At 46.9% G+C, this 71,761-nt stretch overlaps 1 protein-coding gene across 1 annotated transcript; it reads right to left on the bottom strand.

The window, feature by feature from the left end:
- Nucleotides 1-19,942: 19,942 nt before the first annotated feature.
- On the bottom strand, nt 19,943-48,679 carry LBH (LBH regulator of WNT signaling pathway). The gene is made up of 3 exons (XM_016948289.3): nt 48,267-48,679; nt 45,526-45,628; nt 19,943-22,545 (listed from the first exon to the last, which is right to left on the bottom strand). Exons 1-3 carry the CDS (start codon nt 48,290-48,292, stop codon nt 22,357-22,359), a joined length of 318 nt encoding a protein of 105 aa, XP_016803778.1. The 5' UTR covers nt 48,293-48,679; the 3' UTR covers nt 19,943-22,356.
- Between the last annotated feature and the right edge of the window lie 23,082 nt (nt 48,680-71,761).

The raw sequence follows: 71,761 nt of genomic DNA on the forward strand, positions 1-71,761 counted from the left end.
CATAGAGGATGGTAGCTTGGCCTAAAGAAGTGGTGTTGCAGAAGAAAGCAAATGCTGGATACTTTTAGGAGCAGAATGGATAGTAGTAACCATGAACTGCCAGATTTTGGTTTTGGGCAATTCTCTGAGAAATAAAACAATGGAGAAATACCAACTGTGAGGTGCATGACATGAATTCAAGTTTGGACATATTGGATCTAAGGTACTTAAGAGCCGTCTAAGTGGATAGCAGGCAGTTGAATATATAGATCTGGAACTCAAGCCTAGCACAGTGGCTCTCACTCCTGTAATCCCAGCATTTTGGGAGGCTGAGGCGGGTGGATCACCTGAGGTCAGGAGTTCGAGACCAGCCTGACCAACATGGTAAAACCTTGTCTCTACTAAAAATACAAAAATGTGCTGGGCATGGTGGCATGCGCCTGTAATCCCAGTAATAGGGAGGCTGAGGCAGGAGAATCGCTTGAACCCAGGAGGAGGAGGTTGCAGTGAGCTGAGATCGTGCCACTACCCTCCAGCCCAGGTGACAGAGCGAGACTCTGTCTCAAAAAAAGAAAAAAAAAATCTAGAGCTCAAAGATGTCTGGATCAGGGGTATAAATTTGAGAGTTAAAGATGCAGATGCAGAGATATTATTTGAGGTGTGAATGGGAATGCCTAGCAAAAGGAAACTCTACGTAGGGTTGGGTGGAAGGGGTGGGAGGGTAGAAGAAGGCCTAGTACCTAGTCTGAGATACCCTAGTATTAGAGGTTGGGTAGAGGAGAGGAGTTGGCAACAGGGTCTATAAAGGAGAGGCCAGAAGAGTCTTCAAGCCCAGAGCAGTTAACGTTTCAAATGGTCCTGAAAGTCAATTGACCTGAGGTGTGAAACATGTTTATTTGATTAGCAGCCTCTAGGACATTGATGATTTTGGAGACAGGTGTTTTGGTGGAGTGATTAGGGCAAAAGCCAGACTGGAGTGGATGCAAAGGGAGGAAATGCAGAGGACACAGCAAGAGTTTGGTTACAGAGGAAGTCAGAGTGGGTGGCAGTTGCAGGAGGGGATTCTGGGATCAAGGAAATGTTTGTTAAGATGGGAGAGAACTGAGTAACTTGAAAGATTGTTGGAAAGGAGAGGAAGGGGTTGAAGATACAGAAGAAAGGAGGGATCCTTGACAATGTAAAGAGATGGGATAGGATCCAGTTGCTGGAGGAGGAACTGGGATCAGCTTGAAGGACTAGTCCTCTACTGCAACAGGAGGGAGACATGAGTGGTTGCATCCAAACATGGATAACTTTGTCTCTTTCGAGCTGAGAGGTTAAGAGACTTCTCATCTGATAACTTTCATATTCTTGGTGATGTCATCTCCTGGGATTGAGGGGAGAGTGCTGGGGAGGAGTCTCTAAGGGTGGGTAGTCAGAGGGCTGGAAATTTGAAGAGAGTTGGTGTGATCTACTATATTTGTTGGGGAGAGATGAAGAGTTGGGTGGCCAGAGAAGCACAATAGAATGTGAGGCTGGATGACAGCCCTGGAGGAAATGCTGGTCAAGAATTTAGAGTGGTGCTAAACTCCGGAGTGGTTTTCTGGCACTTAGTGAGGTTGTATTGTATTAATTATTTATTGCTGTATAGTAGGTTATCCCAAAACTTGTTAAAATTACAAATGTTTGTTATCTCAGTTTTGGGTCAGGAATTTGGGCACAGCTTAGCTGGATGCCTTTGCTTCAAAGTCTATCACAAGGTCAGAGTGCAGTCAGAGTGCCAGCCAGGGCTGGGGTCCCATCTGAAGGCTCAACCAGGGGAAGGTCCACTTCTAAGCTCACCCATGTTGTTATTGCTAGGATTAAGTTTCCCACAGGCTATTGGGCTGAGGCCTCAGCTCCTCTCCAACTTTTGACCTGAGGTCCCCTTGGGTTCCTTGCCTCATTGGTCTCTCTATAGAGCAGCTCACAACATGGGAGCTGGCTTTTCTCAGAGCAAAGAAGGGTGAGGGAGGGTGTGCAAGACGGAAGCCATGATTTCTTTTCAATCTAATCTCAGAATTGATATCCCATGGTTTTCACCTTACTTACATGGCAGAAGCAAATCACCAGGCACAGTGACTCTCCAGAGGAGGGGATTATACAAGGACATGAATACCAAGTGGTGGGAATCACCAGGGGCTGTCTCAGGCTGCCTGCCACCCTGTGTGGAGAGTGGGCTGAGGTTGTGGTCAGGTTGTGAAGAACCATGTGTGCCAAATGGAGAGATTTGAGTTTCATCCCATAGACTCTTTGGAGTTATGTGTGATTTTTAAGGCATGAGGTGGGTAGAAACTTCACTCTGTGAGACTGTTTGGTGCTGTAAGAGGAATCAACCCACAGGAACACAGCAGTGATGTACCCTGGCCAGGCACGTGGAATGCATGTCCCAGACATCCACAGGGCTTATTCTCTCACACCCTTCAGGTCTTTGCTAAAATGCAATCTTCTCCATGGGACCTCCTCTGACCACCTGATCCAAAATTGCGCTTCCCAGCCCCACCCAGCATCCCCTATCCTCTGCTTTATTTCTCCGTTACCTATCCGTATCAGGCCCATTATAAATTTTGTCACTTACTTCTTTATTTTTTATTATTGCTCTAACATTTTTATTATTTGCTCATTTTTGAACAAACTATGACCATGAAGCTGTTATTTCACATCTGTGCAAAAATGCTGGCCCCAAGTGACAGCAATGTAAGCAATGTAATCCCTCCTAGAATGTAAGCTCCACGAAGGCAGGGATTTTGGATTGTTCTGTGCACGTCTGTATCCCAGCGCCTGAGCATTTAGTAGGTACTCTATGAAGATTTGCTGAATGAATTATTTAGTAAGTAAAGTATATCTTGTCTCTCCAAATGCCATCTCCTTGCAGGAGTGAATATGAAAGGACTGCACCCCGTGAAGTCTGTGGGTGCAGAGAAGCAAGAGGAGGTGGTGAGCAGGGTGCTCTGAAGGGATGAAAATGTAAGAAAGATTCTGAATCCAGAGGGAGACCTTTAGAAAGGAAATCTTTCCTCATCTGATCCTGATGGGTTGCAGAATTAGCTAATGCTTTGGGAATGACTACAAACAGGACTTTCTAGTAAAATAAGAACAACTACAGATGTGGCAAACTCGATGAGACGGCGTGAGTGGTGTAAGTGTTACTACTGCAGGCTGATTGGGGAGGGGTTCACTGAGGCCTCTCCAGGGTGCCCCAGTGGGCAAACACCTAGCTTTTTTTATGACTAAACTGAACTTCCCCTAGCCTCCTAGCCTTAGACATGCAAAGCATGCTGCCAAGGGAGGAATCTGTGGTCCGAGATGATTTTGCCCAGTGTGCCAGGGGTAGCAGTCCAGCCTGATTAGGAGGCAGGTGGGGCTGGGCCTAGAGTAAGGCAAGCCAGGCACCTGGCTCATAGCATTTAAGGAGGCATTCACTCTGGGGATCATGACAGTGCAGGCTCAGTACTTGCAGGAACCTGAAAATGAAAGCCTCCTTAAATCATGTGCCCTGGGCACCTCATTCTTCATAGGATGCTCATTTTCAGGGCAGAAACCATTATGACTTTTGGGGGCCCTAGGCACTTTTGCCTTTGTAGATTCCTTCCTCTATCTAAAAAATACCTATACATACACACACAATATTATATTTTAGAACTGCATTGATATAGAGACAAATAATTCAAGCTGGATTTGATTTCTTTTTTCTGATTTTAAAACACCTTAAAACATTTTCATAGGCTCTAAAACTATCATGGGTCCTGGCACTGCTACTGCGGCTGGGAGACAAATTCACCATGGCAAGGGGTCACCCAAACCTGAGAGGGAGTCCTTCTGTTGTTTGCACACTAGGTGTTTCACTTGCCTCACCCTAGTCCCAACCCTGGGCACAGGAATCTCTAAGTTAGCAAACTTCATTGAGGGAATTCATTTCCTGCACTTTTCTGAGCTTCAAATTCTTTATGTTTAAAATGGTTATAATAAAGTAGGAGTTGTTTATCACAATATAAATAAGAAAATATAATAAAATTGGGCCAGGCGCGGTGGCTCATGCCTATAATCCCAGCACTTTGGGAGGCCAAGGCGGGCGGATCATGAGGTCAGGAGATTGAGACCATCCTGGCTAACACGGTGAAACCCCATGTCTACTAAAAATACAAAAAATTAGCCGGGCATGGTGGCGGGCGCCTGTAGTCCTAGCTACTTGGGAGGCTGAAGCTGGAGAATGGTGTGAACCCGGGAGGCAGAGCTTGCAGTGAGCCAAGATCGCACCACTGCACTCCAGCCTGGGCAACAGAGCGAGACTCCATCTCAAAAAACAAAAAAAAAGAAAATATAATAAAATTACCACAAGATCCAGCAATTCCACTCATAGATATCTACTGAAAAGAATGAAAAGTAGAAACTCAGACAGATACCAGACACCAATGTGCACAGCAGCACTATTCACCACAGCCAAAAGGTGGAAATGACCCAAATGTCCATTGACAGATGAATAGACAAACACAATGTAATCTCTACATACAATGGAATATTATTCAGCCATAGGGAAGAATGAAATTCTGATACATGCCACAACATGAATAAGCCCAAACACATTACACTAAATGAAATGAACCGTACTCGAAAGTCCAAATATTGTATGATTTCACACATGTGATTACCTACGTTAGGCAAATTCAGAGAAACAGAAAGTAATTGAGCTTCTGTTTGGAATGATGCAAAAGTTCTGAAAATGGATAGGGGTGACAGTTGCACAAGTTGTGAATGTACTTAATGTCACCAAATTTTACACTTAAAAATAGTTAAAATGGTAAATTGTATGTATATTTTCCACAATAAAAAAAGAGAATGCCTTATCGGCATAAGCGCTTTATATAGGGTAAAAAGGCACACAGACGTAAGAAATCTTTATTGTCCCCATTGACAATTACCATATTGCTGTGGTGAATAAGTCTTCCAAAGTTCACAGACAGATTGGCAGGCATAAAACTGCTATGTAAACACAGCCTTCTCCAGCCCGGACTTGTTGCTCACCACCCACTATGGCCTGCAGATTTGATGACCAAGTTGATGAATGGACGATAGCCAAGATTCTTGAAGCTCTGGGTGGCACAGGGCGTACACTTCCTGGAAACCTGTCATTCCTTGCTGTCTGACAGCATTCTCTTTGGGGGCCCAGAGATTATGGTTTTGGCCGAGACATCTAAGATAGTCCTGGTATTGGTAGCATAAGGAGTGACCCACGAGAGGCCAAGTTACCCACCAGGCCCTGACAGTGCACTTTGTACTGACGTTGGCCTGATCCAATTTCCTGGTTTGGAAAGAATGTTCTGATCTCTGAATAAACTGAAAGGGGAGCTTCATTTTGACCTGGGACAGGGACCTGTAGGTCTCAGTGTCTGAGCTACTTCTTTTTCCACTGAGCAAATCCTACTTTCAAAGATGAAGTCTTAAAAAACACACAGAAGAGGTGATGGGGTAGGGGGGATCCCCGGGACCAAAGGGCCCTTTATAAACAAATTCACTCCAGGGTTTCTTCAGTAACAAGTCTGTCAGGCCGGGTGCGGCGGCTGACGCCTGTAATCCCAGCACTTTGGGAGGCCAAGGCAGGCGGATCACAAGGTCAGGAGATCGAGACCATCCTGGCTAACACGGTGAAACCCTGTCTCTACTAAAAATACAAAAAATTAGCCGGGTGAGGTGGCGAATGCCTGTAGTCCCAGCTACTCGGGAGGCTGATGCAGGAGAATGGTGTGAACCAGGGAGGCAGAGCTTGCAGTGAGCAGAGATCGCGCCATTGCACTCCAGCCTGGGCTACAGAGTGAGACTCCGTCTCAAAAAAAAAAAAAACAAGTCTGTCTAGTGCTAGCTGAGTTTTGGGGATGTCCTGCCTCTCATGGGAGCCTATGGACTCCCTGGAATTTGTAAGCCTATGTTGGTATTTGCAGAGAGAAAATCCATAGTTTCCATCAGATTCTCAAAGGGAATCTTTGAGACCCCCAAACTGCTTTAAAACCACTGTTCCTGTGAATTTAAGATGTGATCATTCCTGGTTTTCAGGGGACATATAGATTGGCCAAACCAGATAATGAACCACACACATCTGGTGGCAGACAAGGTGCAGTGTTTCTGTGGGGCAGGGGTCGGGGGTTACCGCTGAACCCTCCTACCTCTTCTCCTAAATGAAGTGATTCATTTTTGAACAAACTATGACCATGAAGCTGTTGTTTCACATCTGTGCAAAAATGCTGGCCCCAAGTGACAGCAAAATCTCCTTGTTGACCATGACTCCTCCTCACTCAGCCAGATTTTGGTATGTGTGTGTAAATGACACACCCAAGTCAACAATTCAGAAAAGAGTCTGAAACAATTGCTCCTAGAAGAAAGACCCTCCAGGCCTTGCTGATCCCTTTAATAGCTCCTTGTGGTCTACTGTAAGCCCCCAAACAGAGTCTTGGTTGATCTGCAGAGTCTTTTGGCCAGGCCGGCAAGCAATAGGCAGATGGCAGCTCGCCGGTCCCTGCAAGGGAGGGTACGTGATGAGGAGAAGGGTCATAATGAATGGGTAATTTAAAGGCTCTGAAGAATGACTCAGACATTCCAATGGGGCTTTATTTTTTCCTTTTGTTGATGTGTGAAATGTAATTGTAGTCATTTTTTCCAGTGAGTTGATAAACAGTGATTATCCATGCAGCTTGTGAGCTGGGGTCATCGTGAACCAGTTCACATTTCAACATTTTTCTCTCCCTCACCCCCAACACCTGGGTTAACTGCTGCAAGCCTGAGGTTGGAGGTTTCTTGATCCCAGGAATTCTAGCAAAGGTGCAGGATGCAAAAGGTCAGAGGGGGCAGTCTGGGAAGGGTGGCCATAGGGAGAACTGGAAACCTGTGAGCTCTGGCTTGACCCTTTGCCTTACCCAACAGTCCTTTGTTACCTAGGATGAAGGTTAGGGCAGAGAAGTGATTTGTTTGGCAACAGAAAGATGGTCATCAAGAAAGGGAGAGAAGGCAATATCTGGTGAGCACCTTCTCACCACATATTGGTCCAGGTGCTGGGCTAATGAATGCTTTCCACAAGCATCATTTCATGTCATGCTCAAAAGAGCAGAGAAGGGGTAAACCTGAATACATACTCATACCTGATCTTTGCAATAATTCTCCTAATGAGTTATTGCCTCCTCTCCATTTACAGATGAGGAAACTGAAGCACAAAGAATTAAGTCACATGGTCAGATAGTGGGTGGTGGGGGAATTGGGATTTCAACCCAGGTCTGTCTGTTTCCAAAATCTGTTCTCTCACTACCACACAAGGCTGCCTCTCATCGGAGAGCTGACCTCGCTGGCCCTACTGGCCCTGTAAGGACAGCGATCTTGTATGCCTGGCTGTGCCAATGTGGTAGAGCCACGGGTAGTTCCTCGGCACCAGCTGCAGCGATGCAGGCTGCCACAGAGAACCTGCTCTACCCATCACCTTGGTGCTGGTTAACAGACCTGCAAGGGAATGACGATGGGCAAAACCGGCTTGGGAGCTGTGTGTTATTGATGTCTGTGTCCTCCTCTAGGTGAGGGGACAGGAGTGCAGCTCTTTAGATTGACATCACAATTGTATTCGAGTTCTCCAGAGAAACAGAACGAATGAGGCAATTTTATACACACACACACACACACACACACACACACACACATACACGAGCAGATTACTATAAAAATTGGCTCATGTGGTTATGGAAGCCCAAAAGTCCCACAGTCTGCCATCTACAAGCTAGGGAAACAGGCATAATTCAGCGGTGTATTTCAGCTCAAGCCTGAAGGCCTAAAACCCAGGAGGCTGAAGGTGTAGAGTCCAGGTCTGAGTCTGAAAGCCTGAGAACCAGGAGTACCAGTATCCGAGGGTTGGGGAAGCCTGATGTCCCAGCTCAGGCAGAGAGGGAGAATTAATCCTTCCTCCACCTTTTTGTTCCGTTTGGGCCCTCAGTGGATAGGATGATGTGATCTCCATTGGGGAAGGCATCAGTCCACCAATTCACCAATCCAAATGCTGATCTCTTCCAGAAATACCCTTGCAAACACACCCAGAAATAGTATTTTATCAACTACCTGGGCATTCCTTAGCCCGGTCGAGTTGATGCACAAAACTAACCATCGCAGCGATGCCAGAGCACAGCCTTCACTCTGCGGGGAAATTCTCTGTGGTGGCATTCGGCAATAGCAACCCAAAGACTACTGTGGGGACTCCCAGGACAGGATCCTATAGTCCAAATCTCACTGCTGGCATTGGATAAAGGACAAAGAAGTAAGCCAGGACTGGGGTGGTTCCGTTGGGGCTGTTTAAGGGTGTCCTAGCTGCACTGCTCTCTCGAATCCACTTAGTGAGAGCCCCTGACACAGTCTGGGTGTATGGCAATGAGGCCAGCCGAGGGTGGGACAGTAACAGTGGTGAGAGATAGAAGGGCTTTGGGGAAGGAAGTCTTGGTGAAGATTGGACTGGGCGGGGCAAGGAATTAGGGAAAGCAGAAATGAAAAAGAGATCTGAGGTAGAGATTAGAAAAATGGAAGGATCATTTTCAGTGTATACTAAAAACTAGGTGAAGTTTGGACCTCCAAACTAAAATATGAATCAGATTCACAAGCTTAATAATCACAAACTTAAAGAGAGAGTCAGGTGAAGAGGAGCAGGTAACTTAGAAGAGCCTTGGAGCCTTGCAGCAAGAACTGCCACTAACACCAGGGGCCCTGAGCTACTGTTTCTCATCATTGAACAGGGGCTGTAACTCCTCAAAGCAGTTGATGACAACATTTTGCATGTAGAAGGCACATGATACATCATCATTCCCTTTCTGGTAAGGGTGGGTAAATCTATAATTATTCGGGTGATGTGGAAACTGTACGTTTAAAAGACAAACTGAAAAATAAATCATTGCAAAGTCTATTTATATGAAGAAGAATTGGGGTGCAGGAAGAAAGGGACAGGAGGCCTCTGTAGCTTTGCTCTCAAAGTGTAGTTTGTGAAGCAGAGGCATTGGCGTCCCAGCACCTTGTTAGGAGTGCAGACTCTCAGGCTCCACCCAGAATCAGAATCTGCATTTTTTTTTTTTTTTTTTTGAGACGGAGTCTCGCTCTCTCGCCCAGGCTGGAGTGCAGTGGTGCAATCTCGGCTCACTGCAAGCTCCACCTCCCGGGTTCACGCCATTCTCCTGCCTCAGCCTCCTGAGTAGCTGGGACTACAGGCACCCACCACTATGCCCAGCTAATTTTTTTGTTGTTGGTGGTGGTATTTTTAGTAGAGGCAGGGTTTCATCCTGTTAGCCAGGATGGTCTCAATCTCCTGACCTCGTGATCCGCCCGCCTTGGCCTCCCAAAGTGCTGGGATTACAGGCGTGAGCCACCATGCCCGGCCAGAATCTGCATTTTAACCAGAGCCCTGTAAGAGTCACATGCATTGCAGTTTGAGAAGTGTTTCTGCTTTACAAACTTGGTAGAGGAGAGCAAAATCACCCAAAGAGTTTTAAAAATACGGATGCCTGTGTCTCACTCCCACAGTTAGGGATTTCACTGGTCTGGGCTGAGGCTTGGGCACCGAGATTTTTCTAAAGTTCCCCAGTGATTTGAATGCACAGCGAGGATTGGGAACCATTCCTGTGTAGCTGTCTCAGGCCTGAGGGGCATCTGGCAGGGGGAGGAGCAGAAGAAATGGAGAATAGCAAAAACCTCCCAGCCAGGGCAAGTCAGCCCTGGTTTTTGTTCTAAGGGCACCTTTAAGATAAAAGGAAGGAGGTTGTCCTGGGATTCTGAGTTCTAATCTCAAATTTGCCTCCCCCAACTTGCTATGTGTCCCTGAGCCCAGTTAATGCTAGTCAAATAAGGAACAAGTCAACAAACTGTCCTCTGAGCCCTCAGTGTCCTCACTTAAACGTGAGGCTATTTATTTCCTCCAGCCCAAACATCCTGTTTCCCCTGCCTTTTCTGGCCCAATTCTGCTCCGTGATCCTGCTGAAGTGGAATCATTCGCAGCTTCCGTGGGATGCACTCGTAAGAGACATGGAGGCCTGCTTCCATTCACATGAAGTTCAGACTCAGCTATGTGATGAGGACAGAACAGTGGTCACCCTTTGGAGGAGTGGTTGACAGTGAGGGATACTAGGGAGCCTTCTGGGGTGTGACAGCCTTCTGTATCTTGACCTGGGTAGTGGTTTATGGGTGTACAAATGTAAGCTGACCTAGTCCCCTACAATTGAGCACTTTCTGTAATTTATACTTCAATTATCAACAAAGAATGAGTAGTGCTCAACAGGCCCCAGGAGAAAGCCAGGTCCTTAGAGTGTTACTGGGGGTCCTTGCTCCCAGATCTCCTAAGATGGTGGCAGGCGGCTTCCAAGATGGCAGTGAGCCACTTCCAAGATGGCAGCAAGCCTCGTGTTCTCTGACCTGGGGTTCTTGGCCTCATGGATTCCAAGGAATGGAATCTTGGGCCATGTGGTGAGTGTTATAGCTCTATTAGAAGTGGTGGGTCACGGAAGAAAACAATGGGACCCAGTGACTAGTGTTCAGCTCGATTAGGACAAACCTGGGCACTTAGCCGTGCAGGGACAATGGCAAGCCTTCAGCCCTATTGGGAGTGGCAGTGGGTTCCTTGCTGGATCAGGAGCACAGCGGACACCCTGCTAGATCCGGAGGGATGGAAGTCAGCGGCGGGTCTGCAACGGCGGCAAACAGCAGTGGTGGATGAAGTTCAGCTCGAGCCGTAACAAACACGGACCAGAAGAGTGTGCAGTTGCAAGATTTAATAGAGTGAAAACAGAGCTCCCATACAAGGGGAGGGGACCCAAAGAGGGTAGCCGTTGCTGGCTCGAATGCCTGGGTTTACATCCCGATCATTGTCTCTCCTGCTGTGCTCTCAGGCAATAGATGATTGGCTATTTCTTTACCTCCTGTTTTTGCCTAATTAGCATTTTAGTGAGCTCTCTTTACTACCTGACTGGTCTGGTGTGAGCTAAGTTGCAAGCCCTGTGTTTAAAGGTGGATGTGGTCACCTTCCCAGCTAGGTTTAGGGATTCTTAGTCGGCCTAGGAAATCCAGCTAGTCCTATCTCTCAAGAGTACTGGGAGACAGGAGCTGAGGACATTGCTAAGCTTGGGAGCTAAAGCAGAAATTGAGTAGAAGGTGAGAGAGTGACAGCCAGAGAGAGACAGATGGGAACAGAAATGGAAACTCAGATAGAGAATGTGCTATGGGACTAACTTGACCCAAATTCCAGGCAGTTGAATTAGTCCTAGGTGAAAGGGGTGGAGTTTGGACCGCCTGTACCGGTTTGCCCTGGGACTTTCCCCCTTCTTAGCACTCAAATTTCTGTGTACCATGAAACCTCTAGGCCAAGGTAAATGGGGACAGTTCATCCCCCTGCTCCCAGGCCCAGGGCTGTGGGTGGCATTTGGATTGCTGGGGAGGGAATGGAGCAGGCCCAGGGGAAGCTACTCCCACCCAGGGCCAACAAGCTGTTCCGGGGCAGCCCATGTCGGTGTAGGTGGATGGGCTGTCTCCTCTCTGGCCAGGGGTTGGCTGTGAATCCGCCAAGGGTCTGAAACGAGGCAGTGGTCCCCTGTTTCTCCGCCCTCCAGATCCTACTCCAGCCCTCCCAGGCTTTCCCAGTCATGCCATCTGCCCATACAGTCTCTGCCTTCACAGCACCCATTAGGCTAGTGTGCAGTGTTTCTTTGCTTCTGGATATTTCTATCTGGCTTTGAGCTCTTTAGGGGTAAGAGTGAATTTTCCTTGGGGTTGCATACTACTGTAGCTCTACTCGGGGCTGGAGCATCATCTCCTCGGGCAATTTAATCTTAATCTTTTTTGGGCCGAGGATCTTTTTGGCAGCTTGAAGAAGTTTTAATTCCCTTCTCAGAATAATGCTTTAAATGCATAACATAAAATACAGAGAGTTGCAAAGAAAATAAAGTCTGCTGACATACAGCCATCAAAAAGAATTTTAGAAACACATTTGTAAAAAAAAAAGAAAAAGTCAGAAATATCCTTCTTTATTAAAGCTTTACCTAATGAGATCCAGCAGCAGCTATAATTTTGAGGTAGCCATGGCTACAAATGATATTTCATGATACCTGCAACAAGTGTACTGTGAAAATGAAAATACTTGTGATTTTTTATTCGTGACAAATTGCAGGTGCTGCTGACACCACTGCGGTTTGTTGCCTGCATTCCTACAAACAGGAAATGCTGAATTTCACTTAGTAATTAACTAAAATATAGATGTAATTTTTTGTCCCATCCAATGTCACATGCACCCCTAAATTCTAGGAACCCGAGGTTAAGAAATGCTGTGTAGGTGGATGGAAGATAAGAACTGAGCTTTGTAAACTGTCGAGTGGAAAGTCCTTGTGAATGTTGTTCATTCTTGAGGGACGTGGGTGCTCTTAGGATAGGCAAGGGAGGTTGAGAACCAGGCTGAAACTAGATGATTAACCGGCAAACTGTGAGGTCAGAAGCAAACAGGGGACCCTAGTTCCTATGTGTCAGAGCTGGCTGCTAATCCTCAACATGCTTTGTTGTAGTCAAGTAAATGATAGAGTTGGATATTTGTCCCCGCCCAAATCCCATGTTGAAATGTAATCCCCAGTGTTGGAGGCGGGGCCTAGTGGGAGGTCACAGGGGCGGATCCCTAATGGCTTGGTGCTGTCCTCGCCATAGTGAGTGAGTTCCTGCAAGATCAGGTTAAGTGTGTGGCACCTCTCCCATCCCCTTGCTTTCTCTCGCTTCTCTTTCACCACGTGACGTGCAAGCTTCTGCTTTGCCTTCTGCCATGAGTGAAAGCTCCCTGAGGCCTCCACAGAAGCCAAGCAGATGTCAGCACCATGCCTGTACAGCCTGCAGAACCGTGAGCCAATTAAAATTTCGTTGCTTTATAAATTATCCAGTCTCAGGTATTTCTTTACAGCAATGCAAGAACGGCCTAATATGGTAACATCTGATGTAGCTCTGCCTTCCACACCATTCACTGGTGTGTGGGACCATGTACCAGCTGGCAGTGCTGGGGAACCATGGGGAGCCTGTGTCTTTGGTCTGGAGAGAAAGGTTTGGAGAACAGCGGGAAGTGCTTTTGGGTCAGCACAGGGCCTGGGGTCATAGCCTACCGTAGCCAAAGGAGAGGCTTGTAAGGCTGCTGGGGCTTTCTGCACAGCCCCTGCCTGGGACAATCCTTTGGGTAAGAACTGCTGGGGCCTTCTTTTAAGATGAGAGTCCCCCTGGGAGAGGTGGTGCATTCAGACCTGAAGGTCTTGGCATGAGTGATTTTTTAAATACCACCTTGTGCAAGAGATCAGGGGAGGAAAAACTCTGCAGGCAAGTGGCCCCATTGCTGGCGCCAGCCCAAGTGACCTTGGGCGGGAAAAGTGCCCTCTAATTAGCAATCAGGAAATCAAGGCACAGCATGGCGCCAGGCAGCATGACCCCAGCTGTAGCCTGGTGACACTGCAGCCCTCTAGACGGCATGCCCTTGCCCCTGCACGGTAGGGCTGGGACCCTGTGGGTTATTTTTTACCTGATGTCACTATTGTTGGTTGTCTGCTAGCTGCTGCAGTGGGTGCCAGCAGTGACAAACATGCAGTGAGGGTTTCCTGTGTAGCTTCCGCCTCCTTCCCCATGCACGGTTCCTCCCTCCTCCAGGGCTCGGCAGCGATTTGAAGGCTACCCAGAGCCTAATCCTGGCCTTGGAGGAGACCAAGGACATAGTGGCCTTCCCAGGCTTGTCCCCTACACACTGACCACACAGTCTCCACCCTTGGGTGTGCCAGCCCCATTTCCTCTGCAGAGAGATGTATTAAGCTACTTTTTCTAGTTGCCTCTCTCCCACTGCCATGACTCTACTAAGTAAAAGTACTGCTTTCTAGAAAGCCACATTCCCCAGATCAGTGGCTCTCAAACTGTTTTGACTGTGACCCACAGAAAGAAAAATATTTTTTTTCATGACGAAGTACACACATTTATCCACATGTAGGGATGAAACAAAAAAAATTCAGGGAATAACATTTATTCTTCCTATATCTGCTGTACTCTGATTTTTCCTCTTCTATTGTCGTCTTTTCTATTTGTTTTCTTTCTTTTTTAAAAAATTCTGGTTGCAGCCCACAAATGGATTACTTTCACAACCCCATAATGAGTCATGATTTAGCTTGAAAAATACTGTGCCAGATAACTTTCCAGAATGATTTCTCTTTTCCAAATGGAGGACGGGCACTAGAGTTTATTGAGTCCCTGTGAATTAGGCGCTGTCCTGGTTTTGAGTGATATCCATCTTATTGAAAAGGAGACTGAGGCTCAGGCAGGCTGAGCCCATTTTCTTCTAGCATAGAAGTGGAGGATCAGGGATTCCAGAGGTGTGCTGCTACAGGCTTGCACTGGCTCCCATCTCATCCAGTCCCACAAAATCAGCCATGGTGGGAGCATTTACACCATGGAAATTGGCAAACACTATGAATCAGGGCCTTTTTTTTTTTTAAAATCTCAGAGGGTTGGTTGTTACACATTTACCAGCACACCATTTGTTCTAATTCTACTGTTTTCCAAAGTCAGTATATTTTGAAGTCCTCTGACCTCAGCTTCCTCATCTGTAAAGTAACATTAAAACTGTCCATTTTGTAGGAAAAATTTATACTCATTGAGCCCATTCTGGTAAGTATGGGGGAACAATGACTGGAAGGAAACCAAAATGCAAATAACTGATATGTTACCGTGATAGGATTTGAAAGATGAAGTCCCTAAATTTCACCATCTTTTATAATTTCCATCATTGCTAAATGTACTTTGTGCTAAATATACTTTTCATTATATATACGAAAACCCACACTTTGCAAGAAGTGTGATGAGAATTAGAAGAAATGGAGGTAAACCAGTGCTCTGCAATTGGCAGCCGCCAATAATAGAAAAGTGTGAATTCACAGTTTTCTGACTGAAAACAGCAAAGGAAATATTGCAAGTGAATTGCATGTCAAAGTAGGACCTTTTATCCAGGTAAACAGAGAGAAGGGAGTAGTCTAATGAATATTCTGATTCAAGACTATACTGATGATCATATCACACACAAATCACTAATTTTTGAAATTCTAGAAGAAGGGATCTATAGCCTCAAATTTATCTAGTCCTAGGTCAGTCATGGCTCCCTCCGTCTGAGAGATACCTCTAGCTAGTGGCACCAAGAGAAGACTGATCCTTAGGAAGCTGTGGGCTCCAACTGCTGGATGGTGGCCTTAGCCTGACTGCAACCCCTTCCATTCATTCCCTCATCCCTGTTCTCTGAGGCCATGCGGGAAAAGTCTATCATCATCATTATCACAGTTGTGATGATAAAGGCTGCATTTGCTTCCTATTGTAGCTGTTAGCAAATTACCACAAACCTAGTGGTTTACAACAAATTCATTATCTTACAGTTCTGGAGGTCAGAAGTCCAAAATAGCTGTCACTAGGATAAAATCAAAGTGTTGGCAGGGCTCCATTCCTCTGGAGGCTCTAGGGAGAATCATGGCCTTGCCTTTTGCCGTTTCTAGAGGTGCCTGCATTCCTTGACTGGCAGGCAGCCTCTTTCTCTATCTTCAAAGCCAGCAGCATTTCATCTTCACATCTCTCTGACTCACTCTCCTGCCCCCCTCTTTCATTATGGGGACCTTTGTGATTAGATTGGGCTCAAATATAATCCAGGATCTCCCCAAGCCAAGGTCAGCTGATTGGCAAACTTCATTCCCCTTTGCCATGTAACATTACATATTCACGGTTCCTCACATGAGGACATGGTCATCTGTGGGGGTGGAAGACATTATTCTGTCTACCACAGTGGCTAACATTTCTTTTTTTTTTTTTTTTTTGAGACGGAGTCTCGCTCTGTCGCCCAGGCTGGAGTGCAGTGGCGTGATCTCGGCTCATTGCAAGCTCTGAGGCCTCCCGGGTTCTCGCCATTCTCCTGCCTCAGCCTCCCGAGTAGCTGGGACTACAGGCACCTGCCACCGCGCCCGGCTAATTTTTTGTATTTTTAGTAGATATGGGGTTTCACCATGTTAGCCAGGATGGTCTTGATCTTCTGACCTCGTGATCCGCCCACCTCGGCCTCCCAAAGTGCTGAGATTACAGGCGTGAGCCACTGCGCCCAGCCAACATTTCTTTTTCTTTTCTTTTTTCTTTTTTTTTTTGAGATGGAGTTTCATTCTTGTTGCCCAGGCTGGAGTGCAATGACACGATCTTGGCTCACCACAACCTCCGCCTCCCGGGTTCAAGTGATTCTCCTGCCTCAGCCTCCCGAGTAGCTGGGATTACAGGCATGCACCACCACACCTGGCTAATTTTGTATTTTTAGTAGAGATGGGGTTTCTCCATGTTAGTCAGGCTGGTCTGGAACTCCTGACCTCAGGTCCGCCCGGCTCGGCCTCTCAAAGTGCTGGGATTAGAGACTTGAGCCATCGTGGCTGGCCTCACAATGGTTAACATTTCTTGAGCACTTATTATGTGTCTAGCAAAGTTTCAAGCATGTTACTTGTAATATGCATTTAGGTGTTGCCACAACCCTATGAGTTAGGTACTCGTTGTACAAATGAGGAAAGTGAGGCATAGAGAAGAAAAGTAACTTGCTCAAGGTCACACAACTAGTAAGAGGAAGGGCTCAGCTACAGATCCAGGGGTCTGATCTCGGAGCCAATGCTCTTAGCGACAATCACCCTTCAGTAATTTAAGGACAGATGTACAGACTGAATTCTACCTAATCTAATCCTCCTCTGATGATCCAGAAGTGCTTTCCGGATGTGACAGTGCCTCAGGTCCCTCAACATCGATTGCCGTAGGCCACCAGTTGGGCAACTTTAAATGGGCTAACCAATGGATTTCAGGGGCTGGGATGCCTGGTGAGCCTGTGTCCTTGCCTGAAGGCTTCACACAATGGGCACCAGTGATTCTGAAACTCACCTTCATGAGGACCCATGAGGCACTGCTCTGTGGTGTTTGCTCTCAGCTTTCTCTTTTTCTCTACTCCAGACATACTAGCTTCATAGACATTCCTCAAAAAGAGGGAGACAATCTCTACCTCAGGGCCTTTGCACTTGCTGTCTCCTCACCTAGAATCTCTTCCCAGTCTAGTCAAAGCTCAACTGTCATTTCAAAGAGGTTTCTGCCCAAGGATCCTCTCTTTAAAGAGGAGTCAGGCAGAGGTATAGACCCTCCCTGATGAGAGACCTCCCTCTCTTCCCTCTCCAATCTTTGGTGGGCAGAGGCATTACAGTTCCCTTCTCCTTGCCTTTCCCCTCTCAAGGTGATGAAGAAAAGGAGGCAGACAGAAGGAGTTGAATCTTGTCTTCACTTTGAAGCTACCTTTGTATCTGGTGTCCACAAAGGACCCAAAGCAAAAAGCAGGAGAGAGAAGGCAGAGTTAGTTCCTTAGCGACTAGGCCCTCAAAAGAGAGACAGAAAATATCCTGACTTGTGGAACACCTACTGGGTGCTCAATCTGCACACCCCTGTGTGGGAGTTATTAGTCTTATGTCCATTTTACAGACAAGAACACTGAGGATCCTAGACATTAACAAAATGGCCCCACAGCACCTATGGAGGGGCTGCACAGGACTCGAATGCAAGTCAGCTCGAATAACACAGCAAAGTCAGCCAGGTGCCACCCAATCCTTCTCCTTCAGGGAAGAGGAGGCAACTTGGGGTGAAGCAGGAGGGTATTGAAGCAACTGGCTAACCATGAAAAAGAATAATGAAACTTTTTTCTGAACAAATAATTATTTTGTTTAAAAGTCACATGGAGACAGTGGGAGACAGAAGTGAAGACTCATCTTTCATCACCAGGGGCTATTTTCCTATGGATATCCAATTGTTCCAGTACCACTTGTTGAAAAGACTTCCTTCCTCCACTGAGCTGCCTTGGCATCTTTGTCAAAAATCTGTCAACCACACATCTGTGGGTCTATTTCTGGACTCTATTCTGTTCCACTGATCTATTTGTCAATCTTGATGCCAACGCCACACTGTTTTGATGACTGTAGCTTTGTATTAAGTTTTTGAAACTGAGAACTGAGAGTCCTCCAACTTTATTTTCCTTTTTCAAAGTTGTTTTGGCTAGTCTGGGTTCTTTCCATTTCCATATGAGTTTCAGAATTAGATCATCAGTGTCTACAAAACAGCTTGCTGAGGTTTTGATTGTGTTGAGTCTATAGATCAATTTGGAGAGAACTGACATTTTAACATTGAGTCTTCAGATCCATGAACATGGTAGAGCTTTCATTTATGTAGGGATTCTTCGATTTCTCTCAGCAGTGTTTTGCAGTTTTCATTGTTTTGGAGGTTTTGCATATTTTGCATCAGAGTTACTCCTAAATACTTTATATTTTTTGATGTTAATGTAAATTGCATTTTAAATGTCAATGTTCTGTTATTATTTTTTTTTTTGAGTTCTGGGATACATGTGCAGAATGTGCAGGTCTGTTACATAGGTATACATGTGCCATGGTGGTTTGCTGCACCTGTCAACCCATCATCTAGGTTTTAAGCCCTGCATGCATTAGGTATTTGTCCTAATGCTCTCCTTCCCCTTACCCCCACCCCCCGACAGGCCCCAGTGTGTGATGTTCCCCTCCCTGTGTCCATGTGTTCTTTGTTCAACTCCCACTTATGAGTGAGAACATGCAGTGTTTGTTTTGTTTGTCTTTGTTACCAACATATAGAAATGCAGTCATTTTGAATATTGAGCTTTGATCCTGCAACCATGTTAAACTCATTGATTAGTTCTAGTAGCTTTTTTGTGTAGATTTCATAGGATTTCCTACACAGATGATGTCATCTGCAAATAAAGACAGTTTTCTGCAGGGGTGTGTTCAAGGAGGCTGCATTCTAATAAATTCCATTTTCAGGCTGCTGGTGAAAAATAAAGGGGCAATACATATAAGGAGGGTAAAGTCCTGCCAGTTATCCTTGGGGCAGCAGATCCATAGATCTAGTTGTTTCACTAAGGCTAGTGTTAAAATGGGTCATTATTCTGTAAATCCTGGCAGACACCTTCAGCACAAACCACTGGATTCTCTACACTTACCAAGGTTAAGGAACCTGGAAGAGGGCTGGGTGAAGGCAAAAATGGCCTTGGGTTAGAAAAATGCCCCCAAATCCCTTCTACAAACCACCATTCTCTCACTCTGACCTCCACAAATCCTCCTTCCTGGTCTCTAGGCTTTTCATCTTGCCCCCTCCAATCCCATCTCCATTGAGCCAGGTTGTATTAAAATATGAAACAGACCATGCTAGGTCCTTCCCTTAGAATAAAATCCAAACTCCTAGCCAGGACTGAGTAGCCCTCTTGCATGCTTTCCTCTTCTACCACCCCACCCCACCTGCCAAGCCCTTGCCAAGCTGTTCTCCCTGTTGGAATCATTTTCCAATGCCCCCAACTCCCCTCTGCTCCCTGCCACCTAGTACCTGGCTAACTTCTCCTTGTCACTGCTTCCAAAGACCTTCCTGACCCTCCCAACTGATGTTCACACTCAGGGCATCCCGGTTTGATCCTGCCTTGCACTCACCATATTCGTCATTTAATTTTTCACTAAGGCAGTGCCATGAGAACCAGGGCCATTGCCATTTGTGACCCTGACCTCTTACCAATGCCTGCCAAGCAGCAGGTGCTCAGTAAATGCTTTGCATGGTAGCCTGCATGAGCTTGCCACATGCCCACCCACTCACCCTCCAGCCCCTGTGAATGACCTTCCGATATGTCTTGGGTTTTTCTTCCTTTAGAAGGGTAGTTCACACCTTGGCTGTGGGTTAAATCTCCCCAGTGAATTCTCCCCAGACAAGCCATCAGGTGAGCTACATAAGGAGCCTCTCTTGGGACTCCCCCAACTCAGCCTCCTGCAGGACTTCATCTTGCTCCTGAGCTCACTCCATTCCAACGGAACAGGAAGGGAAAAAGGAAACCAGACCAGAGTGGAAAGCATTTTCAAACTTTATTTACAACTGTCACAGTGACAAAAAGTAGTTTGGAAAAAAAAAATGCTAGTTTCTCCCTGAGCCTCAAAAAAGAACAGATAGAAGTTACAGGAGGTTCATCTCACAACAGGCATTTTTACTGAAATACTAGGAATTTTTTCAATACAATCAGTTAGAAATACACACAAATTACTTGGAAAAAAAAAAAAAGAGGAGGCCAGATAGGAGCTCAGCCACTTGTCCAAGAGCAGCTGGGTCCCCCCAGCAGGCTCCACCGCTGAGGGTCCTGACATTAGCTGTCAGCCCCTGGCCTGCTCAGACTGCAAACGGTCATACAAAGTGGTCTAGGGACCAGCAAAAATAATAAATCACCCCCATAAACAGACACATACACAAAGTAGATTTGTTACGCAGTTTACAAGCATGTTCCCATCACACAGCAAGACCAGGACAGGTGATTCAGGGTAGCAGATAAGGGAAGACACCAAAACACAGGAATTGAAAAGGCAAGACCCCCGTCCACAAGGGGAGGCGAGGGAATGAGAGTATGGATGAACCACTCTCTGCAGCCAAAACAGAACGAAGCGGGGAGCAAGAGAGAGGAAAGCCCCTCTCGGTGCAGGCTGCCGGCCTCTCCCACTTCTGCGAGGAGTTGGAAGAAGTTATTGCCATTGATGTGTGTCACACAGGCAGACAACAGAGGGAGGAAGCAAGGGGTGCCGGCGACCATCGGCTTCCCAGAATGGAATCCCGCGGACTGCTGTGTCCACAGCGCACCCTCGTCCTCCTGTCCCGGCATCCCCAGAGCCACAATGACCTTGAGGTATTAAATACAGCTATATACACACGTCCAGAACTGAGGGTCAACCTGGACTGACTGGAGACCTGAGGGGACATGCTGCGTGCCTTGGTTGGCCAAGTTTAGCTCAAGGAAGGCTCTGAGTCCACCTCTTGGCCACACGGTACTGCTCTCAGTGGACTGAAGCATTTGTCCTGCAACCTGCTGCTTCAGATGGCTCTTAGCTACAATAAGAAATCCTAAGTCCAAAGGCCAACTTTCTCATACAACTGGTGCCCTTGCAGGAAGCAGTGGGAGGTGGGGAGGGATGAGGACCACTGTTGAGTAAGGACAGCAGAGGTCCCTTGCCATGCCTCCCTTCTGCCCTTGTCCGGGAACAACATGGGGAGAAGCCAGGGATCTCATGACATCCTTTAGTCTCAAACTCAATCCCAAGGTTGCCACGACAGCCTTGTCCCCACCATGCAAGTCACCTCCCCAACAAGACACAGAAAAAGCCACGTCTGCTCTCCACCAGGCTCCCACAAGAAAAACAGACCAAGATCCCCCATGGGGCGTGAGTACTGCAGCTGGGCAGACTGGCGGGAATCCATAGGTGAGCTGGGGACCCATGTACCCATGGCTGCTGGGGCTGGGGCAGGGAAGGTGGCGGTGAGGAGAAGGAAGGGCCAGCCTGGAAGACCACGCCCACTCCATCTCGGGAGCAAGTCTTGGAAGGGCAGCAGTTAAGGGAGAGACCTTCATGCTGAGTGTCCACCCTGGAGCTTCCAACAAGGGCAGGAAGTGCTCTCACTACTCCTAAAAAGTGCTGGGAAGCAAAATGGATATATCAGGGAGAAAAGCTGAAAAGCACTGCCTCTTAAAAACCGATCACATTGGCTATGTGAGCCTACCACAGCTGGGAGCAGAGAGGCCATGGAGTAGAATGGGGTGACCTTTCCTTTCCTGCACATCACCTCCAGCTGGCTTTGCAGGCAGCCAATTGCTCCTGCTCTCCTTTACTCTCCTCCCTGTCATATAGACCAACACACCTGAAATGAAAGCAAAGGGTGGGGTGGGTGAAACTGGAGAGAGAGATGAAGACTTTGTTTTCTGATGTCCCAGCAGCCAGAGTGAATGTCTGCTGAGCGCATCCTGGCTGCAGTTCTCTGCTCAATGTTTTCTTAAAAACATGTATTTTTTCTTTTGCCTCATGTTTGTTTTCTTACCCCAAATGTTCCTTGCTTGCTTTGCACATGCCCCACCTCCCACCCACCAAGACCCATTGGAATCCCACCACTGCCTCTACTAGGCTGCCTGAGTTCAGATAATGATCTCAAAAACAGCACTCGCTCCCCCCACCCCCTAACCCCCTGGCTCTAAGCAGCTTCCTTTCTCAGAGGGCCTTGCAAATTGTCAGAGGGCTCCACTGCTCGGCAAATTTCAAAAAAAAAAAAAAAAAAAAGACAAGAAAAGAAAAGAAAACCAACTCGGTGATCTGCAGGTGCAAAACAGAAGCCTCGTTTGACATTTTCAGAACAATTGCGGCTCACTCTCTTCTTCCGTCATGATGGGAAAAACACAGTTCAGGAACAGATGCTGGCTGGTATGACCCATGGGAGTCCACAGGGACTCTACTGCTCTTTATTTTCTTTCGCTGTCTCTTCGCAGTTATCTTGCTCATCCTCCTGGACCAGGAACTCCTCAGGGGGCCACCGGAGCTCCCCGCTCTCCACCTCCCCTTCTGTGGGTTCCACCACTATGGAGGGCAGACGGTCCTTCAGTTTGCAGCAGCGGTCAAAATCTGACGGGTCTGGGAAGATCTGAAAGAAAAGCAGAGCAGGTGCCTGGTCACGTAGATATTTGAAAAGAGAAATTCCATTCCTTCTTTGCACATCCATGTGGCATACTGGGTGCATGCCATACGCCAGGGACTGTGCTTTGCACTCGGGAGGCTGTGGAGTATATAAGGTGGGAGCCACGGGAGAATATTCTGGGGCAACATAGGAAACTGTCCCTCAGTCAGACTTCCATTCCAATCCTGAAGCTGAAAGTTTGGGGGCAGTGCCGCTGAGTTTAAAGGTTGATGTGATTCTGTTTGGACTCTGTATTTTATTTTCAGATAAAATAATCCCAAATCATGTTATCCACAGTAAGTCTGGTCTCTCTCTGCAGGAAGTATTTTACTCCAGCAGTACAAAGAATACAACAGGTGCCACAGCATTAAGTACCTCCTGGAATAATTATTGGCACTAAGTGAGCAGGTTACCAGGTGCTATACATATATCACTTCCAACCCACACAGTCATGCTGAAAAACAGGTGTTGCTAATGCTAGCTTAAAGAATCTCAGGCTTGGGAGAGTAGGTGGTCCAAGACCAGACAGCCTAGAAATGAGTGAGGGATGGGATGAGATTGAAAACTGGGTCTGGGATGGGCCTGGTGGCTCACACCTGTAATCCCAGTGCTTTCGGATGCTGAGGCAGGTGGATCACGAGGTCAGGATATCGAGACCATCCTGGCTAACATGGTGAAACCCCTCATATGGTAAACTACTAAAAATACAAAAAAAATTAGCCGGGCATGGTGGTGGGCGCCTGTATTCCCAGCTACTCCGGAGGCTGAGGCAGGAAAATGGTGTGAACCCGGGAGGCGGAGCTTGCGGTGAGCCGAGATCACGCCACTGGACTCCAGTCTGGGCGACAGAGCGAGACTCCATGTCGAAAATAAAAAAAAACAAAAACTGGATATGTTCGATTCCCCTGCCCCAACACCAGCTTGTCCCTCAAGCAGATGGGTCCTCATCCCATTGCAACTGTAAAGTCAAAGCCAAATCCTGATGAACGGCATGGTCCCCAGTCACAGGCAGGCTGGGAACAAAATCCAAGGATCCTTTTTCACCTGTGAACAATTTCTGGCTTCTTGCCAGCTCTACACCTGAAGGAGTCTACTTCTTTTTCCAGAGTCCCGTCAGCCAGGCTTTGTTTTTTAATGCCTACTTTGTGTCCTGCCCAGAGCTGGCAGAAACTCCAAACCCAGCTATAAAATCAGGGCCAAATCTGGCTCTGTGGATTCCCTTTGCATACACTGCCCTGTGACTACAGCTGACCCAATTCTTGGCCCAGCAGTTTAAGTACTTAATCCGCTGGGCTGCTGGTCCCTGCCATTCACAGCCCTCAGTGACACACCCCGGAGCTAGAGAGAGAAGCCTCTGTCTGGGATGCTGGGCTCCCAGAATCAGGCACTTGGCACCTTCACGGCCATCTCTTCCCACCTCTCCATTTGGTAGATGAGCAACTCAAGGCCCCAGAGGGGTCAGGAGACCTGCCTAAGGTCACACAGCTTGTTCATGGCACAAGAAAGGAAAGCAAAACTTTGAGTCGGTGGAGACACATTTGAAGAGATCTGGGGGGCTGCCTGGTCCTGCCTGCACCTCGATCCAGATGGGGACAGGCCCACGGCAGCAGACAGGAGTCACCCATTACCAGGACATAGAAGAAAGGCCCTTTTACAAACTCAGGCCTTCCCAACTTCTGTGGTGCTCTGAGGATACCCGGTCTTATTGCAACCCAACCCCATGCAGTGCTGCCCCAGCCAAGTCACACTCTCACCACATCACAGGCCACGTGGGGCTTCCAGGAATCACAGGCCTCAGTGAAGCCTTCCCAATCCCTGCAAACGAGTGATTATTAACCATTTATCCAATAAGACCTATTGCTGGGGATTAAGCCTTAAGCCAGCTGCACAACCAGGCATCATTAAAGACTTAACGAGGCTCATAAAAGGTATCATAATGGCAGCCAGGAGGAAAACAAGTCCAGGGAGGGGATGGGCCAGTGTGGGTCACGGAGGCAGGGGGACACGGACCCCGACTCTGGGCTCTGTCTTCCTGACCAGGCTGGCCCAGAAGTTCTGCCCTCAGACGGCGCCGTGCCCGGACGTGCATGTGCCGAGCGAGGAGCCGCCACATGGGCTTTTTGGGTGCGTCCTCATTTCTTGGGTGGGGCCAGAGCCCCCCATGGGCTGTGAGGACACAAGGCGCCCTCCAAGCATGAGCTCTGAGAGTGGGTGAGAGGGACCCCGATGGAGGGAAGCCCACCACAGGTCACGAAGCTCTTTCAGATGTCAGCTCGTTCAGGGCTCACTGCCACTCTAGGAATAGTAAGACCCGGGACTCTGTGGGTCACGTGGCAGAGCCAGGATTCAAACCTACATCTGCTGTTTTCAGTGCCTGAGCCTTCTGGAAAATGGATTAGGCTGCTGCTGGGTCTCCACCCCATTTCACAGATGGAAAACTGAGCAGGGAGGGAGAGTAAGACTCTGGGCCTTCACTGCCCAGGCAGCTGTGAGGGCCCCAGCCCAGGAGGTGAGCTTCCCAGTCCCAATGCTTGTTTTAAACCTTCAGGATCCAAGACAGCGCCATAAGCTGTCAAGAGGAGAGGGGGACCTGCCCTGTGAAGAGCCTGGCCCTGCCTCCACCCTCTGACCTCACTGCCAGGATTGTGCCTACCTGTGCCAGGGCCACATTGTCAGGGCTGGGAGAGTGAAAACCCAATTCTAACTATGACAGCCTAAGCCAAGGAAAAGCAAAAGGCATGACAAGCAGGGCAGGCCCAGCAAAAGGAGGAGGGGGGAGGGGGAGGGGGAGGAGGAAGAGGACGAAGAGGAGGAGAGGGGTGGGAAGCACTGGATTTCATTTCAAGCTGGAAACAGGTCTTTCATTAAAATAAGGGAAAAAATCTAATGATGATGATGATGGATGAAATTTTTGCTGAGCAGAATCTCAAACCTCACAATAATTCTAGTTACCACCCCCCAATTTATCCACAGTTTTGCTTTTCTTGGTTTCAGTTACCCACAGTCAACTGCAATCCCAAGATAGGTAGGTACAGTACAATAAGATATTGTGAGAGAGAGACACAGAGAGACCACATTCACATAGCTTTTGTTGCAGTATGGTGTTATAATTGTTCTATTTTATTGTTAGCTATCATTGTTAATCTCACATTGAGTCTAATTTATAAATTAACCTTTATCACAGGTATGGATGTATAGGATAAAATATAGCATATGTGGGTTTGGTATTATCTGTGGTTTCAGGCAACCACTGTGTGTCCTGGAACGTATCCCCCAGAGATAACGGGGACTACTGTAACCCTATTTTGTGGATAAGAAACCTGAAGCACAGAGACGGTATGTGACTTGCTCAAAGCCACGCACCTGGGAAGCAGCTGAACTGGGATCCAAACTCAGACCTGTAGGACTTCAAATGAAGCGTTCACTTGATAGCATGGGTTAAGCCACACAACCCAGGTGCTCACTATGTCCTTGACCACCATTGTATAACTCCGGTCAAGTCCTCTCAACCCCAAACACCTCAGTTTCTCCTTTTGAGACATGAGGTGACCTTCTTGTCTCACTAGATGGGTACAAGTTCTTGGCAAACATAAAGATGATAAAATACTTTGAGGACATAAGCAAAATTGAAACTATAATGTCCTCTTTGGAGCAGTTTCAAAAGAACTACAGTAAGCATCCAATCTCCAAGCAAGAGGGAGTCATATGAACACAGTAATTAAAATAATTCCAAACAGCGCCATTCATACCGAGAGCTCCACAATTAAGTCTTTTAAGACCTTGGAAGAGGTCTGAGAATTGAACTTCTGATACTGCTTAGCTGCCAGAGGACTTTGCTCCCTGAATTGCTCGAAGCAAGCACTGTTTAAAATTTTTTGTTTGTTTGTTTACAAAGCCTATTAATTGTATTTTTAAAAATTACTACAATAATCGAACCCTTCCATCAGAGATCTTATTTTATTATCAGATTATACCCATTTGGGCCTCAAAATTGTAGCTCTCTCCAAACACAAAAAGTACCCAGAACCAACAGCTTCTGGTTTCCTTACAGACAGACAGAAAGCCTTGCAAAGTGCTGCTGAGTAATTTGCCAGCACAATCTTATCTCTGACAGCTGCTTCAGAGGCTGACCCCAAGGAGGTCAACATTTTTCCACTAAGTCATGCTTTTTAATCATCTAGGCAGCAGAAAAATGAGAGGTTGCAACTGCAATTTGACGGGTGGGGAAGGCAGTGGAAAAAAGGACTTGAGTCAGACTTGCCAAGCACATGACAGGTAGGGGTTGAGGCGGCAGGCCAGGCCGGCATGCTGCCTGCCTGCAGGAACTGGCAGGGAGTAAAGAACTGCCCCTGTTCCCAAAAGAAAGTGCTTCTGGTTAAACCTCTTTCCCCAAAGTGCTCCTTCTCTCTGTACTACAGAAAGGCAAAAACAAACACAAATCATTTTCCCTTCTCTCTGCAGCTCTCAGAGGCATTTCTCACCCTCAGCCCAGGGTAGGGCAGGTCTAGAAGAATCCACCCCCAGCTGTGATTCTCCCAGCCCTACACCTTCCTCCCTCTGCCAGCCCTGGACTCCACATCCAGCAGCCACATTGGGCTGCCAAAGCTGATGGCTGAAATGAATCGAATGGACACCAAGTGTGTTAGTCCATTTTCATGCTACTATGAAGAAATCCCCAAGACTGGGTAAGTTATAAAGGAAAGAGGTTTTTTTTTTTTTTTGAGACGGAGTCTCGCTCTGTCACCCAGGCTGGAGTGCAGTGGCATGATCTCTGCTCACTGCAAGCTCCGCCTCCTGGGTTCACGCCATTCTCCTGCCTCAGCCTCCTGAGTAGCTTCGACGACAGGCGCCCGCCACCACGCCCGGCTAATTTTTTGTATTTTTAGTAGAGACGAGGGTTCACCATGTTAGCCAGTATGGTCTCAATCTCCTGACCTCATGATCCGCCCGCCTTGGCCTCCCAAAGTGCTGGGATTACAGGCGTGAGCCACTGCACCTGGCCTAAAGGAAAGAGGTTTAATTGCCTCACAGTTCCACATGGCTAGGAAGGCCTCAGGAAACTTACAATCATGGTGGAAGCGGAAGCAAACACATCCTTCTTCACAAGGTGGCAGGAGAGAGAAGTGCCGAGCAAAGGGAGAAAAGCCCCTTATAAAACCATCTGATCTTATGAGATCTCACTTACTATCATGATGAGAATGGCATGAGAGTAACCGCCCCCATGATTCAATTACCTCCTACCAGGTCTCTCCCACGAGACAAGGGGATTATGGGAACTACAATTCAAGATAAGATCTGGGTGGGGACACGGCCAAGCCATGTCACCAAGTTCCATCCTTTGCAAATGGAATGAAGCCTTGACATTTACACACACCATGAATCTCCCAGGTCTTGCATTCTCCACTGTGTAGAAAAGTAAGCACCATTGTTCATCTCAGAAGCTCACCCTCAGGCCCAGGATTCTCTGCTCCAACAGCCTCTGCTGTTGGTCGGCCAAACAAACGCCCTGGGCTTCCCTGAAACATCTTGCTGCCTTCATCATCCCCATACTAAATCATCTATCCAACAAAGCAGCCACTCACCACACAGGGCCATTTAAAGCTACATTAAATTGATGTTTATATCACATATAAATTTCTGTTAATAAAATAAAAATTTTAGCCACCTTTCTTATTTTTTATTAGTTTTTTTTTTTTTTTTTTCTTGAGATAGGGTCTTGTTTCATCACCCAGACTGGAGTGCAATGGCACAATCTCAGCTCACTGTAGCCTCAACCTTCCAGGATCAAGCGATCCTCCCACCTCAGCCTCCCAAAGTGCTGGGATTACAGGCATGAGCCACCGTGCCTGGCCATGGTGACGGTGAATTTTACAGGGGACACCTCTTCGGAGGCATCCTTTGCCTGGTGGCCTCCAGTCCCAACAGGCCGTGGCATTTTGGGAACTCAAATGAATTCACTTGAAAGGTCAAGGGAGCTTCAAGACTTTGTAGCAGGAAGAGATGGTCTGTAAGATACTGGAATTTCTGGCTGTATAGATCAGTGCTGTCCAAAAGAATGTTCTGCGTATGGAAATGTTCTCTATCTGCGCTGTCCAATACAGTAGCCACTTGCCATGTGTGACTATGGAGCACTTGAAAGGTGGCTAAAATTGGCCAGGCACGGGTGGCTCATGCCTGTAATCCTAGCACTTTGTGGGGCTGAGGTGGGAGGATCGCCTGAGCCTGGAAGTTTAAGGCTGCAATGAGCAGAGATTGTGCCACTGCACTCCAGCCTGGGTGACGAAACAAGACCCTTTCTCAAAAAAAAAAAAAAAAAAAAAAAAAAAATTCTACTGACAATAAAAAATAAGAATGGTGGCTAAAATGTTATTTTTTATTTAATTTTTATTAATAGAAATTTATATGATATAATATAAATATCAATTTAATGTAACCTTAAATGGCCCTGTGTGGCGAGTGGCTGCCTTGTTGGATTGATGATTTAGTACGCGGACGATGAAGGCAGCAGGATGTTCCTGGGAATCCCAGGGCGTTTTTTTGACCGACCAACAGTGGAGGCTGTTGGACCAGAGAATCCTGGGCCTGAGGGTGAGCTTCTGGAGACCAGGAATTCCTCAGCAGGCTTCTTGCTTAGGCATAAAAGTTGCCGGTGAGCCAGTTCCCATTTCACCCGTGGAGGGGAACTGAACGGCAACACCAGGGCTTCAAAGGCCCCAAATTTGGGGACCGGGCTATCAACTGTCTGCCTCCATGCCAGGTGACCTAAACCTGGCTGCCCCTGGGGTGGGAGAGGAGAGAGATGCCTGGCACCTGGCATGGAAAATGTGAGCGCTCCTGGTCAGAGCCACCCTCCCCTGAGTGTGCATCTCTCAGCCATCATCTGACAAACAACCCAAGCTGGCCACAAAGAGGCTGAGGGCTCTGCAAAGAGCCGAGAGATGCTAATAGGGAAAGCGGACACCAGCAGGTAGAGGAGATGAAAGGTGGTTAGCAGGACACAAAGGGCTAATTACCAGCTCTGCAAGCTGAGACCTCAGGAGCCTGGACATCTTGCTCTTTTTTGCAAGGGTGGAAAGAGGAAAGAGGAAGGCCGGGGGTGGAGAGGGAGGGGAGAGAGCCTGAGATACATAACCAGGCTAGCTCCCTAAGGCACTGTGGACAAAACCACACAGTAAGCTTCTACCCTCTCTTGTTGCAGAGAAGTAAGAACAATCAGCCCAAACCCGCTCAGGAAAATTGCTCTTCCCACAGGCAGACCACAGAGTCCGAAGGATCTGGCTTTTTCCTCGCCTCCGTCTTTTATTATCGCTATGACCCTGGTCACGTCATTTTATCGCCTCTGAGCCTCAGCTGCCTCCCGAGTAAAATGAGAAAATCATTTCCACTTTACGGTATGGTTGGCATGGTCACAGTGCTGTGCCTTGAGAGCCAGCACAGTGCCTGACAGGCTCATCGAAGCGGTGGCCCATTCTCCTCCTCTACTCCTCTATAATTTGGGTCAGTGCTAATGCTGATCTTGCAGGGCTTTGGAGAGAATCAAATACAGGTATGTGTGAACATGCCCTGTAAACTCTACCTTCCTAATGATGGTTCTTACTAGGTAAAGCTGGGGTCCCCCAGCAGCATTTAGAGTGAGGAACCAAGGGGTCAACAGCTGTGGCTTGGGACAGGAGCAAATACGCAGCACTCCTGGGCTTGTGCCCACAAATCCTAGGCCGAGTTCTTAGGAGAAATGGCTGCAACTTCATTCATCACTTCCCTCCCCGTGGCTCTGTTTCCCCAGGGCGTGGGTTAGGGCCCCCCGGAATGAAAACCATGCCCTTGTCACCACCCCGCCCCCAACCAGAGGCCTTCCTCTTCTTCTACCTCCTCCTTTCACTTACTCCAGGGGCCTGCCCCTCAGCTTCCCAAAGTCTGGATTTCTTACTTCTCCTGGAGAACAACAATGAATTGCCTTGTGTGTTCCTTCCTTCCTACGATGGGCTGGCTTATAACAATGGGCAGATCTCTACCAGCATCCTGCTCTGCCAAGGGATGAATGAACAAGCAGCAGCTAAGTCAAATAAAAAACCCACCTGTTCTTTGCCCCCTAACAATGTGTGAAGGCAAGAAATTCCGTCTTTGAAATGCTTGCCTCCTGCTATTTTATTATCATCATTATTATTATTTGCATTTTACTGGCTTTTCCACGTGAAATGTGGCTAATAAGAACAGAAAGAATTGTAGCAAAGGGGCAGCAGGGCTACTAACTAGATGCAGGGAAGGAAGAATATTCTCCAGTCTCTACTCAGAGACTGTCCATCTTTAAGACTCTCATCTTCCTTAAATCTCCCCTGGACTGGGGTTACAGAACATCCACCTCACTCTGTTCTGCCGTGCCCTGGTGCCTCTAATCCTATAGAGGACTTAAGCAAAGATTTGGGGCTTATAACAACTGCTAGACCTCCTTCCTTTGGATCAAAGATGCTTAAGCCTCCAGCCTTGAAACTTAAAAGAAAAGGAAATCCTTTGGATAAACACCATCTTTCATAAACATCTCTCAAACACACACCCATCCTGCGAGTCAGGAGTTCCAAATTCTAATTAATTGCACTAATTTCTACTGCTAACTCTGGGCCCAGTGGAATGAGGAGGCTTTTGGAATGTTAGAGAACTTTTTTCTCTGGGGCAGTGAGAAAAGACTTGTTATCAGGCACAGATAACAAAAGACAGTTTTCAGGCACAGATGACTTCAAATATCCGCGACTTTTTGACTGTATCATCATTACCTTCTGGAAAGAAGACTGGCCCCCTGTCACCTCCAGGCATCTGTGGGTGGCACATCCGTCTCTCTATCCTCCCTCCACTAGTACTACCCAATGTCCCATGGTCACACCTCTCTCAGCTGCCATTTCTAACTATCCCCGCATTCTTTTTTTGGAAACACAAATCTTGAATATTTAGCCTGTCCCATTGCCTTCCATTTCTTGTTTGGGTTCCCTTGCTAACCCCCACCACGTAGCTTCCAAAAACATCCCTGGGTGGAAACAAATCTCGAAGGCCTTCCTTGCAGCCCTGCCCCACGGCCTTTACTCCACTTTCATTCCGTCTCTACCCATTCTGCAGTGCACTACCAGGACAACTCACTTTGTCCTCCACAAAAAATTTTTTTGCCCCACGCAAGAAGTCTTCCTTGATAGTAGCTCCCATAAAAGAAGCTTGGAGATTTTAGTTGATCACAACTGCAGCATTGAGGCTAACAACCGAAGCAAACAGGGCTATATTCCTAGAGGTATATGCCTTTCAATGAAACCATCTACACTAACAGAGAGGTGATGGACCTGCTACCCTCTCATCAGGCATATTCTATTTAGCCTAGGGCAGCCATTCTCCAAGCTCAACTGCCAAGATCCTTTCAGTGAGGGAGCCTCCACGGAGGTAACATATTTTCATAGTAATACTAAGATGTCGTTTGCCTTTTTCAGTGTTAACACTTGCACTAAGGGTATAGAAAGCAACAGTGGAAGAAACTGCTGGCACCTTGGCGAGAATTAACGTAGTGGCAGCAAACCATACTTGGCATCATCAATTGTTCGCCAGCTCACCCTCACGATTAAAACGAAAGCAAGCAAACAAAAAAATTTAATGCCCTTGATGAAGCGGTAAAAAGTAATTTATATTAAATATTGACTCAACCCCATGTCACTTATGTATGTGGCACAGTGAAATGGACAGTTAGCCTACAACATTTCTGCTGCTGACGGAAGTACAACAGCTGTCTTGAGGAAAGCAGTCATGTGACAGAGTTGCCAGCTGAACTAGCCGCTCATGCCATGGAGCACCATTCTTACTTGAAAGAATGACCAACAAATTGTAGTTATTCCAACTTGGGTATTTGGCAGGCATTTTCTCAAAAATGGACAAAGTGACAAAGTGAGCCTGTCACTTCAAGGAAAATGGCAGTATTTGTCACGAATGATAAAAACAGAGCTTTCAAGAGAAAATTAGAATTTTGAAAAAGTTGTATCAGCCACCATGAGCCTGACAGCTTCCTAATGCTTGAGATCAGTAGAGACATTAAGAAATGTGATTTTATGATATTGTATAATGAAATGAGTCAACATTTTGAAGACCTGCATAACTTGGTGAACCTATATTTTCCAAATGATCAGAACATTACACTAAGCATGGGTAAAAGATGCACTCAAAGTGCAAAATAGACTAATGAATTTTAGTGTACAAAAAGGTCATTGATAAGATGTCAGATATCACATTGCCACTAACATTTAAGAAACTACCACTTGTTGGCTGGGCACAGTGTTTCATGTCTATAATCCCAGCACTTTGGAAGGCTGAGGTGGGAGGACTGCTGGAGGCCAGGATTTCAAGACAAGCCTGGGCAACATAGTGAGACCCCATCTCTACAATTAAAAAAAAATAGCCAGGCATGGTGGCACATATCTATAGTCATAGGGACTTGGGGAGGCTGAGGCAGGAGGATCACTTGAGTCCAGGAGTTGGAGGCTGCAGTGAGCTATGACCATGCCACTGCACTCTAGCCTGGGTGACAGAGCAAAATGCTGAAAGAAAGAAAGGAGGGAGGGAGGGAGGGAGGGAGGGAGGAAAGAAAGAAAGAAAGAAAGAAAGAAAGAAAGAAAGAAAGAAAGAAAGAAAGAAAGAAAGAAAGAGAAGGAAGGAAGGAAGGAAAAAAGACAGAGAAAGAAAGAGGAAAAAAATTACTACTTGTTGAGTTTTAGTGAAGTACCAAAGAAACAAATCTGCATAGGCTAGATATCCTTCATTGACTTCAACCAACACATACTGCAACAGATTGACTGGAGAAGCACATGAGAGTCTAGCCTAGTCTTCTATTAAACTAGACTTTAAACAGACATGCAAAAACGTAAAACAATGCCTCTCCTCTCATTAAACATTTTCTGTTTTGGAAAATATATTTTTTACTAAAAACTGTTATTTACATTAACATGTAACGGTTTTGTTGCTCTAAATGAATAAGTAAAAATTTTGAAAATTGTTTTAATTTCTGAAACAGTAAATATCAAAAGACATAATCAAAACAAAAGACATAATCATGAACAGAAGCTCTTTGGGTAGTCCTTAAATAAGTTTTAAGAGTGTGAAAGGGACCGAGACCAAAAGGTTTGAGAATAGTTGGCCTGGAGAAATAATCCTCAGTAAGATGACTATGGGCCAGGTGCAGTGGCTCATGCCTATAATCCCAGCACTTTAGGAGGTAAGGTGGGCAGATCACTTGAGGTCAAGAGTTTGAGACCAGCCTGGCCAACATGGCAAAACCTCATTTCTACTAAAAATACAAAAATTAGCCAGGCGTGGTGGTGCACGCCTGTGATTCCAGCTACTTGGGAGGCTGAGGCATGAGAATCCCTTGAACCCGGGAGGCGGAGGTTGCAGTGAGCTGGGATGGCACCACTGCACTCCAGCCTGGGTGACGGAGTGAGATTGTGTCTCAAGGAAAAAAAAAAAAAAAAAAGACTATGTAAGTCAAGGTTGAAAAACAACATATTTTAAAACTGGTAAAGATTTGAGGGGAACATAAAAGGTGCCTTCTGATATCTGAAAGGCTGATAGGTAGGGAAATAACAGGTTTTTGTTGTTGCTTTTGTTTTTTAAACTCCAACGGGCACATCTTAGGATTAGGATGGTGGATTTCATGTCATTATTCAACTTTTAAAAAACACAATAAGGATTAGCTCTCTCACTTATACACATGGAAATCAGGCCCAAATAGGTGATGTGAGTTGCCTGAGATGACATAGGTAGCAGCAAAGCCAAGATTAGAAACCAGTTATCCGGATTCTTAGTCTGTAATCCCTCTGTGCTGAGAGGTTCTGGACTCTGTGTCACAGTGTCCAAAGAATATCTAGGTGACCCGATATCAGGCTACTGTAGAGGACGTTCCTTATCAAGGTGATAGGACCAAGCTCAAAGCTGCCGTCCCCTCTGAGGAGCTACAGTGCCATCACTTTGATTCTGAAGAAAGTGTACGTATCCATGGTTTCCGAACTTCTAGTGTAGTCCCCAACAGTATTCTGAACAACTCTGTCTCCTTTCACATGTTCTAAAATCCCTGATATATTATCCATATTGACATTTTAAAATAAAATATACATACCACTCTTTTAAATGTACTAAATGGATTACAAATACCATAAGAATTTGACAGCAACCACGACCTATTAAAAAACTCAAGAACAAGCTCTTAAGTCAAATCTTGTATTCTTACTTTCTCTATGTAAAACTGTATTTCCATTCTACTTCTCCACAGAATTTTTTCTTGATGTAATATATTTTTATGTTTGAAAGTTTTTAGTCATTAGCTTTTCATAATTCTCTACAATAAAAAGATGTATTTATGCATACGAAATGATATTTTTAAAAATGTCCTACTTTAAGGCTTTGTTAATTTACAAATTCTGGATTGGTTTATTGCAGCTATTAGCATATAACTGATCAACAAACATATCACAAATAATTATTAAACACAAAGGTAAATTTTTATTGAGGTTTCTTTTCTTTCTGTTTGTTTGAGACAGGGTCTCACTTTTACCCAGGCTGGAGTGCAGTGGTGCGATCTCAGCTCACTGCAGCCTCCACCTCCTGGGCTCAAGCGATCCTCCCACCCCAGCCCCTCAAGTAGCTGGGACTACAGGTGCACACCACCACGCCTGGCTAATTTTTTTTTGTATTTGTTGTAGAGATGGGGTTTCCCTATGTTGCCCAGGCTGGTCTCAAACTCCTGAGCTCAAGCAATCTGCCCACCTCAGCCTCTCAAAGTGCTGGGATTATAGGTGTGAGCCACGCGTCCAGCCTTAATGAAGGTTTCTTACTGCAATAGTGAGTTGAATTGCGACAGGTTCTCCTCTTGTAAAGGGGGAGAAGGGCAGTTTTGAAAGAAAGGTAGGACAAGGAAGCAGGTGAAGCTAGTCTTCAGGAAATGCGATTTGCGAAAAGCAAGAGAAGAAGGCTTAAGATGTGGAAATGGATTTCCTGAAAACCCTCCCTGCCATCACGTCCTTTGGAAAGTGTGTGTGAACCCCAGAGGCAGCTGTCCTCCCATTTTAACATTTTGTTAAAATGTGAAGTAGTATAAGCATTATTAAGAAGTAATTTGGCATACAAATCTCTAACACTCAACTGCCAATGAAAACAGTCAGGAAGGTTCCTGATGCTTCAACTGCCATACCCGAGGGGCACATGACCAAAGAGATACACATTTTAGAGGATCCTAAAAGGACTGTGCTGTGGAATTTCACACTCATGTAAGCTGGTATGTGTCAGCCTTGTGATATCACCTTCATCATCCCTGTTATGTCCACATACATGTCTTAGTTTCCTTCACTCATTTATTTAAAACATACTTGTTTAAAAATATACCACTACATAAATGGAAAACTAGTCTTACATTTTTCAAGCTGTCTGTATAGCACCTAAATGAACTTTGTAAACCATCAGGAGTATGTGGACCCTGCTAGAGCACTGGCCTGGGCTGTCTGTGTGTTGCAAAGCACCTAGACCCTTGGAGAGTTGTTGGGTACGCAGCCCTTCGACACTGGGTCCAAGACTTCCATTATGTTAAGATCTACTTTTAAGAGTCCAGCCCAGGCCAGGCGCGGTGGCTCACGTCTGTAATCCCAGCAATTTGGGAGGCTGAGGCAGGTGGATCGCCTGAGGTCAGGAGTTCGAGAACAGCCTGGCCAACATGGAGAAACCCGTCTCCACTAAAAATGCAAAAACTAGCCGGGCATGTAGTGGGTGCCTGTAATCCCAGCTACTGAGGGAACTGAGGCAGGAAAATCACTTGAACCAGGGAGGCGGAGGTTGCAGTGAGCTGAGATCGTGCCATTGCACTCAAGCCCAGGTGACAGAGCAAGATTCCATCTCAAAAAAAAAAAAAAAAAAAAAAGAGTCCAGCCCATCCTTAATTCCAGGGAAGGAATATTTCTCAACCATGAGTTATTCATGAGCCAGATCTGGAACCCCAGGAAAGCCAAGTTGGTTCAGAGACAAAGCATGCATCTGGTGAACCTTCTTGGGTCTCCAGAACAATGTAATTTTACTGGTCTTCTTCAAGGTTTACACAATGCTCAATGTCATTAATAGAATAAAGGAGAAAAGCTGAGTAATCGCTGACCTGCGTACATTTTTAATCCACAGAGGGTGTCAGTGTACCTACTAGGGGACAAGAATATGATCACCAGCTATTTTGCAATGCTGGCTAAATGTTGCTTAAACATCATCAACTGTTATCATCATGCTTGAAATAAGTAATTAACAAACAATAGGAAGATGTACAATATCTCCTAAACACTTTAAAATAGCCAAATATCTTTCTGACTCTATCCAAAAAGCTCTACCATTATCCCATCTTTATAGATGTTCTACCCTGGAGATTCTATTTGCTAGAGCTTTCAATGCTGGGAGCTTATATTTTGATAAACTCTTTGATCTTTTCTGTTTTTAAGGTAACATATAATCAGAAGGCTTAATGATGTTGAATCTCTTTGAATCAGTAATTCTACTTCCAGGAACTTATTCCAAAGAAACAAATCAGACCTGTGCAGAGAATTCTGTAAAATGATGTTCAGAATAGTGTTCTTTGTAAGAACATAATATGCCACAACCTAAATATTCAGCATTAAGAAATGTTACATAATAGAATTTTACAAAGAAAACCAAATGACAAGAACATAGTCACGATATTATATTAAGTGAAAAAGGGATTCACTACAGCATGTACAGTATGGTCTCAATTTTATTTTTTAAGTGCATAGAAAAATACTGAAAGTAAACATACCAAAATGTTTCAGTGATAGAAATATGGGTGTGGATTTTTTTTCTCTTCACATGTCTCTGTATTTTCCTAAATTTCTATAAAGAATAAATATTGGCCGGGCATGGTGGCTCACACCTGTAATCCCAGCACTTTGGAGGCTGAGGTGGGCAGATCACTTGAGGGCAGGAGTTTGAGACCAGCCTGGCCAACAAGGCAAAACCCCGTCTCTACTAAAAATACAAAAACCAGCCAGGCATGGTGGCACTCGCCTGTAATCTCAGCTACTTGGGAGGCTGAGGCAGGAGAATCGCTTGAACCCACAAGGCAGAGGTTGCAGTGAGCCGAGATTGCACCACTGTACTCCAGCCTGGGCCACAGAGTGAGACTCTATCTCCAAAAAAAAAAGAATATTACCTTTATAATAATAACATATATGTAACAGTATATATGCATCCTCACACTTTTACCTTTTTTCAAGAAATCCTATTCCACAGTCTCTATGCTAAGGAAACAGTATAAAGTATGCACAAAGATTTATAAAAAACTGTATATAACTTTTTATATACATATTTACATATTTATAAGAGAAAATATACATAACCTAAAAATTTCAACAATTGAATGACAAATTATGTTTTAACTTTATGATATAATATTACACAGTTACTAAAAATGATCGCTTGGAGTATTTTTAAGATAAATCATCACAATAGAGTGCTGATGACTTAGATGCTGTTAAGGAAAGCAGCAAAATACAACGTGTGATCTTGGCTACATAAAAACGTAAGTGCACAGGAAAAGAAGGCAAAGATGCTAAATTGTTAACCGTTGTGATTTATGCATGGTGAAATTGTGGTGACTGAAAAACAAAAAAGTTTAAGAAACAAAATAGGCTGGGCGCGGTGGCTCCTGCCTATAATCCTGGCACTTTGGGAGGCTGAGTGGGGAGGATCACTTGAGGTCAGGAATTTGAGACCGGCCTGGCCAACATGGTGAAACCCCGTCTCTACTCATAAAAATACAAAAATTAGCCCGGCATGGTGGCACGCGTTTGTAGTCCCAGCTACTCAAGAGGCTGAGGCAGGAGAATCCCTTGAACCTGGGAGGCGGAGGTTGCAGTGAGCTGAGATCGCACCATTGCACTTCAGCCTGGGCAACAAGAGTAAAATACCATCTCAAAAAAAAAAAAAAAGGAAAATAAAAATAAAAATTCCATAATGAGCATATGTTTCTTTTAAAATTGGAAAAGTAAGCATAAAAATAATAAAATACATATTTTATCAATAAAAATATGAAATTGCCAACAAAGAGGGAAAGGGAAGGAAAAATTTCCTATAATTAAAACACTAATCTAAAACAACCACTTATTAACCCCCATCTGCCCTTACAGTTGTGTGTGTGAATGTGTGTGTGTTAGTGGATGTGCGCTGGCACCACTGCCTATGTCCATAAGGATAAGTGGCTGACCTTAAGGCCACCTACTAAATTAGGGCTTGTATGCAGGGCTACATCTAGTGAAAATGTTTAGGAATTTGGGAAAGCCAAGGATACCTCTTAAATCCAGTTTGAACAAGTGCTTTAAGCTCTCCTAAGAAAAGGTGGAAGATGAGTTCAAGGTATATTTTAAATTCTGTTTGGGAACCACCAAATCAAGTTAGGAGAAAGTCAGGCTTAGACACCAACTGTATCTGTACTAAAATTTAGGAGTGCCCTCTTTGCTTAGACCAATTCCATTTTATGTGAGAAATCCAGAATTTTCCCTCCCATTGGTTCAAATAAAATTCCTGGCTGAGAGGCAAGAAGTGGATGAGTTTCAGCTAAACACTTGGGGTCTCTTCTACACAGTTTACCTAAAATAAGCTACTGCCGGTGCGAGGCAATTAAGTCCACCGGAGAGGGGGCTTGAGGGGGCTCCCAAAGTTTCCTTGAGGTTGAAATGCTAGCTTGACTACAGTTTGGAGGAACTTTGGGCAAATTGAAATTGTTTTTCAAGATGGATCTGTGTAATAAGGGGCCCTCCCTCAGCCCAGGAAGGAAGCAGAGGATTTGATGTACTGATAACGACGTCTTCCTGAGCTGCGCTTGAGGACAAGGGAAGGGCAGGTGGCGAGGTGAGAGGCAGTCAGAGGCAGCATAGAAGCTACTAGACTGGGAAGGAATGAAGCCCCCAGCAAGTCTATGCCCTGTGTGAATGAGGGCCTGTCTTCATATCCTCTGAGGATTACTTCAGGACTCAGGCCTGCAAGATCATTTCAGGACATTCACTAGACACCCAGGAATAGCTCTTGGCTACAGTCACAACATTCACCACCCAAACTCATCCCTTTCCCTAACAGTACCATCCTTTCTATCCAACGTGGGAGACCGGGCCTACTTAGAGAAAATGCTGATCCTATAAAAATTGGCTTCATGAGACTGCCAAGATAAAAGGATTCTCAGTGCAGGACAGGGAGAGAGGAAGGGCCAATCCATCATCCAGGCTCATTAAGCAACTATTTGTAGGACACTGTGCCCAGCATCTTAGAAACAAAGAGCAGCCTAAGACACAGCCCCTGGCTCAGCAGAGAGATGAACACATAACCTCTTGGAGAGAGAGGCGTCAGGCCCAACACAGGCCCCTTGAGAGGAGGCCGGGATGTATGGCCCTAGTATGCAACGTGTTGGCTGGGAAAGTGAAGAAAGCTTGTTCTCTCCCTGACCAGGCTACAGACTCACTGTTGTGACCAGGGGGCTTATGGGGCCCAGGAGGAAATCCCCATGGGAATAATTCCAGCCCTCTGCAGGGTAGTGTAGGAGGGAAGGTGCTGGATCCTCATACAGAGTAGATTTGCTCTGAACAAGGTGAACAATGACTCACATAGAGGCAGAATGTGCAGACACGGGCCCAGTGCCACTCAGAGAAACACATTATTTGTGCTTTTGAGACCCGTGGCCCTAACTGCCTGTTCTACATCCCATTCCTGTGATTTTTGTCAAGGAGAGAGGCGGGTGGGGGGAGTAGGGATAGGAGAAAAGAAAGTTGTTGCAATCCCAGGAACATGTGTCCGCGGCTGGATGCCTCCTGCCAAATGTTTTGGAATTTTAGCTCTATGTCTCTCCAGGGACTACTGAGGCCTTTTAAGTCTGACATTGTGAAAGATGTTTCCTGGTGACCATGGGACTTGCGTGCAGCTGCTCAGCAGCGCCTCCCAAACTCTTGAGGACATGTGGGGTACTACAGCTGGGAGTAAGCAATGAGACAGGGGTAATGAGGAGCAGGCGGATAGAGTGGATGCGTTATGCCCAGAATGGCCTCGTGAGCTGGTGGGGGACAGAGGCCACGGACCAGAAACCTTCCTAAGGGCTTAACCCGTCACCTGTTTCCACACACGCATTCCACCCAGGTGGAACCGGCAGAGTGAAGCCAGGCTCAGGAGGTCTCCATCAAGAGAGGCTCAGCAGAGATGTGAACAAAGAGAAGGGGTTTCGAAGCTACCGCCTAACTTCGGTGATGAAACAAACTGAGCCTGGTCTTTGAGAGATGAGTTGCTGCTTCTGACAAGGAGTGGGAAGGGCCAGCGTGGAGAGACCCCGTCTCTACTAAAAATACAAAAAATTAGCTGGGCGTGGTGGCACACTCCTGTAGTCCCAGCTACTCGGGAGGCTGAAGCAGGAGAATCGCTTGAACCCGGGAAGTGGAGGTTGCAGTGAGAAGAGATCGCGCCACTGCACTCCAGCCCGGGCGGCACAGCGAGACTCCATCTCAAAAAAAAAAAAAAAAAAAAAAAAGAGTGGGGAGGAGTGAGAGAAAGAAGGTGGCTATTTGGGACCTGAGAGACAAAGGGGCAAGAGATCTTGTGCCGGGAAAGGCTGGTCGTCCACCCACAATGGTCCTTCAGACCACCCCTCAATGCAGGGCCATAGCTGAGGCTCTCCAACTGCACGAGGCAAATACTAAGGCTGAGGCAAGAAAAGTCAGCCCGCTAGCCTGCTCTTCCCTACCATAGAAAGCACTAGGGCATCACTCCCTCCCACCTGGGGAATGAAGGGGAAGATGCAGGAAGCTCTCAGCTCTGTTTATCAAAGGGAATGTGTGGCGCACACAAGCACTGTGGTGTGTGAAGAAATCGCTCCTCCTGGCTTCCTCCCTCCCAGAGCATCCTCCCTCGCTTGCCTGACTGACAGATGGATGTCAAATGGTGGGGACATGACCGAGAATAAAAGCAGAAAGAATACAAGGGGCAGCCAGGAAGGGACGTGTGCTGATTAGAGAAATTTAAAGAGCCTGGGGAAGGATGATGTGTTCAGACCTTGGTCCAGGTGCTTTAGAAGGAAGTTTTAAATGAAAACCAAGGAGCCACATCTGTATCTGGACCTTAGCTGGGGTGATGAAACTGTAGACGCCTCGGCTGCTGTGCTGAGGAAGTTAGAGTAGCAAGGCCAGGGTCCCAGTGCCGTTGGGTGGAGGCAGTGTCGGTGCCCACAGGCAAACTCCCAAGACCCTTCCCCAGACAGAGCCCAGGCCAAGTCGGGCACAGCATCGAAGGAGACCCAGTCGCAGAGGCATTCCCTAACACCATATTTTTAGAGTCCCTGGAGCCAAAGAAGCAGCCGCTGACTTGCTTCCTTGAATTAGGGCAAGGAAGAAGGCACTGGGCAGCAGAAATTCCTGTTCCACAGGCTGGATGGAAGTGGGGAGGGAGCTGCTGCCATCAGGGACATCAACATCCTGCTGGAGACCCTCCCACTCAGCTGGCGAGCTGGCCGCCACCCACAGCCTGGCTGCCCAAAATGTACTCAGACTTTCTAGTAACCATTTACTCACCCACCCCACAGGGTGTCACAATTCATGTTAAGTGAATGTGCACACGTGGATTTCCCTTACTGAACTGCCTCTCCAAATGAATGTTACTACAAAACAAGGCACTGGCTCACAACACAGCCCTAACTGCCCCAGGACCAGTAGCTGGGGCTTCCTTGAATCTTTCAGGGGATTAAAAGGGCATCTATCTGAAACCTTGGTAGGCATGAGCGTGAGCAGGCCCTTTCCAGAAGCTAAGGCAGAAGAGAAGGTGACCAGCTTTAGAATCAGGAGACTCAACTTCATGGAAACAACCACCGCCCACTTTTAGCACTTAGGCACCTTGGGTGGGGGCAGGGTACAAAGATGAAGATAAGTCCTCCCTTGCCTTCAAGGACCTGGGCAAAGAGAAGGTAAAACAGGACCCGTATCCTCGAAGCAGCGCGGCATCATTGGCAAGTACAAAATGCCACAGGCGTTAAAAGAAACGGTACAGCTGGTACAGAGAAATCAGGAAAGCTTCACTCTCGGTAGATCTGCAAGGCAGTGAAGTGACTGACAAAGTCCAATGTGCCATTTACTTGATGACTTTCTTTCAAGGTCAAATCACAAGCCTGAGATCCTATTTCATCTGCCAAGTCTGGATTGATGTCTCCTTCCCACTCTCAGTTCCTTAGAAAAGCAGGTCTCAGTAAAAGCCACGTACTATTATTATCCTTAGGAGGAACGCCAAGAACAGAGCTCCGAGATCCCCTGCCCCCAGGCCTGAGCCGAGCCTGAGCATGCAAAGGGAAGGGGCTCCAGCCAAGTGCCAGTCCCAGCCAATCCCCAGAGCTCTGGTGGGAATGTGTCTAATTGGACGGCACTAGCTTTGAGTGGGCCCGGAGAATATCTGTCACACCGCAATGGTCAGACCAGCTCACTGCACAGCCCTGCCCCTGGCATAAACAGGGGCAAGCCCAGGGGTATCTGAAGGTACAAGGACATTACCTTAGAGATGGAACTGCCCTCTCAAAGTCCTAATTTTCTTTCAGAGCCCAGCCCCAGTCTGCCCTCCCTCTGATTCTGTCGGCTGGATTTCATTGTTGCTGTCGATGCCTGGACTCACTGTAGCTTCTGTATGTCCCCCCACCTGGACTGACTGCACCACCTGTGTTCCAGATGTTTATGTAGATGCTGGGTTCTTACAAGGGCCCTGGACCCTGGGCACAGAGGCCAGCACAGCAGGTTGCACAGGGAAAGTGCCCCTAAATGTTGCTTGGTTAAATACTACAATCTCCCTTTCCTCTTCACCAGGCAACGAAGAGACCTTTCTGAAATCAGAAAAGCTGTGAAAAATTGTGACCAGAGTGCTCTGAAGTTCCAAGTAAGATATTTTGGAACTGGGGAGTGGTCCCCACCAAGGTAGCAGAAACAGATTTCCTGGGAGGGGGCTCTGAGAACTGGGCCCTCAGTCCAGCACCACAAGGGAAGATGTGCGGATCCTTTGCTCAGGCAGTGCTGAGATGTGTCAGGCACCCAGAGGTGATTTTATTTTCCTACTGCCCTTGCAGCCCCAGGTTGGCCTTCCTCCCCCAGCTCCTTCCTCCCTCACCACCTGCCCTGAGTCTCAGGTCCAGCAGAATGGCCTGAAGGACTCGAAGCATTGAGAAAACGGCCCTATAGGGCCTGGCCCTTTATCCTGGGATGTATTTAAAAGGAAAATATGAAAAGCACACACAAGATGAACAGATGACTGCATTTGGAAAGGTTCTGTGATGGAAATCTAAAACCCAGAACCGAAAGAGAACCTCACCTGTAACCACAAAGAGATTCATTCTGACTCAGGGGCTTGGAAACTGCTACCCAAAACCCCCTGGCTGGTGGGCCAGGAAACTTCTACCCCTCCCACCAGGTTGGGGGGCCCTCAATTGTCTTCCTCAGACCCACTCTGGGGGAGGAGGGTAGAAAAGTCAAACGTAGGAAAGAGAGTTCCCCCTTGCTCCACACACCCCCTTCAAGCTAATGGCTACTTATTTCAAGACAGGCCTGCCAATATAGACAACAGAAAGGGGCCTCCTTAGCCTCCCAAGCATGTTTGAAGTTAAGTGACCCTGCCTGAGCTTTTAGCTTGGTTCTGTCTGATTACTTTCCCTCCATGGCACCCACCCTGGCTCCCTGGCTTTCTATTTGATTTTTTTTCTTTTTTAATTTACAAAATAAATGTCCCTGGAACAGTTCTAAGAAATGACCAGCCAGAGTCAACCTAGACCCTAGCGGAACCAAGCCATGGTGTGGACACACAATACATCAGAAGAACAAGGCTCTGGGGTTAGACAGACCCAAGTCACTGACTCAGGCTGAGCCATTTCCTCATCTGTGAACAGGGTGAGGATCCCCGCCTGGGAGCTGTGGTAAGATGTGAGCAAGGCAGCGTCTGTAGAGTGCTTGGCGTGCAGTGGGCATACACCTTCATGTCTGTAGCACGGACCCATGGACCCATCACACTCCCTTTCGACTTCCCTGGGCTGGCCATCCTACACAACTTCCCTAGCCCCAAGGTCTTCCTTAAGAAGAGACTCCTCCCTCCCCCCAGTTTAACAACATAGGAACTCTCCTCCAAAACCCCAAACCAGCTCACAGCCCAGAGGGAACTGCAGGTGCTCCATTGCTCCCACCCCCAACCCAGGGGCAGTAGAGAGGCAGCAGGGCAAGCCAGAGAGAGGGCTGGGGTAAGAGTCCAGAGGGCTGACTCCGGTCCCTTTTTGTGATCCTTGTGCATTTTGGATCCACCAGACAGGATGATCTCCAAGCAAGATCCCAGCAATAGCATCCCTGAGCTAGCCTCCCTTTGGGGAAAATATCTTCCTCTCTAAGTGGTTTGAACGTTAACTCGGAATCAACAGGTCAATAATCAACCCAAGGAAGAAAGCAGCATTGGACATGGCTATCCCTACCAGACCACCCTTCTGCAGAAGCCCCCGACAGCAATGCTTCTACTACCCCAGGCATGGCTGGGAAGGAAAGTTCTGGTCTCAATCGACTAAACAAATCATTTCCTCCTTTGCTGCGGTGAATGGCAAAGTTCACAGAGCCAGTAGGGTCAATTCATCACAATGGCTAATGCTTGCTGAGCCCTTATCTGTCCCAGACACTAGGAATGCTTCCTACACATCCACTTGTCATGGTGAATCTTTACCGCAATCTTAGGAGATAAGGACGATTGTTGCCCCATTTTACAGATGAAGAAACTGAGGCTTACTGGCATTAGGGGACTCTGCCACAGTCCCACAGCTCTTACATGTGGCACTGGGATGCAAAACCAAGTCTGTCCTCACCCCCAGCAAAAACCACTAGGCTCTAGAGAGTCAGAGGGGAGCCAGGACTTACTCACCTGGTAGGAAAGGCCATCCTTGCGGGGGCTGAGGCCGATCTCCTCCATGGGCTGGGTGTTCATCATCACCTCAGTCATCTCGGCCGATCTCAGATAGTCGGGGCTGCCAAGAAACCCAGACCAAAAGTCAACAAACACACGCGCTTTCACATTCCTAACTCTTCATGCATTCACTGCTGTGGGATCAGGGGACTGTCTGGAGACAGGAAGAGAGGTGTTCAAAACAGAACTTGCAGCAAAACAAGCTCACACCCTGAGGAAGCGCCTTGCAAGCCCACAGCCCCAGGGCTCAGCCGCAACAGACAAAGCCCATTGTCTGCAGACCTCTCTGGCAAACCTCTTCCCTCCTCTCCTGTACTCTAGTCCCCACTGGCACAGAGGGACCCTGAATGTTTCTTTAAATGACAGAACCAGAGAAATCAAAACAGTAGGTAGCTGAGTCCATCTGTCTATATTAAAACCAATTCAACCACATCTCCCTTCACTTCTCCAACTAAGAATAAAAATAATCCTCACATGAACTTTCCAAAGGGGAAGTCTATATATTATTATTACACAATAACAATAACAGGTCAACTGGAGGGAAACAAAGTCCAATCATACAGCTTTCCTAAATTTCTGTCTCTCTGGTGCTCCTTTTGGCAAAATGTTCCACTTAAAGCCCCAAGGGGTCAGCTTTTCTGCAAGTTTCACATCTGCCATCCATCCCCTTTCTCTAGCCCCAGACACAGCAGCTGCATGCTCACAGCTTGAAAAACATCCCCTGGATTAAAAGCCTTAAGGATACCCGACTCTGATTGCAAAGGAAATTTCCAGAGGGGCCAAGCTGGCCCACCAATGGCTGACATGTGAAAGTGCCTTGTACTCTCTAAGCAGGATACGAATATTCCCTTATCCTTGCACAAGCTCTGGGCACATACGGGATCCCGTGCACATAATGCTGAACATAAGCACCAAATACAGGTACCTGCTACACAGCACCCAATGCTTTCCACCATCGTGCCTGTGCACATGGTTTAAAACAAAAATATGGGGAAGGCTTTTGAGGGACAGTATCTAAGGAAACAGGGGTACCAGATTCCTCTTCAATTGTATGGTTACTACATAGATAAGAAATGACACTGGATTTAGAAACAGAAGCAATAGGTTCTAGGCTCTGCCCCTCAAGAGCTGTGTGATCTTGAACAGGTCCTGTAACTTCTCTGAGCCACAAGTGTCCTGTTTGTTACTCTGATGCTAATAGTGTATATCTCACAGTTAGGTTAAGGGCTAATATCTGCACAAAAGCATTGCAAGCTGCAAAGTGCTAATCGATGAAATAATCTTAAACCTTAATTTCTCATAATATTCCTAATGGGTCCAAACACCCACCTTGGCAAATTTTGAGCAGCCAAAGGCACAAAGCCTCCAACAGCCTTCAAAGCTTCACCTATAATAAGGCACCTAGCTGCTCACACACCACGGGAGAGGCAAGGGAGGGGCACCCACAAGAAGGGTACACAAGCCTCGGGGTGGGGGAACTTGAACTGTTGAGAGAGGGAAGTTCAGTCCCCTCTCTAAACACTGCCAGGCTGGGACGGATGGGGGCAGGGAGACTAAGAGAAGATGCGGGACTTTGCGGCAAGTTTAGGTTCGGGAGCTGGGCCCTGCAAAGGCAGTTTCCTCCCGGGTCTTGGAAAGGCTGCTGGCGACCTCCAAAGAAAGGAGCCAGAAGAGCGCACGCAGGGTGAAGAGTCTGACGTAGGGGCGGCTCTTCCTCGCTCGGGGCTGTGGCGCCGGCCCGAAAAGTTGAAGCGAGAAGCATGAACTTTCCGCTTCTTGGGCCAGGCCGGACCCCGCCGCGGCTTGCGCCGGTTTTCCCTTCGCTCAGCGCCTGCCGGAGACTCGGGGCCGAGCTCCCCACGTCCGCACCTGAGAGCGCGCTCCGGGGCTGCCGGCGCTCGCCCCCGGCCGCTTCTCCCCTAACCCAGAGCAGGAAGGAAGAAACTGCCAGCAAGGAAGTCCCAGCAGTCAGGGGCCTGCCTCTCTCTGCATCCCTCCCGGCTCCGATCCCCGGTCCGGGGCAAACCTCCGACGCCCCGCGCCCGGCCCGGGCTCCTTCCCCTTCAGCACGGCGAAGGCGGCTCCTCCCAGTCCCGGCCCCCACCAATGTGCGTCGGTTTTTAGGGGCGATGGAGAGGGCAGGGGTTGAGAGGCTGCAGCGTGTGCCCTGCTGCTTGTGGCTTTAGTGGGGTTACGTGTGGGGAGAGCGTTTCCCGCCCCCCACCCCCCCGGAGCTCTGCAAACCCTGCGGCCGCACCAGCTCAGCCCCGCTGCAGCCGGCCTCGACGTTGAGACTTGCATGCAAACAAAAAGAAAAAGAGGAGGGGCCTGGGAAGAGCAGGAGCCCCCCTGCGCCAAGTGGGGCGCGCGCCTCCTGCAGCTCTCCGCATAGGGGGGTTTCACTGGGGGGGTTTCACACGTGACCCCTGGCTCCCCCGCCAACCAATACAAACCCTCCGGCCGTCACTTAGGTGAGGGCTCCGAGTTCACGTCCTTTGTCTGGATGTTCTCAGCACCCCCTCCCCCCGCCCCCACCTTTGCAACCTTGACGTTGACTCCTGCACTGGCTCGGGCGGCGGGTTAGCGCTGAGCGCCCGCGCCGCCGGCTGCCCTCGCACCCGGAGCCGGCACGAAGCAGGCGCCCGGGCCCGCAGCCACCGCCGCGAGACGGACGCCCGCCGCAGGCGCAGGGTACTCACCAGTGAATGGGGAAATATATAGACATGAAGTCCTAGGGCAGGCTGACACACGCCCCTGTGATTTAAAAACGGTCCCTGCGTCCCGAGTGAGGATGACACGGGCGCAGACGGGCACGGCAGGCGGCCGAGTGCGGACACCGGGCGCTCGCCGTCCGCCTTCCCAGGACAGCCCCACGGCTAGCGACGTCGGCAAGGTGGACACAACTCCCCGCTCTCCACTGAGCTCTCGGCCCCACAAAGAGCCCGGGAAGCCGTATTTATAGGGGCGGGGGCGGGGCTTGGCCCCGAGAGGCCCCGCCCTCCCTCGCCCACTCCTGGAATAACGTCACCAAAATCATGAATGGCTTCAGCGCTCGCAGCTCCGGCGGGCGGCGGCTCGGGGGCGCGCTCGGCTCTGCTCCCGGGGCCGTGGTTCGCTGCGGCTGCGAGCCCGGCCCCCTCCCGCGCTCTCCCACGCGCACACGCGCTCACTCGCACCGGCCCGGACTCCGCGTCCGCGCCGCTTCCCACTCACAGCCCCCTCCGCGCACACCCCGAACTCCAGCGCGGCGGAGGTGGGCGCAAGGAGGGCGCGGGGGCCGCTCCGGACATGACAGCTCGGCGGCTGCTCTGCGCCGGGGTAGGGCGCCCGCCACTCCTCCACCCCAGCCGCCCGGCGCCAGCGCCCTCCTTCCCATCCACAGGCTGTCCCCAGCCCACCTCGGGACCCCTCTGAAGCGTTTGTTCCCCAGACTAGGCCTCCCTCTGGAATCCTCGCCCGCAGCCTTGCGATCAGCGAGGAGAAACAAAAGCATGGTTAAAGAAGAAGCGGTGGGAAGGTGGCAGAGACGCGGAGCCGGGGGACCGAGTGCCCACGGGGCGCGTTGGCTTGCGAAGGGCTGGTCTGCAGCCCTGAGTTCCGTGGAAGGTTTTATTTGTGGGAGCAAGGATGTGGTGTCGTCCTGGGTAGGATTTTTCCATTGGAGACACACATACGCCCGGTCTGCCGCGGGGGCAGAAGGTGTGGGCGGGCGGTGTGCACGCCGCCCCCCATCCTTGACTCCCACGTCTTCTCCGAGGAGTCGCTCATGACAGCAGAAACAAAGAGCTTTAGCCGAACGCCTCCCACACTGCCCAGGAATTGCAGCTCTGGGCGTCTGTCCAGGCAGTCAAAGCTGCGCAGCCCCCCAGAGCCACATGATGGGAGTCTCACTCGGGACCCAGCGCTGCCGCTCTGTGGCCTCCGCTTCAATTACGCCTGTAAAATGGCTTTAGAACCCTCACCTACCTGTGTATAGGGGCTGAGGAAAGGGGGCGCGGGGAGATCAAAAACTAAGCAAAATTAAATTGGCTTTGAAGTTAATCAGCTTATTAAAAGAAAGGCAGTGAGTGTATTGAATCCGTATATATGTGCTTGAAAGTGGAAACGCATAGCTTATCTCAGGCAAAAGGATGACAGAATTAATGGCGAAGGTTCGACAGGGGTAGGACCCTGAAGGAAGCCGTGAGAGAAGACCCTCATAATTTTCATCAGTCCCCGCAAAAACAGCCCAAACAAAAATTATAAGAATTGATGAGAATAATTTATTTAAAAATAACTGGGCTATTTTCAATCACTTATATGCTTATATGTACAACCTGAGTTAAAATAGTGTGCTTCCTATGAAAACACAGCTTCATGACAAGCCCCTGGCTGCCCCCTCCAACCAGAGAAATTCCCCCACCTCCCAAGCTAAACGCATTCTCTTCCTCTGGGGGTGTTGCCTGATGGAGGGGCTAAACGGGAGATGCTGCAGGGATGGGGTTATTGTTGATGTCCTGCACAGAGGGTGGGGAAGCTTCTCAGTGTCACTAGCCAGGTGTGGCACATTGTCATCTAGGCAGCCACAGGAGACGCCAATGCTTGGAGAGCTAGTTTCCAGGCTGAGACTTCCAGGCACTCAGAGGAAAATGTCTGGGCTAGACCCCGGGTGGGCAGGGTGAAGCCTTCTGCCACTTCTTCCCAGTAGCAATCTCTGGTGAGGCTGGGATCAAAGACTGTTGCGCCACTTTTACACATAACAGACACACTTTATGTGTTTGTGATTATTGCCATGTGAAGCTTTCAAAACTCAGAAAGCTATTTCCCTCCCTCCCCATTTTCCCAAATATCTAAATGTCAAAATGGCCTCATTTTGGAGAAGAGGGTGGGGAGTAAGGCCTCCACCAGCTGTTATCTGGCCTCTGGAAAAATCCTCTACATTGGAGTGCATTGAGGGAATTACCTGAGGCCTACTCTTTGGGAAACTTATTAATGCCCATTTTAGCTAAAGTTCATCTCTGTCAGTAAGTTAAAGTAGAAATAAGCCTGGGGTTGTGATCCCCAGTCTGCATTTTCTGTTTCTCCTCTGGAATCACAGTGACACATCCATTCATTTGAAAATATGGGAGGTGGCTGGGTGCGGTGGCTCACGCCTGGTAATCCCAGCACTTTGGGAGGCCGAGGCAGGTGGATCACCTGAGGTCAGGAGCTCAAGACCAATCTGACCAACATGGTGAAACCCCGTCTCTACTAAAAATACAAAAATTAGCTGGGCGTGGTAGTGGGTGCCTATAATCCCAGCTACTTGGGAGTCTGAGGCAGGAGAATCGCTTGAACCTGGGAGGCAGAGGTTGCAGTAGGCCGAAATTGTGCACTCCAGCCTGGGCAACAAAAGTGTGACTCCGTCTCAAAAAAATAAAATAAAATAAAATAAAATAAATAAAATATGGGAGGCGTGGTGCTAAGCTTTGATGCAACCATAACTAGCATGCCATTTCTCAATTATACTAGTCTATATGATGCCTTGCAGGTTTTTTTTTTTTTTTTTTGAAGCATTTCATTGTCTTGGCTTTCAAAAGAATGTGATAAGGTTAACATAGCACAACTTATGGTCCTCAGTTCACAGATATGTAAACTGAGGCCGAAATAAATTAGGAGGCTTGCCAAAGATCACACAGCCGGAAAGTGGTTGAGCTGGGCCTGGAACTCAGAGGTTGTAGGCATACTCAGCTTCCCCTTCTGTTAACATAGCTCTGGCTGACTGCCTTTCCTTCATATCTCTAAAGATACAGAGTATTTCAACATGCACACTGACCATTTCTTCCCAATATCCTATGAGATAGGTTTCTGTCCCTACTGCCTTTGAATAAATGAAGAAACAGAAACACAAGCGAATGAAGTTACTTAGAGCCCCAGAACCTTAGAGCTGAACGAGACCTTCCAAATCACCTTGTCCCAGTCTCCTCGTTTTACAGGTGAGAAGACACCTAAGAGATTAAATGGCATGTCCAAGGTCACCAGGCTATTAAGTGGTATAGATGGAACCTAACGCAGGTCTTCAGACTGCTGGTCAGATGTTCTTTCCACTTTAACACTGCGTCTTGCACTGCATTTGCCAAGAAGTCAGCAGCAAAGGTCAAACACAACGTCTGGACTCTGTAAACCACCACAGTCCATCACCAGCATTTATTGAACATCTACTAGATGCAGATCAGTGAACTAATTACCCAGTCAGAGCCTCTGCACTCCCTCCCTTCTCCCATCTTTGTCTTTGGAGACTAAAGAGTTGAATTGCAATTCTGCTTCAATAGAATCCAGGTGTAATCAGAATTGCCTTGCTTTCTGACATTACATACATCCATTTTGCCAGCAACTTCTCTTACCTACCTAAAATACAAATTAAAAAAAAAATAAAGGTAATGAGCTTAAGATATTATTAGAGTTATCTCAGCTGCAAGGATGCTGTGTATGCAGGACAGGTAGCGAGTTCATTCATCTAGTTAAAAAAAAAAGTCTCCATATAAATTCATTTAGCAGCCGGGTGCAGTGGGTCATACCTGTAATCCCAGCACTTCAGGGGGCTGAGGCAGAAGGATTGCTTGAGCTCAGCAGTTTGAGACCAGCCTGGGCAACACGGTGAAACCCTGACTCTACAAAAACTAAAAAATTAGCCGGGCATGGCAGCGCACACTTGTAGTCCCAGCTTCTCAGGAGGCTGAGGTGGGAGGATCGCTTGAGCCCCCGGAGGCGGAGGTTGTAGTGAGCCATGATCACGTCACTGCACTCCAGCCTGGGCAACAGAGCAAGACCCTGTCTCAAAGAAAAAGATCATTAAGCAACACATTCCCACTTCTTATCTCCCTCTGGCTTGCAAAAAGACAGTATTGCATTTATTTTGCCTAATGATTGTGAAGCTGGTATTTTGGTTACTAATAAGGGACCTTACAAAGTAGCTATTTGACCCTGGGGAGGAAAATAGAAGAAGGGAAGGGGCAACACTTGCTGAGATACCCTGGTATTTCTTACTACACTTATGCCTGACAACAATCTTAGACAGAGGCAGTATTGCCCCCACTTCATAGACAAAGAAACAGCAGCTCTGATAAGTTAACTACCTTGGCCATGGCCACATGGCTCTCAAATGGCTGAACCAAAATGTGACTCTGGGCAGGGTGCGGTGGCTCATGCCTATAATCCCAGCAGTTTGGGAGGCCTAGGCGGGCAGATCACTTGAGGTCAGGAGTTCGAGACCAGCCTGGCCAACATGGTAAAACGCCACCTCTACTAAAAATACAGAAATTAGCCAGGCGTTGTAGTGGGTGTCTGTAACCCCAACTACTTGGGAGGCTGAGAGGCAGAAGAATCGCTTGAACCCAGGAGACGGAGGTTGCAGTGAGCCGAAATCGCGCCACTGCATTCCAGCCTGGGGGACAGAGTGAGATTCCATCTAAAAAAAAAAAAAAAAAAAAACCCAAAATGTGACTCTGAGGCTTGCTGTTTCCAGAGCTGATGTTTTCCCCACCATACCACACTTACCATGCCTCTGTGGTTTTGTTTGTTTTCACAGCTACACTATGAACTGAATACAAAACCTCTGGTTCCAATAGCAAAGACCACTGGGATCCATCCAGGAGGGCAGGGCTGGCAGGATAAACAATTTTCTCACCCTGGGAATCTGGGAGCTTCTTAAAGATAGTCAAAGGCTTGGGGTTAAAAAAAAAAAGTGAGTAGGAGAAGGGAAGTTTCTAGCCAATTTTTCGGTGAAACTCATTTGCGTACATAAGAAATCTAAAAGGCAAGAATGTGTGTGGGTTGAAGTGAGAATGAAATGAGATAATGTTATGAAAACACTTGGTAAATTGGAAAGCACTGAGCAGACGTAGGGCTTGTTTTTAAGGTATTTGAGAAAAAGAGGGGGTTTAGCAGAGCTGATTTCATCTGCTTCAGTTTTTTACTTATTGCCATCACAAACTGCCCCATTTTCCTCCTGGAGTCCCTTGACTGACATGTCTAGCTTTTAGGGAGCAGACATTAGAGGCAAGTAGCGACACTCTGCCTGGTGGCCACTCTTGCAGTCACAGAGTCCAAGCATCTTCTCTCGCCACCATGAGTTCCTCTGTCTTTGGTGCCTCCCAGGAAGTGTCCAGCTGGGTACTGGCCACGCAGAGAATGAATGAGGCCCGAGAATGTGAACCTCCTATCTTGGTCATCAGTGAATTAGTCAACAACACAAAGCAACCCGAACCCACCAGACAAAATCCTCCAGCCTTTGACTTACTTTGCTGTAAGTTCTCAGGCAAGTGGGTTGACCTCTCTGGGTCTCAGACATGGAAAGCAATAAAAGCAGGCAATAGAAGTCTCTCTTTTAGGCCTCAGGGTCTAGTAAGGCTGAGATAAGTTGCTTCTATAAAGGGTCAAGAGAAAAGTGCTTTACGTCCTTACCATACCACTGGGGCTCTGCAGCCCACCCTAAAGCCAGTGGCCCCTCTTCCCATGTGGCAGCGCAGGAGGCGCCTTCATCTTTCAGTCCAGAATCCTCTCATTGCCCCCAAAAGAAGCCTGAGATCTGGCAGCTCATAAACTCTTGCCTTCCCACATATCAAAGAAATTCAGCCCTGGCTTTTTCTTTATTTCTATCGAGGGGCCTTTGAACCAAAGGGATTTTTCTGACAAAGAAAACTGTATGAAATCTTTAGGGTCCAGGCCCTAAAAGAAAACACTCCAACTGGAATCAGTTCAAGGCTCTCATGTCCAATTAAGGAAATACTCACATTCCTGTCCTAGCCCTGGCTGTATCTTGCTTTCTCTCTTTCCACATCCGCACAGGAATGCACTTCAACAGCCAGAAAAGAGAGGTTACTATCACCAGGATGCAGATCGTATAGCAGAGTCCTCCTTGGGGTAGCCTGATACCTTCCCTGAATTAGACAAACAGCACGGACCACAGCCCAGCATAAACTCCCTTCATACCACTCTGTCCACGTCTCCCACTATTTTACCCACAACTCTGGACCAGAGAAACTCCATCACACCTGGGGCGGCAGGGGAGGGAGGAGGATTTATGAAAAAGAGGGAAACACAACAGCTTCTTGTGAAGAAAAGCACTTTCAGTTTTCTTTTCAAGTACACAGGATGTCTGCTAGCTTCCTCCAGGGGCAACTGTGTTGTTGCTCTTCCTTGGAGGAGCGAGCTGCGTGTTATGCACCAGACAGCAGCTCCTTCTGAACACTCTGCCAGCTCCCTAACTGTAACCTGAGCTAGCACTTGCTGGTTGGAGCCCCTGGTGTACTTCACACCCACATGGCGCCCAGCCTCAGGATCAGATAGCTGGATCCATGTTACACCCTCCTGCCCTCTCAACAACAATTCTAACAGGCATTAGCACCCACTGTGTGCCAGACAGGTGCTGGCATTTCCAAAGAATCGGTTTAGGAGACGTTTAGTTTTCTCCTGTCTCCATAACTCCCTGTAACCATCCCAGATAACCACAGTCTGTGTGATGGTAGTATGCCTGTAAGGTCACTGAACCTGTAAGACAAATTCCCTCAACTGCATTAATGATCCCCTCAAAGAATCACAAAACTAAGGCCGCGCACGGTGGCTCACGCCTGTAATCCCAGCACTTTGGGAGGCAGAGGTGGGCGGATCACCTGAGGTCAGGAGTTCGAGATCAGCCTGGCCAACATGGTGAAACCCCATCTCTACTAAAAATACAAAACTTACCCGGGCGTGGTGTTGGGTGCCTGTAATCCCAGCTACTCTGGGAGGCTGAGGCAGGGAGAATCGCTTCAACCCGGGAGGCAGAGGTTGCGGTGAGCTGAGATCGCACCATTGCACTCCAGCCTGGGCAACGGAGCAAAACTCTGTCTCAAAAAACAAACAAACAAACAAACAAACAAACACAAAACTAAGTAGAACGGTCACACATGCTAGCAAGTGCATTTTGCAGGTAAGTCTCCTAGCCTCTGCCCTTCCTATGCAAATTGCTACCCCTGAGTTTCTTTTTTAAAGAAGTGAGAGTCTGCCTCTGGTGTTGGCAAGGTGTTGGGCACTGGGGTGCCTGGGAACCTCGTTGCCACTCCCTCTAATATCATACAATAACTGCTGCAGTAGACTCATGTGAGCATGGGTGGGGATATGATTAGTTCAGTCCTGGGCAAAGGCACTGGGAGAGGGGGGCTGACTGGCAGAAGGGAAGCTCTCAAGGGCAAGGAGTGGGTCTGTTTTGTGTATTACTGTGTCACCACCACCAGAAGAGTGCCTGGAATCTAGCAGGCACTCAGGGAATATCTGTGGAAAGAATGGTAGCAGGAATAGCTAAAGGGAAGGGATGGCAACTGAGCTGGCCTCAAAGGATGGGGAGAAGCTAGAGAAGGGCGATCCTGCCAGCAGAACAACATCAGCAAAGGTGTAGGGGCCAGAAAGGGCCAGGTGTGTCCCAGGAACTAGGGGTGGGCAGCAGCATTATCTATTCCAGACCTTGGGAGAGGCACTCCCATGACTCCAAGTCTACATGCTGAAGGGAATAACTATTTGTGAGTAAAAGGCCTCATGCTCTGCGGAAGGGACTGTGCACACAATTTCTAGCAGAAAGAAAAGTCTGTTACTTCCATTAGCCAAATCAGTCCGGGTTCCTTCACCTCTATGTTATTCGAGTTAATATCAGCGTTTCTCTTCCAGCCAGGTGGGGCCTCAGCAGAAGTGTTAAGTAGGTCAAATTTCATGTATGTGAAATTTGTCTTTTGAGACTTCCCCTTTCTAACCCCTCTTGTTTCACACTTCTCTTCAATGCGCCCCAGGCACCCACTGAACTCAGGAAGCCCCACACTCCCTTCATAACAGCCTCCCAAGCTCCAAAACCACTCTGCTTTTCCACTGAAACTTCCATCCTGCAGCTCTCTAAGCCAAGGCAGCTGCCAGGCAAGAGAACTTGATCTGACAAATGAATTCACACTATTGTGAGAATGACATGCAGGCAGCACCTCAAAGGCCTCAGTTTCATGGTGGCACTGCAGACAGGGTAAGTGGGTGACAGGAAAGTCTCTGGTCCTGGAGGCAAATTGATGGTTGATGGTTGAAGCCCAGGGGGAAACCATGTCATGATGAGAGAGAGAGGGGGAACCACCTGGAAGGGCTGGGGTGGGTGCATCCAGTGGGCACAGTATGAGGTGACTTTCCTTGTCCATCACAGTCCTTCTGGAGGGATCTGATTGGAATTCTTTTCCCTAGATCTAATATGATCATAGCACTTGAGCTGTTTAACTCGGAAGAGGGGAAAAAAGATCTGGGCATACCATTTCTTTCCTTCCTCCCTTCCTTCCTTCTTTGCTTCCTCCCTTCCTTCCTTCCTTCCTTCCAAGGGACAGAGCTTTAGACTAAGGGGACCCGGGCACTCAGCACCCCTGCCCAGGGGTGTAAGTCCTGTGTGAGTCTGAGCAAAAGCCAGGACAAGTAATGACAGCAGAAAGACATTTCCACACGCTTGGTGAGGCCTCGGGGTAGCTTACATGCAGGGTTTCAGAGCCCAGTGAGCAGCCAGTGTGGCACGTTTTGGCCTCAGGCAGAGCCAGTGGCCCTACTGCCCCCAGCTACTGAAGATGGCGGGGCAACTGGCCACCACACCTCCCACCCTCACCAAGGGCCCTGGGTGGGTGAATTCAGAGGCACAGCCAGGTAGGAACCTTGGCTTGCACTCTCCTGAGGGAGTGCCTGGCTTTCTTGTGCATTCTCATCCAGGCCTCCTCTTAGAAAGGAGCACCAGAAAGACAGAAGGTGATGCATCTGAAGCTGTTTTCTGATCTTCTTCTTTAATGTCCATGATATTATTACTGCAAAAAGCTAGAATGTTCTGTGTGTTTGAGTCTTCCCAGGGGTAGGGGGGACCTTCCCCACTCCTAGCCACCTGATTATTTTATCTGGGATGGTTGCAGGTTGTACCAATAAAAGTGGTGACCCACTTGGCTTCCGCTTCCACCCTGGAGAGGGGCCCCTTCATACACCCTCACCAGCGTTAGTCTCATTTTACTGCCTTCATCTCCAGGACCCTAAGCCTCCACAATGCTTAGTCATTTCTCTATTTAAAAAGAAGAAAGTAAATGGATTACACACCAGATATGATGCTGCAGGCATTCTTAATAAGAGAACCACCAGTTCCTTTCACTTATTGGGGCTCAGTTTGTTTCTCTGTAAAATGGGCCTGATATTTCCTGCCCTCCGCTTATGGCGCAGTAAGTATTGTGAAACTGTGACAAGCACTCAGCTTCCTTGACACAAAATTGCAGTAGTAAATTATCCTCTATTGGGCCTACTTGAAGAACAGTAAAAAGAAGGGGTAGGGAAACCCAAATTGATGATTTCATTTTGTTGCTGGTTAACAGGAAAACATAGCAAAGGCAGCAAAGCCCTTTCTTGGTTTCTGAAAAAGAGGCCAAGCCTGTTCTCTTAGCAGAGAATGATGCCAAATAGAATGGTTGATATTCCATCCCTCCCTCTTTCCAGCACATTTTGGAGTATTTGTGTGGGGTCTCACCTTGCTGACATCTTGGCTACACGCACACAGCTGTGGCATTTGTGTGGCTTAATGGGGAGGTCATACTAGTCCTCTTTGGACTAGAATGTATGGTGCCCCACCTTCGCAGCCTGCCTTCTGTACACAGGGAAGCGGGCATTTCCTTCAGCATTTTACAGCTATTTCTTCACCAGGAACATTAAGAAACACCTGGGTATCAAGTGCCAGCAAGTTGCCCAGCTCTTCTTTTGTTCTTGAGACCTCCACATGTCCACACAAGCACATTCACTTACATGCCAGGGGCATCTCCTCAGTTGAACAAGTGCTCTGTTTTCTGGGTCTACGCTAGGGAAATAACACTGACCTCAATCCAAACAGAAGCAGAAACTTCTCATCCAATTCACATTGTTTTACCACCTTTTGTTTGTGTTTGGGTATTTCTAACAAGCAGCAACGAACACTTCCCAATGACTTCGGGGAAACAGGTGTGACTCCAATATGTCATTCCTTCCTTCCACAGAGCAGTGACCATATGGTGGGGAGCGCCAGCAGGAATCACAGTGACAGGACCTGCACCAGGGGTGAGCATCTTATAGTAAGGAGGGAGGGGTCCTCATGGGGTTGCTGCAGTAGCCCATGAGGGAGGTGGTGTATGCAAAGATGGAGCTTCAAAACTTAGTAACTGTTCGGATATAGGAGCAGAAGGGAAAGGAACTTGGGAGAGGCTTGGAGATCTTGAGCTTGGGTGGCTGGAAAACTGGCATCATCCGCTGGAAAAACAAAGTCAAGAGGGGGCTGTTTGGGGAGAAGAGGGTCATGTCCCTTTTCCATGTGATGAACGGCCACTGAGTAGCAGCTGTGGCCAGCGGTGCTGTCAGACCATCCACGCTGGTTGTTTCTCTAGCTCTTGGGTCCACGGTGGCTCAGGTGTTTGTTCCAAAGGTCATAGGCGAGGCAAGTCTTTGTGCTTGGGTGCTTGGCCTCTGCTGCAGATTGGGTTCTTCAGAAGCAGATGCCAAGACAGGTTTTGGGACCAACACCTGTGCCAAGAAGAAGGAAGAAGCGGGCTTGGGTAGAAAAAGAAGTCTAACTGAAATGCAGGCTCAACAAATGTTGGCCAATTCTGTGAGGAGCTTTGGAGCTAATATTACCTGTCAGAGTGATCTGCACAGGGACAAAGTGCCTGGGCCTTTATTCCCCTGCTGCACTCAATCCACAGCATGGGCTATCCTGGGAGGGCATGATCTTGGGGGAGGCAGCTTTCTGCAGCTGTGGCAGACTTTGAAGGAACAAACAGCTGGAGGCAGGCTGCTGGTTCCATACCCGCAGCTGGGCAGAAGGCCCTCCGTAGAAGGGGGATCTGGGTGGTACATTTCATGTCTTCCACAGACCCCAATGCTTCCAGCCCTGCTTCATTGCCTCTCTTCAGCTTGCCATGCACTGAAGAGCTCTGCAGCCAGGAGAATCCTCAGGAAAAGGACAGATCCGATGCTAGCTCGTCTGCTCCACTTCGCAGGCGACAGAACTAAGGCCCACAGAGAGGAGTTGGCTTTCTGAGGTTCCCACCGTCAGTGACTGGTGAACCCAGGACCAGCACTTAGTCCCTCTTTCTCCTCAGCCTCTGCTCAACTGGAGACTACTCTGTGGCTAGAGGTCTCAGTGGGAAGACCATGGGCCTGGCCTGTGCATGGGCTATGTGCTGTGCCTCTGTCTTCAATGACGGCAGCTTTGCTGGAAACCCTAGGGACTCCCCTCCCAAAGCAAAGAGCAAAGCTGGCACAAGACCTGGGGAGAAGCCCGAATTCAGATTCCCAGAGAGGCAGGGCCCCTCGGATTCCCAAAGCAGTTTCTTTGCTCTGATTTTTGTCCTAGGTGTAAGCCAGCTCAGCAGAGGTCATTCTGGAGTCTCCCATAATTGTTCTCACTGGACCAGGCATTGGCATGGCCAGTAGCCTGCACTGGGATGTCATAGGAACCGTCCCTGGAAACTCCATCCCAGGAAACTCCCTATGGTGTATGGTAGGGCTGTTGTTGGGGATGCTCTTGGTGGCCTTCCACTGTGTCTTCCAGTTCTTTCTCATGAGGCCCCATGGGGAGCCTCAGCATCAGGAATAGATGTGCTTCTCTGCAGCAGCTGCCTGGTTTTTCTTATCATGGGTGCAGTGCTGTACGTGCATTTCTTTAACTTTTGCTTTGTGGGTTGGGAAGTCAGAGTTTGATTTGAAAGTGTACAGGACCGTACAGCAATAAGGTAGCAGCCACACTGGGCTTTGTCCTCAGTTATCTATTATTTTTCCTTTCCCTCTATATTCTATTTTTTAAACTTTGTTCTATTTTATGTGGTTTTTGTAAACTCGGATACTTTCTGTAAAGATGTAAAATGTAAAGGACAAAATTACATATGTCTTCTTTGGAGGCCTTCAGTTTGTCTTGGGACGTGGCGCTGTATTTTCTTCTGTGCAACAACTTTCCAGGGACGGAGTAGCTGTGGACTTCCAGGAGGGCCCAAATCTGGCCTCCCCACGCTGCAGTACAAATCATGGCTGCATCTTGGCACCACTAGGAATGAGGTTGCAATGTTAATGGGGCCCTGGAGCAGACTGACTTGTTGAGTGGTCACCAAAATTCAGGTCTTCCAAGTTTTCAGAGTCTCCAAGGGAGAGTCTCACATTGTCCTCACTTTTTCCTGATTATAATGAGTGGCCAGGGACAGCCAGTGGGGCCGCCTCACTCCTTATGATCCAGACATGACTCAAGTTTCTACCTGAAAGCTGCCTGGGTTTTGCAAGGACACACCACCATTCTTCAAGGTATTTAAATACCTCCAGGTGGGTCAGTCTGGTTATATTTGCCTTCACTTTGATGTTTCCACGAGCTGGGGCTTTTTTGTTTTTGTTGCTCTCCTGGAGTCCTGAATGGCCCTTACGAGGCATTCTTTCCAAGCTGACACATCAAAGCAACTCCTCCTGGTATCAAGAACTTTCTCCAACTGCGTGTCCTAGGGGCGAACACATCAGCACCAGAGGGATCTGAAAAACCAGTCTTGTCCACCTTTTGGAGCTACTCTCTCTTTTGAAGAGAGGACCTCCTAGGCCAAACGTAGATAACCAGGATTTCTGAATTCCTGAGCTTGGCCCTGACAATGTACGGATGAAATTACTCATTTCCAGGTGCCAAGAGGGCCGATCACCACAAGCAGACAACACCCGTCTCTACCACAGGCGTTTATTATCTTTTGTCTTTGGGTTATTTCAGATCACTGTGAAAGGAGGGAAGGTAGCAATGAAATCTTTTGGAAATTACACATATAATGCATGAATTAACCTCTCTTAGCTTCAATTTCCTTGCCAGCCAAGGAGGGGGCGGGGATAATAACACCCACCTTGCAGAGTTGGTGTGAAGAGTTACAAGAGATGATAGCAAACATCTGGTACGACACCTGCAGCCTGCATCAGTGCTCCTTAATCAGTAACTATTTTGACCGTGTAAAATGCATACAGTCATCTGAGCATTAAGACTTTGCAAATTCAGAGAGTGGTCCACAGACCAGCACCCTCGGCATCACCAGCCGCTTGTTAGAAAGGCAATTTTCTCAGCCATCCCAACCTGCTGAATCAGAACCTGCATTTTAATGGCATTCCCTAGGTGACCTAGTAACGCACTACAGTTTGAGAACCCTTGATTTAAGGGACAGGAATTTTACCTTTGAATTTGGCGGTGATGGCATTTCTCTTGGCAACAAACAGACAGTTAGTGAGTCCATCAATCAAGTTAAGGCAATATTTACCTAACACAGCGTGCTCCTGGGCCCGAGGCTCACCTTGCTCACCTGCTCTGCTCACCTGCCTCCCGCGGTCACCTGCTCAGTGGCCAAGACTCCGGGGAGATTGCAGGCTCCTTGTTTACCAGGCAAGCACAGATAAGGTTTCTCACAGCCCCACCTGAGCTCCTGTGCCAAGGTAAACTTGCTGTCCAGAATGGCTCCCTGACTGGAAAATGTGTCAGTCTATTTATTTCTCACTCCCACTGGAAAAAAGGTGGGGTGGGGGAGTGACTGGTCATGATGTCATTCTTTCCACGGAACTTCTCAAAGGCATTGCATTTCTCGGTGACTTCCAGGCGCTGCCTGTGTGTCTGCACAGTACGGAGCACAACTGGCCAAGAACGGAGTTTCTCTTCCTTCTCCCACCATGCTGCCCCTCCTCCACCTCCTGCTGGGCCTTTTATTCCCTGTGGGCCTTGCAGGCAGCCCTAAAAAGGAACCTGGAAGCCATGAGGTGTGGGAAAGTTTTCTTGACATTTCTCCCAGAGGTGAACTGCAGAGAAGTGGGAAAAAGGGTGAAGTGATCTTTCTAAAAGCCATACAAAGAATCAACGGCAGTTGCATTCATCAAAATTCTTGCTTACATTTCTCTGGAGAAAAGCTAATATTTTCTCATTGGGTTTCTGTCTCCCCAGATTGATGGGAAATGCTAGCAGACAGCACTGGAGGAAATCTGGGCTCACCCAGAAATCTGGGCTTAATCAGTGATTTCTGCCATTCATCTTTTTACCAGGAGGCTCCTACAGCTCCACATTGCTTCCATCCCAAGTCAGAGGCACTTTCTGAAAACACAAAAGTTAATAAATTAAGAGAGGGGCCTTGCGCAGGCCAGTACAGAGAATTTTCGTGAACGAAGAAATAGAAAGCCAGTCCAATTTAAAAGTATTACAATTTTTTTGATAATATTTCAACATGTAGATAAAATCAGAGACTGATACAGTGAATAGGAGTGGACCCATTTTCCAGCTCTATTCTCCAGGGTAGACTTGTAGTAACAAACAACCCCCAAACCTCAGCGGCTGACAGCACTCATCTCCCTCCCATCCTCCCATCCTCCTAGGGTTGCCTGGGGTTGTCATGCTTGCTCAGGGACTGCGGAGGACAGAAGCTTTGTCTCTGCGCTGCCATGTTGGCCAAAGTTTTTGTGCATTGGCTCAAGAGGCCAGAAACACAAGTCAATTCCAGTCACATTTCATTGGCCAAGGCAAATCTCTAGGCTGCTCCTGATTCAAAATGGGTGAGGACATAGAATCCTACTATGGGCCTGGCAGGCAGAGAGCCAGAAATATTTGGTGGGCAGCGCTAATGATGGCCACATCAGCTTTAGCAAATATTAACACATTGCCTTATTTGCTTCATGTCTTTTTACTTCAAAGAAAGTAAATATCAGCGATACAATTGAGTTCCTCTCTGTACACCTCCCTCATCCCATTTTCTTCCCTCATTTCCCAGAGCTAAGCACTGTTTTGAGATCAGTGTTAATCATCTTCACGTGTGTTTTTATACTTTTACTATTTTTACTACATTTTTTACGTATCACAGACATTGCAAAGGATTATTATGCCGGCTTTTAAATTTTATATAGTGTATAATCATATCTGTAGTATCATTATCTTCTGCAATATTCATTTCTCCCTTAGCATTACAATTGTGAGATTTTTATCTATGCTGACACATACTGTGTTGTATTCCATTGTATAACTCTAATACAATTTAATTATTCTCTTGTGGATGGACATTTAAGTTGTTTCCAGTACTGCAGTGAATATCTTAATACATGTCTTCTTGACTATATGCCTAGGAGTGGAATTTCTGGACATGATCATCTTCAACTTTATTAGTTGTTGCCAAATTGCTCTCTGGAGTACTTGGATCAACTTACAGTTCCGCTAGCAGTGAATGAGACTCCATGATTTAACATCTTTCCCAACACTTGGCATTGACATACACTTTTGCTATCTGGTGGGTGTGAATGGTATCTCATTGTTGTTTGGATTTGTATTTCTTTAATAGTGAAAGTAAGCATCTTTTTATATTTCTATTGACCTTCTGGAGTTTTTCTGTGAATTGATAGTTTTGTCCATTTTCCCCCATATGTTGTCTTTTTCTTATTAATTTGATATATCGCTTTGCATATTGTATTCATTGTAAATATTACCTTCCAGTCTATGGCTTGGTTTTCACTTTGTTCTCATGGCCTTTGTTGTACAAAAGTGAGTTTTAATGTACTAGTCCACATTACCACTTTTAAAATTAAACTTACCACAAGTTTCTATTTTCAGTGTTTTTAAATGAACTCTTCATCTTAAAGTCACAAAGAATTTTTCTATGTCTTCATCTTCTGTTTTAAAGTTGTGCTTTTTTTTTTAAGTTTTTAAGTTTTAAAGTTGTGCTTTTTTTTTTTTTAAGATCACCCAGGAATGATCTGATGTAGAAATCTACTATTTTCCATATGGATAAAGGTTGCTCCTAGCACTCATTTATCAGATAGAATACCCTTTCCCCACTGGCGTGTAACATCATCTCTGCCCCGTCTTCTTTCCAAACATGGGCAGGCCAGTGACTGGGTCCTCTATTCTGCTCCCTTACTTATCCTTGTGCGCAGACTATATTGTCTTCTTTTCTAAATATTTTGATAATAAATCGTGATATCTGGTAGGGCAAGTTCTTCCACCTTTTACTTTTTCAAAATTGTTTCTCAGTTATTCTTGGCCCTTTGTGCTTCCAAGGGAATTTTGAGATCAGATTGTCTAGTTCAAAACAAAGCAGAACAAAACCAAACACAATCCAAACCCAACCAAAAAAAAAAAAAAAAAGCTGTGTTAGACTTCAGCTGAAATTGTATAATTGATTTGGGAACAATTGACATCTTTATGATTTTACATCTTCCTTTTTATTTGTTTCCTTTTATCTGGCGTGTTCTCATGCTTTCCAAGCCCTCCATAAGATCCTGAATTTCGTCCTCTTCTTCCCTCTCTAACTCTTCTTACTTTGACCCAAACATGACTGACTTTCTATTTCCTGTTTTGGCTTCAGTATCTTTCCTTACTATACCATCCATCTCTTTCAAAAGTATCCTAATTCTTTTAACTCTTTTCAGATGCGCAAAAGGTGAAGCCCAGACACATGTCATAATGATAGGAGGGGAAGGGAGTTCTGGCAGCCTCCTGTGAGGAGATAGGAAGGCGTAATTCCACATGGGGGGTACACAATAATCTCTCTGAGCTTCAGGATGTAGTATGTGCAGTGGTTAACAGCCCAGCCTGCTCGGTTTGAATTCCAGCTCTATGGTTTACCAACTCTGATCTTGGGTAAATTATATAACCTCAGCATGCCTCAGTTTTCCCTTCTGTAATGCAGGGATGAAAATGTTAATTCTCTCATTGTGTAACTGTGGAAAATAAATGAGCTAAAGTATGTAAAGTACTGGCCGGGCACGGTGGCTCACACCTGTAATCCCAGCACTTTGGGAGGCCGAGGCAGGTGAATCACAAGGTCTGGAGCTCGAGACCAGCCTGGCCAACATGGTAAAACCCCGTCTCTACTAAAAATTCAAAAAATTAGTCAGGCATGGTGGGGAGTGCCTGTAATCCCAGCTACTCGGGAGGCTGAGGTAAGAGAATCGCTTGAACCCGGGAGGCACAGGTTGCAGTGAGCCGAGATCGTGCCACTGTACTCCAGCCCAGGCGACAGTGTGAGACTGTGTCTCAAAAAAAAAAAAAAAAAAAAGTTCGTAAAGTACTTGGGACAATGCCTGGCACATTGTAGGTGTCTCATATGTGTTAACTATGATTGTCATTACTGAGATACCTAAGGCACACTGGAAATATGGTTAGTTTGAATGTTCAACTTAGATAATGTCAGAGTAGCTCACTAATCTCAACGCCACAAATAGAACTTGCTGGTTAGCGTTATATCTTCTCATTAAGCAGAAGGGCACCATGGTATGGTGGATGATTTAATCATTAGTGATCCCCAATGGTGCTAGTTTAGCTCAACTGTGTTGTAAATTTCACAGAATCAATGAATTCACAGTTGGATGGTGGCCAAGATAATCTAATCCAATTTCCTAACTCATGTGTAAAACCTCTTCCAATAAAGCTTCTATAGAAAAGGCAGATTTTTATGAGAGAAGATCAGAAAGGCAGGAATAGTGAAAGAACATCAGACCTATTGAAAAATGAAATCGAAGAGATGGTAGAAAATAGCATGAATCGATAATGGTTCAAAGGTTGCTGAGAGTAACCATTAAGAGAGACTGAAAGTGAGGGGGTGTTTCTGGAGAGCTGATAGCCTACATCCAGGAGAGAGAGACTTATCCAGGAAAAAGTCAGTGCCTGGGAAGCTAGGGAGTATTTCTCGAGATTCTACATGACTGCCTAAGTGGGCCATTTGAGGGGCTTGGAACATATCTCTCCCGCCTCCCTTCCACCAGGCTGCCAGGGAACGGTGCCCGCTTTGGGTTAAGACTTTGGATGCCCCTATTGAAAGGAAATATATATATAACGTACGAGCAGTAAGACTCCCACAGGGAGGGGTCTGCTCAAGGGGCTGCAGCCCCAGTAGAGGTCATGCGCCTGGGTGTGACGCAGCACAGTCATGAAGCTGGGCTCCCGCCCTGGCTCCACAGCACCTCTTACTCCAGCCCTGTGGCCACCTCCACCTCTCCATTCTCTTAGTTCATTCATTCGTTTAGCACACGGTGGGTACTGATGCCCCAGGAGTACAAAGACAAAACAGCACTCTACCCCTGCCTTTCACGGTGTGGTAGAAGGAGGCCATACCCAAACAGATAAGGGCAACGAAGCTGACCTTCTCAGAGCAGGTGGATAGTGTACTGGTTAGGAGGGCTGAATTTGGAACCAGAAGGGGGAAGCAAATAGTGAAGGGAGGCTATATTTGGAGGTAAGATGACTGAGAATTTTTTAGAAATAAAGAACATACAAAACTTAGATTGAAAAATAAGCCAAGTGTTAAACAAGACAAATACAAAAAGGAACTCTCACCTAGATACATGGTAGTGAAATTTAAGAACATTAATGACAAAGAGAACATTCTCAAAACATGTATAAAGAAAAACTAGATCAACGAAAAGAGAAAAAGAATTAGAATGATAAAAAAACCTCGATAACAAAACCAGATACAAGAAGACAATGACGTTGGCTGGGCATGATGGCTCATACCTGTAATTCCAGCACTTTGGGAGGCCAAGGTGGGAGGACTGCTTGAGCCTAGGACTTTGAGACCAGCCTAGGGAATATAGCGTGACCTCATCTCTACTGAAAAAAAAAAAAGAAGAAGAAGAAAAAGACAACAAAGTAATATTTTAAAGTGTTGATGGGAAAGAACTTCAACAAACTATCATTTAAATAAAAGTAAAATAAAAATAGTATCAGGTATATAAGGCTTCAGATGGCTTATTCCTAAATCACTTTTGAAACATTCTTGAAGCTAATTTTTCAATAGAGAAATCTGGAAAAAAGGAAAATATATAAATAAGTTCAGAAATGTGAGAAATAGTGTTTATCAACAACAAGACATTGACCAAGCTGGTTTTTTGAAAAGGTTAACAAAATATATAAATGTCTGATGAGCCTGGTGGAGAAAAAAAAGAGAAGATAAAACCATGCATTAAATGCTGAAAGCCACAGGCTATGAAAAGTTTGAGACTAATACTATTACGAAGAATTATAATTTGGAGGCCTACTAAAATTGATACAATTCTGAAAAAATATAAAATTCCAAGACTGGAACAGAATAAATAACAAACTGTTTTGTCAAGTATTCAATTAAGAATTACAATATAATCAAAAACCTTTCTGAAAAGCCCTAGGCTCAGATGGTTTTACAGATAAGCTCTACCCACTTTTAAGGATGAGATAGGGCTGGGTGTGGTAGCTCACACCTGTAATCCCAGCACTTTGGAAGGCCAAGGTGGGTGGATCACAAGATCAGGAGTTCAAGACCAGCCTGGCCAACATAGTGAAACCCTGTCTCTACTAAAAATACAAAAATTAGCCGGGTGTAGTGGCCCATGCCTGTAATCCCAGCTACTCAGGAGGCTGAGGCAGGAGAATCACTTGAACCCCGCAGGCGGAGGTTGCAACGAGCTGAGATTATGTCGTTGCACTCCAGCCTGGGTGACAGAGTGAGACTCTTCTCAGAAAAAAAAAAAAGATAGATAATCTCTTGACATACATAAATTACCCTAGCAAATAGAAATGAGTTCCTCCTTTGCTATAAGACTGCTCTAATCTTTATTACAAAGTCAGAGGAGGATGGCAGAAACACACACACACAAAACTATAAGGCTATTTCATATTTAAAAATTCAGAATAAAATATGTTGATGGTATCCAATAGTGTATTTATTTATTTATAGCCTAATGTATTTTAATAACAAACATACAGGAATTGCACAGAAGACAGACAACATTAAAAATATGTATCTGTGGCCGAGTGCGGAGGCTCACGCCTGTAATCCCAGCTACTCGTGAGGCTGAGGCAGGAGAATCACTTGAACCCGGGAGTTAGAAGTTGCAGATCACGCCATTGCACTCCAGCCTGGGCAACAACAGCAAAACTCTGTCTCAAAAAAAAAAAAAGTACTTGCATGTAGGGCTCAGAAAAGTATAGTGAGTGGGTGGAATCTACTGTATGGTAAAAATGCTGCAAATACCATTTAGTCAATAAGACATTTATTTGTTATAAAAAATATTCAAGTGCTGACATTGTCCAGAAAAATTTGACAGGTTTATTTATAATTGTTATAAAGGTGAACTGCTAAAACTTACGCACTGAAACATTCTTTCTTGAATGCTTTATGTGCCCACATTTATATTAAAAATTCACATGAAAATGGAAAAGCTGCTGTTGTGGTTTGGATATGGCTTGTTTGTCCCCACCTGATGATATGCTGAATTTTTTTTTTTTTTTTTGAGACGGAGTCTCGCTCTGTCGCCCAGGCTGGAGTGCAGTGGCACGATCTTGGCTCACTGCAACCTCTGCCTCCCGGGTTCACGCCATTTTCCTGCCTCAGCCTCCCAAGCAGCTGGGACTATAGGTGCCTGCCACCACGCCCGGCTAATTTTTTGTATTTTTAGTAGAGACGGAGTTTCACCATGTTAGCCAGGATGGTCTCGATCTCCTGACCTCGTGATCCGCCCACCTCGGCCTCCCAAAGTGCTGGGATTACAGGCGTGAGCCACCACGCCTGGCCATGTTTAAATTTAATTTCCAGTGTGGCCATGTTAGGAGGTGGCGCTTAGTGGGAGGTGTTTGGATCCTGGGGGCAGATGCCTCATGTATAGATTAATCCCCTCCCTGGGCATGGGGGTGCGGTGGGGATGAGTGAGTTCTCACCTTATTAGTTTCTGCAGAGCTGGTTGTTAGATCCAGGTCCCCACAAACTCTTGTTTCCTCTCACCTTGTCATCTCTGCACATGCTGGCTCCCCTTGCCTTCCACCATACACGGAAGCCGCAGGACGCCCTCACCAGATGCCCCGTCTTGAACTTTCCAGCCATCAGAATAGTGAGCCAATTAAACCTTTTTTCTTTATAAATTACCCGGCCCCAGGCATTCCTTTATAGCAGCCCAACATGGACTAAGACAATTGCCAATACCTGATGTTTCTGTCCTATTTTTCCACATGCAATCATATATTTAGGTACCTTTTGATCCCTTGGGGGGGAAAATCTAATGGTCAGAACTACCAATAACAGAAAGAAGATTTTTTTTTTTTTTCTGAGAATGAAATGTTCCCCATCATAACAGATTCTTAAGCATGCCCTCCATATATCTGGAGTGCGGGCTGGATATATTTTGGCATAATTGTTACATGTTTGGCACCGCTAGCACACAGGTTGGTGTCTTCAAAAAGGCCAAGCAGATAGGCCTCACTTCCCGCAAAACACCAATAGCTGTGTTCTGGAAGCACGATCTGTTTTGAAGTTCTGAGCAGTTTCTCGCACCAGACTCTGGAAGGAGAGTTTGCGAATCTGAAGCTCAGTGAACTTCTGAAAATGTCCAAGTTTGTGCATTGCCACAGTGGCAGGCCTGAAAGCATGAGGTTCTCCACCCCTCCGGGAGAGGGTGCCCTCCTGCCAGCGGCTTTTGCAGCAGTTGCTTCCTGGGTGCTTTGCCGGTTTGTGGGCAGTCAACTCTGTAGGAGCCATGCACGGCATGAGGCTTCCTCACTTACCCCTCCTCCTTGGGCTGGAGCTAGTGAGCTGGAGGTGGCGCTGGCATCAGAGAGCCGCCACGGCGGGACAGCAGCGACTGTGGATACAGTTCTGCGATGGTGTAGTTAAAAAGTTACAACCAAGTAAAGCTTATTCCAAAACACAGAAAAGTTTAATGTGAGGGAAAAAATGAAAGTAATTTTCACCATTAACGGACTAAAAGAGAAAAATTTTATGATTCATCTCAGGAAATTTTAATAAAGCATTGGATAAATCTAAACAACTTTGGATTTTAAAGACATTACTCACAAAACTAGAAGAAATATATATTTTCTCAACTCAGTGAAGGCTATTTATTAAATATTCAAGGCAAATACAGTACATAGACAATTCATCCTTGCTATCAAAGGTGTCTGCTGTCAGCATAGTCCTAGAGGTTTGGCCAAAGCAATAAAACTAGAAAACTAAAGAAGGACCATAAAGGTAGATGGATATTTCAGGGTTATGCTAAGAATCAGAGTAGGCCAGGTACAGTGGCTCACACCTGTAATCCCAGTACTTTGGAGGCCAAGGCAGGATTGTTTGAGCCCAGGAGTTTGAGACCAGCCTGGGAAACATACTGAGACCCCGTCTCTACAAAAAAATTTTAAAAATTAGCCAGACATAGTGGCACATGCTTGTAGTCCCAGCTACTCAGGAGGCTGAAGTAGGAGGATTGCTTGAGTGTGGGAGATCGAGGCTGCAGTGAGCTGTGACTGTGTCACCGCACTCTAGCCTGACAGAGTGAGACTTCGTCTCAAAAATATATAAGATCCAGAAATAGCTAAGCCATTTTTAATAGAGAGAGAGAGAGAGAGGAAGAAGAAGAGAGGAGAGGAGAAGAGAGGAGAGGAGAGAAGAGGGACAGGGCGGGGCAGAGCGGAGAGGAGAGGAGAGGAGAGGAGAGAGACAGGTGACCTTACCACAAAGCCATGGTAGTAAAGGATGTGGTATTGGTACAGAGACAAGTAAATCATACAGAACAAACTAAAGAGCTCAAAAATATAAAACCCATTTTTTAATATGAAAACTTGACTGATGATAGAGGTAGCACCCCAAAACTGTAAGAAAAACATGAACTTGGGGACTTGGCGATGGGCTCTAACTAGCTCACTCTATGGAGAAAAATAAAGCTGTATCTCAACCTTATATCATAGTCAACTTTATATCATATTCTAAACTCCAGATGGAAATGTGGAATATCTTTGTGACCTCAGGGTGGGAAAACACAAGCCATATTTCTCTTTAGTGAAATTTACAGATAGCTGAGTGACAGTTGGGGAGAATATATTTGCAAACAACAAGAGATGTACACCTAGATTATACAGAGAGCTCTTGCAAACCAACAGGAAAAAGAGAACAATATGTGGGGGAATGGGAACACAAACTGGAAATGATAGGAAAATGAAATAAAACAAGAGAAGGCCTTTGCACAGCTTGACAATGACAATGTACTGTAAATTGAGAAGGGAAACAGATGCAGAGAAAGGGTCATGGGCTGGAAAATAGCAGATTGACTCCTGGAGTCTTGGATTGCTGATATTCCAATCTTGTGCATGTTCCAGAGTTTTCTTGCTGCCTCTGGGTCCTGGAGGCATCCTCCTGGGGGAAGCCTCTTCTTCAGATGCACCCTGCTGTCGATACATCCTGCCTGAAAGGAGCCT

Source organism: Pan troglodytes, chromosome 12 (genome assembly GCF_028858775.2).
Source record: "Pan troglodytes isolate AG18354 chromosome 12, NHGRI_mPanTro3-v2.0_pri, whole genome shotgun sequence".
NCBI classification, from domain to species: Eukaryota; Metazoa; Chordata; class Mammalia; order Primates; family Hominidae; genus Pan; species Pan troglodytes.

What these genes read in the sequence shown, in the direction of transcription:
- LBH (XM_016948289.3), bottom strand. Translation starts at nt 48,292, where the DNA reads ATGTCTATATATTTCCCCATTCACTG. An exon ending in ATATATTTCCCCATTCACTG is followed by an intron (nt 45,629 to 48,266) that starts GTGAGTACCCTG and finishes GTTTCTTGGCAG; the next exon opens with CCCCGACTATCTGAGATCGG. An exon ending in AGGATGGCCTTTCCTACCAG is followed by an intron (nt 22,546 to 45,525) that starts GTGAGTAAGTCC and finishes CTTTTCTTTCAG; the next exon opens with ATCTTCCCAGACCCGTCAGA.